The 71,693-nt window shown below is 35.7% G+C and overlaps 3 protein-coding genes and 1 non-coding gene across 6 annotated transcripts; 3 read left to right on the top strand and 1 right to left on the bottom strand.

The window, feature by feature from the left end:
- The first annotated feature begins 18,620 nt into the window (after window positions 1-18,620).
- On the top strand, window positions 18,621-18,692 carry Trnap-ugg (transfer RNA proline (anticodon UGG)). The gene has a single exon. It is a non-coding gene; the product is annotated as a tRNA-Pro (tRNA).
- A 3,261-nt stretch (window positions 18,693-21,953) lies between these two features.
- LOC128215209 (dermatopontin-like) lies at window positions 21,954-25,017 on the bottom strand. The gene is made up of 4 exons (XM_052921918.1): window positions 24,774-25,017; window positions 23,811-23,942; window positions 23,240-23,363; window positions 21,954-22,064 (listed from the first exon to the last, which is right to left on the bottom strand). The coding sequence occupies exons 1-4, from the start codon at window positions 25,015-25,017 to the stop codon at window positions 21,998-22,000; spliced, it is 567 nt and encodes a 188-aa protein (XP_052777878.1). The 3' UTR covers window positions 21,954-21,997.
- A 4,238-nt stretch (window positions 25,018-29,255) lies between these two features.
- Window positions 29,256-52,816, top strand: LOC128214004 (fibropellin-1-like). Of its 2 annotated transcripts, XM_052920161.1 has the most exons (22): window positions 29,260-29,336; window positions 30,192-30,266; window positions 32,693-32,803; window positions 34,476-34,592; window positions 35,995-36,111; window positions 36,333-36,449; window positions 37,052-37,168; window positions 37,545-37,661; window positions 37,818-37,934; window positions 38,078-38,194; window positions 38,408-38,524; window positions 40,202-40,318; window positions 40,695-40,811; window positions 40,968-41,084; window positions 41,228-41,344; window positions 41,558-41,674; window positions 43,055-43,171; window positions 43,879-43,995; window positions 44,154-44,270; window positions 44,424-44,540; window positions 48,915-49,490; window positions 51,655-52,816. In XM_052920161.1, the coding sequence occupies exons 1-22, from the start codon at window positions 29,306-29,308 to the stop codon at window positions 51,930-51,932; spliced, it is 3,060 nt and encodes a 1,019-aa protein (XP_052776121.1). In that variant the 5' UTR covers window positions 29,260-29,305; the 3' UTR covers window positions 51,933-52,816. The 2 variants fall into 2 exon arrangements, with proteins under 2 accessions (XP_052776122.1, XP_052776121.1); XM_052920162.1 differs by lacking the exons at window positions 40,202-40,318; window positions 40,695-40,811; window positions 40,968-41,084; window positions 41,228-41,344 and having other exon boundaries at window positions 29,256-29,336.
- Window positions 52,817-60,346: 7,530 nt separating this feature from the next.
- Window positions 60,347-67,994, top strand: LOC128214527 (collagen alpha-3(VI) chain-like). 2 transcript variants are annotated; one of them, XM_052921035.1, is made up of 6 exons: window positions 60,347-60,492; window positions 62,672-62,743; window positions 63,435-63,548; window positions 64,020-64,598; window positions 65,788-66,237; window positions 66,979-67,994. In XM_052921035.1, exons 1-6 carry the CDS (start codon window positions 60,456-60,458, stop codon window positions 66,990-66,992), a joined length of 1,266 nt encoding a protein of 421 aa, XP_052776995.1. In that variant the 5' UTR covers window positions 60,347-60,455; the 3' UTR covers window positions 66,993-67,994. The 2 variants fall into 2 exon arrangements, with proteins under 2 accessions (XP_052776995.1, XP_052776994.1); XM_052921034.1 differs by having other exon boundaries at window positions 65,788-67,994.
- Window positions 67,995-71,693: the final 3,699 nt, after the last annotated feature.

The following is a 71,693-nucleotide window of genomic DNA, read 5'->3' as shown; positions in this document are numbered from 1 at the left end:
GCGTGTATCATTGTGGATGACAGTCTCCCTGGTGTCCCGTCTATGGCACACGCCCCAACTTCTGGTTCATGCGAGGGGGGCCGCCCTTGTTCAACATACTCAACTGGGAGACCCTCTTCCTCACAATACCGCCCCCCCCCCCTCCACTCACTTCCGCATCACTAGGAGTCTCCTCCCCCACCAAAGGACCCTTAGCTCCCTGCCTCGCCATGTTCTTACTCCTAACGGGCTTATCAACAGACGCGCTTTGAAGGAAACTCTCTCCTCGGTCCTTTTGTGAAAAAGGGGTGGGATAAGGGACAATGAAGAACTCAGAGGCAAGGCAACCTTAGGGCTTTCAGATACTCCTCTTGGAGTGGGAAAAAACGTGCACTGTATCAACATCCGGGCGATCGAATAAGGAGCGATAATCGTCTTACTCGACTATATAGAGAATGAAGCAACTTCACTCAAATTCCCCAGACAGTCGATAATGAAATCACAATTCAACAATGATACAAGCAATTCCTCTCACCTTTAAATAATAAAGAAAAGGGACCTTTTGAATTAAATCCCAGGTGGCCAGGATTTAAAAATAAAATGACATGCGCTCCGTGAGATTCGCCCACGAGAACGAAGCACAAACATATAAATCACAAAAACAGAGTTTTCCCGAAGAAAGTGCGGAGAATACTCGTCGCCAATATTGTATTTTGTCGCCAATATTGTATATCGGCGTAATACAAATAATATGATACCAAAAGCACACCGTCCATGTGGACTTGAATCTGGTTAGTTTATTCTACGCTTCATTGTTGTTGTTCTGGAACTGCCAAGGGTCTGCCATCAGCCAATCAGTGCTCACCTCTCAGGGTCAAGTTAGGATCACATGATCACAACACTTATATTGAAATAAATTGCTATTGCATAAAATACATTTGATGCCTCATATCGAAATTAAGTTTAAAATATAATGCTTTAATTTATTAAATTACCTCAGTTCGATATTTAGTTTCAAAAATAGATGCTTTTTTATTCAAATATGTTCCATTTTGATAGAAATAAGACAAATAATAATAAAATGCAATGAACTTTAAGCAGGTTCGCATTATGAAACACTTTTAAATACAGTATCATGCAAGATAACACTTTTAAGTTTACAAATTACTAAATATAAATAGATGATCTGAAATGAGTGTTTGTTTTGTATCGAATTTATTAAACGAGTTCATTTAAAAACGATAAACAACAAGGCTAATTCTTTTTAAATCTTACTTTCGATGCAAAATTTGCATTGCGTGTTATAAGGATGCTTCTTCCGCAGAAAAGAAAATAGTCCGACATAAAAGCATTTTATTTACAATATAAAACATAAGCTTCTTCCGCAGAAAAGAAAAGAGTCGGACATAAAAGCCTTTTATTAACATATAAACCAAAAATCTCAACTACCACCCGATTTTCAAAGGTTTCACTAAAAAAGAAAACAAATATAAATAGTTCAATCCATTTTAATAACGTTAATGTTGAGAGCAATTTCATAACTGTGTGACGTCATTTATAATCACGCGAGTGAGTACAATTGCAAAAACTGTCAGTCAGTGTCACAGTCGCTTTCATTAGTGCGAATTCGCTTTGTAGCTGATTGATTATGGATTTTTGTCTGGTTAGTGGATGTTGACATTGATATTTACTCCGTGAATTCTAGCACCAAAACTGTTCTACAAACTACCTGAGAAAATGACATTTAATGTGGAATCATTGACTGTGTGAACTTGTGCATTTCTCGCGAACTGCCTAGTGGCTGAGAATTTTTCATGTAAGAAGACATGATAGTTTCATTAGAGTACAGCATGTGGACGGGAAGTCGTTTTGGATTTCTTTTGTAAAAATGTTTCTGATGTTTGTTAACGTTATTTACAGCGCGTTTGATTACAATTGTGTACTGTGGTTACCTAATTTGCCTAGTTATTACACTTGTTATATATACAAATATTGCATTGGGCTATATCACTCCTGCGCCATAAGTTATGTTTTAAATACAAATGTAAATAAAATACTGAATTTACCTCTACAAACAAAACTTACCCATCATAATGTGCAAGTGTTTTTTAAATAAAGAGTATAGACATAATACTCACAACTTAGGGTCATATGACATTATAGTGACCGGCTAAGCAGCGTCCGAAGGTGTATATGGACCGAGGTGAGGTATATTCTGGGAGTTGAATTGCCGGTCTTTTTGATGTCATATGTCCCGATGTAGTGTGTTATATTTTTTTTAATTTTGATATTATACCAAACATGTTTTACTACCATTCCACATTGTGATGTTTATTTGCGACATGTATTATCTTTTAAAAATAAAGATTGATGCCATTTAACTTAATTATGTCAACGCTTTCAGCAATCCAATTGCCATGTTTAGATATGAAGCATTTATCATTATTCGTAAAACCCTACCTGGTAGAAGGAGGACTATCCAAACAGCCATTTACGTACTAGATTGTATTAGACGTTTAATATATATCGCAAAGACCACGTGAAACAGAAATTTAAATAATAGCCGAAAAAAGGTAAATCCCCTTGCCACTTGTATCTTCCCTTAAAATACTTGTATTATCTTTCTGTTTATTTATACTCCTAGCTATTGATTGGTCGGCGATGTTATCTTCCTAATCTTATACCTGTATGTTTGCATAACAAAAGGTGTTTGTGCTCCGATTTGTTATCTGACAGGCTTTAGAAATAAGATGAATTCAGCTAAGTTGTAAACAGATTTTCAATATAGTTTTGGCAAAACTAGTGATGAGTTTCAAATAATGCGTCAACTTATGAGTGCATGTATAAGCATATACCTGTTATTCATATATCCCAAAAGTTTGGTCGTCTACATATACATGATATTGAAATTAAATTCCCCGTCAATAAGAAACATAAATTTCAAAGTTTGTAAATGAATATTGTTTACAATATATTTAGAATTGTTTAAGGCTAAACAAGAAAATTGTTATAACTTGAAATCTTGTATTCCAATGCCATCTTTTTGAAATAGAGAGGTTGCACCTGTGGGTGATTTTTACCCACGCACCGTTTGGCCGCCATCTTGGAGGGACAGATGAATGTAGCGTACAAGTAAACAAGTGATTATTATTAAGATTTGAAGTGATAGCAGAGTTATATGAACATTTATAGTGTGAAGTATGAAGCCTATGGACTCGCTTTCCGAAAAGAGACTCTATAGGGAGACTTTGAGTGCGCTAGAGAAAGCGAGGTACCTAGAAAAAATGAAATTGACAACAAAGACCCTTACGAGGCAACATTTGTAAAGGGATTTTCTGACGATAAATCCTTACTGCCGACCATCAGCTACCCTGACATTGTGAATTATTTAATATTCACACCCAGCCCCTACTCCAAGGATGATCTAAAGGCCTACAAGAGTCTCAACTGCTATGTGCAGGCCCAGTGTGGCTGGGTATCTGAGGTGAAGGCTGCAGTTGTTGGAGACAGGCATGTGATTGGAAAGGTAAATCAACTGTATTCAATAATTTTGTCATGTTTGATATACATAGAGAACAAATGCCAAGTAGCATTTTAATTAATATTTAGTTGTTTTATTTTTGAATGCATTTAGGCTGGCTTTGTTTTGCCTAACCCCACCCCCACCCACCGCTCCCTACCCTGGTGTGTTATGTCACTTCAGGCCCTTTACTGCTTTCACACTGAAGTTTAAAGGCTCCCGACCCCTCAAGGCCAGACACCTCTGCACCGTCGTTAAAGACTACTTTAGTCTTTGTACAATTTTCAATTTATGTTTATGTCCTTTTAAGGTTCTACATTCCATGCGTTTGAAGGAGAAGCCGCTCAACCCATGGCTCATCTCAGAGAAAAATGGTTCAATCTTGGCATCCCACTGTGACTGCATGGCTGGCTTAGGCGAAGTTTGTACACATGTTGCTTCCCTGATGTTCAGTATAGATGAAACTGTCCGTCTCCGTGATGCTCGCACTAACTGGTGGATCATACCTTCAGCTGTGAAGGGGGTCTCATACAGCATGATTAAAGACATTGATTTTACATCAATGCGTTCCCTGAAGAGAAAGTATGAGAATGTGAGAGGAGATATACCTTCCTATCCGCAGTCGTCCACAACCCAGAAACATCTGAAAGATGTGCCAACACCAACAGATGCAGAACTGAATGGATTCTTTTCAAAACTAAGTGCTACTGGGAGAAATCCAGCCATTTTGTCTGTAGTTAAAGAATTCTCTGATGACTATGTACCGAAACAGGACAAAATGGACCTACCAGCTCCTTTAGGGAATTTGAAGACAAAAGATGCAATGATGATGAATTATGGACAACTTGTAAATCATTGTACTGGCATACAGCTGACTGTGTCCAAGGAGCAAATAGCGAATGTCGAAGAAGTGACAAGAAACCAAAGTGAAAGTAAACTGTGGCAATCGTACCGGGCAGGGCGTATTACTGCGTCAAGAGCAAAGCAAGTCTGCTCGACTGATCCATCAAATCCATCACAATCACTGATAATGGACATCTGTTATCCTGGGAATAAAACATTTCAAACAGCAGGTACAACATGGGGGACAAAGAATGAGCCTGTTGCCAGAAATGACTTCCAAACATACATGGAAGATAAACACCAGGGCTTCTGTGTTAAGCAGTGTGGGCTATTCATCTCTGAACAATTTCCCTACATTGGTGCTTCACCTGATGGACTTGTACATTGTCATTGCTGTGGGACATCACTCTTAGAAATCAAATGCCCATACACTCTGAAAGAAAGCCTCCTTGACAGTGACTCTGAAAAATATTGTTTGACAAGGAACAGTCAAGGAATAATGGTACTTGACCATAAACACCCTTATTATTATCAGGTTCAAACACGGATGGGTGTTACTGGCATAAGGGCAACACATTTTGTGATTATGACTGAAAAGGCAGTACATATTGAGCTTGTTCTGTTTGACATAGATGTATGGACTGAAATCTGTGAAAAGGCGGAAACATTGATGAAGGTGGCAATTTTGCCTGAACTTGTTGGCAAGTTCTATTCAAAGCTTCCTGGATGTGGTTTGCCTGTGCAGCCCCTAAAAGAAGTCCAGCCCCCCCTTTCTTCTCAAAATGACTCTGAAAAGACATGGTGTTATTGTGACCAAGTGGAATCAGGAGAAATGATTTGTTGCGATGATGAAAACTGCCATATTGTTTGGTTTCACTTCACATGCTTGAAAATTGAGCGAAAGCCCATGGGGAAAAAATGGTTTTGTCCTGACTGCCGAAAGTCTGGATTGTTGAAGAAAAAGAATTCAACAAAGAAATGAAATAGTGATTTACGTTAATGTGTTATGATGTATTAACATGATTCCATACATATCTGTATTAACTGCAAGTCAAGAAAATTTCATGTACAAAGTTGGATTGTGTAACAGGACAACATAAGCTCTAAAGAGCTTTTAGCACCAACTTATACATATTAAGCAATTTTCATCATACAAAAGTAACATGGTTATAATAATTTAATATTAGCACATATAAGTTATTATAGAACAATAAATGCCATAGACTATGATGTCAACTTAGTGACATCTTCATGTATTTTTGTGTTATCTAAAGTTATTTGGTTCTATTGAAGTAATTTTCATTGGCATTTTGCATAATCAGATGATACCGGTATTTGTGCCTTATAAGAGCAAATGATCAAATATCATTGAATAATAAAACTGCAGAAAAATGGTTTCATGTTTGTTACAACAATGGGAGTACTCTGTACTCTGGTAATCAGGTTAAGCGAACCAAGTCTCAGGGTGTATACCAAAGAATGTCTAAGTGCATACAAGCCACTCATTGTACTCGGTATATATACCAAACCAGTGCTCTGTGTTAAAAAATAAACTTTCTATATAGTAACAGTACTCAGCAGGCGAAAAACCAGTGCTCTGTTAACTATAATGAACCAGCACTCCTATGATGAACCAGTACTCTCTTTATGTATAGAGTAGTTTGTATAGCAATTAAAATCAGTGCTCCATGTATTACCCAGCACTCAATGTTTAACAAACCATAACTCATTGTTTACCGATTCTGCACTCTGTGTATACTAAACCAGTGCACTTAGTATGTCAAGACCAGATGAATTGTGTTAGGTATGGAAATCTATAATCTGTCTACATGCTGACAAAAATGTAACATTGACTAAGGAGATAAGTTTAAAAACAAATTTATTCATTTAAAATTAATTTAACAAGCATTTAAACATGACAGCCTGCATATTTACACAATTTAATACAGTTCAAATCAAGACATTTAATCAAAAGCAACTACTGGATCACATAAATTCACCAATGCACAACAAACAGTTCCAATTTTGTCAATAACAGGAAGGTCTTGTCCATTTTCCTTTAAGAGAAATTCTACTGGTAATGGACCATTTAAGATAGTATATTTTTGCCTTGTTAATCCTATGACTCGTTCAACGTGAATTCTGACATTTGCAAGTTTCCTTGTGGACTCCAGGTCTAGTGGAGACATTTGGCTTTTTCCTTTGGTGAACGCAGGAATTTTTACTTGGGCACACAATGTTCCAACACTTGCAGCAATATCAAAGCCCCTGTCTGCCATCACTAGGTCCCCAGGTATAATGTTGTCTAAAAACCCACTGTGCTCAGTTATATGTTTATCTGTGGTTCTACCGCCCCAGGCATTTGAAATGTATGAAATAACTCCCTGTGGTGTAATCCCTTTTAAAAACTTAACAGTAGTGTGGTGTTTATAGGATGACCATGTCTCAGCCCAAGCTAGCATATTGGATGGTTTATCTATGAAGACTTCAAAGCAATCTATAATCACTGCACATTTTTTACCGAAATGTTCACGAAACTGCATTGGCATTGTCTTTGGAGAGATTCTCTATCTGGCCAATAAACTAATGGTTTCATACGATGGTACATGACATGTATATAGTCTTCAAATGTTCTGGAAATATTAGATGTCGATACACTAAATTGATAAGCTAAAAACACATTTGACAAATCAAGCCTCAATTTCATCAGTGTCATAATGAAGCATTGAAACTTTGATGGCAAGACTTTTGCAGGCAGGTGACCTTCAAGGTAACTGAAAATAGTAATCAAAAACTAAGAGAGAAACTAATCAATGAGGGCGAAACACTCACCTTAGAAAGGGCCATTCAACTATCTCAAAATTTTGAATATTGTAAACAACAGATGAATATTCTTAATGCAAGATCACCCCAAGATGTCAATTACGTCAACAGCCGAGGTCGTGGACGTGGACATGGACGCAGACCTGAGATGCCAAGAGCGCAAAATTCGCCGCAGAATAGGAGGAAAGAACCGACTTGTGGAAAATGTGGGACAATACACAACCAATCAGAAAGAAGGAAGTGTCCAGCATATGGAAAACAATGCATACGGTGTAAGAAATACAATCACTGGAACATTGTATGCCGGTCGAAGAAAGATGTGCACCAAGTGACAAATAACGGGTCGCAGATGAGTGTGCATGACAATTCAGAGGAGGAGGATTCGTGGATGGATAATTACTTTTTAGATACGGTAAGTCATACACAATCGTCCGCCCCAGATCGTGCATTTGTAAATTTACGCATTGGTCCACATTTTCAAAACGTTAGTTTCAAAATTGACACAGGAAGCAGCGTAAATACTTTGCCAAAAGGCCACTTTGAAAAGCTCAATGTCAAATCGCCATTAGAGGCCTCCGAATCAAACCTAACGTCTTACTCTGGTAACAAAATACAAGTCGACGGTAAAATTACACTCGCGTGCAAATATCGTTCGAAAACCGTGAACACAACGTTCTATATTGTAAGCAGTGATGCACCGCTGTTAATTGGCCTACAGACATCTGTAGATCTAGGATTAATACAACTGACTTACGCAATTGACCGAGAGCATGGCCAGCCAGTTAACAAAGAATACGTCATGTCAGAATACAGTAACCTATTCAAGGGCGTAGGTATACTACCCGGAAAAAGCAAACGGTATTTACGTGAAGACGCTATACCGGTAATAACGCCACCCAGACGCGTACCGGAAGCTTTAAAGTCGCGTTTAAAAGCCAAACTCGATCAAATGGTCAAAGACGAAGTCATATCGCCAGTACTCGAAATCTACCGACTGGGTTCATCCAATCGTAGTGGTTGAAAAACCGAACGGAAAGCTACGGATCTGATCTGTCTGGATCCAAAACCTCTCAATGACTCGATACGCAGACCGCACTACGCAATGTCAACGCTAGATGATGTGACCGTTAAACTCGCCGGCGCGACACAATTTAGCCTATTAGATTTGACACATGCATACTGGAGTGTACAATTAGACGAAGAATCTTCTTACCTAACTACATTCGCAACGCCGTTTCAAAGATAAAGATTCTTACGTTTGCCGTATGGATGTAAAACATCGTCTGACATTTTTTGTCAGAAGGTCAACGAAATATTTGAGGGATTATCAGGCATTCACCCGCTGGTAGACGACATTTTGATTTGGGGACGAACCCCTGAGGAACATGACAAAAACCTCAATCAAGTCTTGCTACGCGCACGCGGGATAAAATTCAACGCACAGAAATGTTCAATCGGTGTGAAATCAGTTCCATTCTTTGGTCACGTGATCACCGACACTGGACTCATGGCCGATCCTAAGAAAATCGAGGCAATTACGCAATTGCAAAGGCCGGATTGCCGCGAAAAGGTTGAAACACTATTAGGATTAGTTAATTACCTATCAAAATTCGCCCCGAACCTAGCAGAGGTTACCGCGCCTATCAGAAGCCTCCTGAAAAAGGACGTAGAGTTCCTGTGGGACGCCCCACAAGAGCAAGCATTCTCAAAGGTCAAGGAAATAATAACACAGGCCCCAGTGCAAGGTTATTATGACCCTAAAAAGCCGCTTGTCGTCGAAACGGATGCAAGCAAATATGGACTAGGTTGTAGTCTCATGCAAGACGGAAAACCCATCGCGTACGCAAGTAAGTCATTAACGCAGACTGAAATATGTTACGCTGTCATAGAAAAGGAACTCTTCGGGATCTTATTTGCATTAAAAAGATTCCATCAATTAACTTATGGCAGAGAAGTTATTGTGCACTGCGATCATAAACCAATCTCAGCGATAATGAAAAAACATTGTCGGCTGCCCCGCCGCGCCTTTCTAGAATGTTACTCGCACTGTCAAAATACGAGGTAAATGTTCGCCACGTACCCGGCAAAAACATACCTGTAAGTGACTGTCTCTCGAGACAATCATTACCCGATACATTTCCCGGAATGATCGACGGTTTGGACTATCATGTTCATACAGTGCAAAAACAATTACATGTCACAGACAAACGACTCGAGATCATACGCGCCGAAACTGCTAAAGACCCACAAATGATAAAATTGAAACGGGCTATAAGTCAAGGCTGGTCAGAGAGTAGGTCAAACTGTGATCCAAGTATCGTGGAATTTTTCAATCATCGCGATGAGATAAGCACAGAGGATGGTCTGATATTTCGAGGTCATACGCTTGTTATCCCGAAATCAATGCGAAATGAGCATGTAGAAAAGGTTCACGCATCCCACCTGGGAATTACAAAAACGCTTGAACGAGCGAAAGACTCATTATTCTGGCCAGGCATGTCAAAACAAGTTACTGATAATGTAACAAACTGCACAATCTGCCTTGCCCACAGGGATGCGAATGCTTCGCTACCATTGATCACAACTGAATTCCCGGACAGGCCATTTCAAAAAATCGCGACGGATCTTTTCCATTTTCATGGAAAAGAATACCTATAGACAATAGACTACTACAGTAGATTCTTTGAAGTAGATTACCTACCAAACACAAGGTCACAGACAGTAATTCTAAAATTACAAAAACACATGTCGCGAATGTCAATTCCCGATGTATTGGTATCAGATAATGCTAGCCAGTACACCAGCGCTGAATTTAAAAACTTCGCGAAAGAGTGGGGTTTCGAACACCGAACCTTATCTCCAGGTCACCCGCAAAGTAACGGCCTTGCCGAAAAAGGTGTAGGTATCGAAAAAGTTAATGCAAAAAGCCAAGGACACTAAATCTAATCCTTATTTAGCGTTACTAGAATATCGCAATACTCCGTTGAAATGCGGATACACACCAAGTCAATTATTGTTAGGGCGCCGAACAAAATCAATCGTGCCGATAACAAACAAAGCATTAAAACCAACTTTGGTGAATGATCATGAAGTACGAAAAAGAATGATCGAATCGAAACAAAGACAAAAGTCAAATTTTGATAAGTCAGCACGATCGTTACCACCATTATGTGAAGGTCAATCTGTCCGTGTAATATTCGGAAAAATCTGGAAATTAGGAAAGGTTGTGAAAGTTCACAGTGACCGATCATATCAGGTTCAAATGCCTGATGGCAGCAGTTATCGGAGAAATCGGTCAGTATTACACAAAACGCGCGAAAACACGAATGACATTGAACCGTTCCAAGAGCAAGTTTTGCAACATGAGCAAATACCTGTTACCCCTGTGTCTCCCCCAGAACACTCAAATGTTCCAGATAACAATAATGACCCGCCAGTAAACTCTGGATATTCAACAAGGGCTGGACGATTAGTGCGTGACAACCGAAAATATGTAGGAAGTGAATGGGTGAATTGAGAATGAACAATAACATCAGATAGTGAAGTCAAAATAAAAAGACAATGTTTTACTTAAAAATATATTTAGATATAACACTTTAATTAAAGACACATATATATGTATGCATCAAATTACAAAGAAGGAAGCTCTTTAAAACACTGTTGAATACTATTTATTGATAAAACATATAAATAATGATTTGATGAACATTATGTATATCATATATGTTTTCCTTTTAAAACAGGGAGATGTTCTATTATGAAACAGACTATAGATTTATTAATACTTGTACCCTTGCTTAACCACTGGACTTCACTTGTAGAATAAACTTATTAGCAGACTCACGTCTTGTGTTTGTCTTTCACTACTATAACTTGAATACTTGTCAACCAAAACATACAACAGGTGCCCAGTCTGGATTTTCTCTGTCGTACAATGCTGACTTCTGCCCTGTAAATAAATACTGTATAAAATAAAATATTGTTCTGCTAAAATGATGAGCATATGAAACAAATTATATCATTCCTTTAGCACATATTTTTTTATGTTCTAGCCAAACAGGTGAATCTTTCAATGTTAAAATTATCAGACATTTGACATCGACATTTTGGTCATAATTTAGGTGTGAAGAACTTTGAGTACTAACATCCTAAGTCATGTAAAAGCATCACTATATATCACAATCTGCGTACAAATACCTCTCGATTATTTAAGTTGGCATACATATTTAAATTAACATAATAATATCAGCGAAAGCTAGGAAGTACAATTTTGAAGTGCTGTATAGTAGGTCCATAACGAATGAAACTGGGTACGAATAATGTTGTGTTGCCGGAATATTGTTAATCTGAATAAAAAGGAAAACAACAAATTACGATTGATAACAAACATAATTAAGTGCAATTATTGTATATTACCTGAAATAAAATGATCGGAGCACACTCTGATGTTGCTAAGGTTTTTCCCTGTGAAATCGTGACCGAGTCTCGCAAGCCACGATCTTCGCCTTTCCGTTGATAATTCTCGGGTCCTGTCATCTTGGTGAAGAATAATTTCCGGTAACCGGAAAAACTTTCTGTTGTCTGATTTGTTTGCCTTATTATGACGTTTAAACACACTGTATGAATTTACCATTTTCAAATGAGTTCTGACTTCTCTCGTCTGGAGGTCAACAATGGCTGCGCTTATCAGTCTGTCCCTCCAAGATGGCGGCTATCGATTTGATTACGTAACGTGCAACCTCTCTATACACAATCGGCTATGCTAGAATAATCTCAGAAAATTAACTAACTATTATATAGACGAATAAAACAATGGTAATCGATAACTCTTTTCGAAGGTGCGTTCGCGTTTTACTACATTTAAAATTTTAATAATTATTTTGTTTGTACATATAAACAATTTGCGATCTCGTATTTAATACCTCGCTCCTTGATATCCCCTGTCAAATATTCTAACCGCCTTTGAACGGTCAATGAAAGCCGTATTCACTGGAACACGGGAGGTCGGGGAGCTTGAACTAGCCTACAAGGTCATATATGGAATAACTTAAGATTTATAAGCTAAACACACATTTATTATCGACAAACATCACTGTACAACTGAAAACATTAAGACAGTATAAATCATAAATAAAATCAACCTATAGTCTATTTCACATAACTACACCCCCCCCCCCCCCCAATTGGAGAGTTTATCTATGAATCTCTTGATAAGTTTTCCATAACCTTAACTGTTTTTGTTATCAAGTAAATGTGGTTGTTGACTGCTTAAAACGTCTAACACTCCGCAAATGTACATGAAAGCAATAACCCACTGTTCTAGATTAGTTTTTTTGTGAAAAATATCGTTCTAACATTCAAAAGTTATTTTTAGTAGATATAAAAAGAAATGATGATTCGTTCAAGCAATCATTTACACAAAATAATTAAGATATACACATGCATGCATGGTTATTAATTATAATAGCATAATTATTATAGTATGTAAATATTGATATATACTGATTTTCTATCAATTTATGAAAGCTTAGTATAATACTTGACACGTATATGTATGGTTAGGGATTATTATTCAGTTTTAACAAATGTAATCCTTGTAACGGATTGGCGGTTTGCTGTTGTTGTAGCTGTTGATTTGGTGGTTACTGTGGTTGTTTTGCTGCTATTGAAGTTTCGGTGATGGTTGACGGATCTTGCACTTGTGGCAAACTTTCGAATGTATCTTGCTGTTGCATGAGCGTAGTTTGGGAGTTGGGGGTATAACACCCTCCATTTCACACTCGTCAATGATAACAACACGACTTTGCCGAATAGTCCCATGACATTGCTTCCCACTTTTTTATTATCCCTACAGCATGCTCTCCCAGACAATTGCTCGCTGCTTGGTAACTCGCAACTCGAATGTGCTTAATGTCATTTTCATGAACTCGTCAAATTCTGAACTAGTGAATGCACTTCCATTGTCTGTGACCAGTTGCTGACATAGTCCATATGTAGCAAATGTTCAAAATAGTTCAATTGTAACTGCTCAAGTAGCTTTGTTCGTATCGAATGCTTCGATCCACTTCGAATGAGCATCGATTATGACCAAAAACATTTCCCCCATGAATGGACCTGCATAGTCGACATGCAGTCTCACCCAAGGTCGTTGCGGCCATTCCCTCTGATTCAATTTCGCTTCGGCGGGCATGATTCTGTTTGTCTAACATAATTGTCAGAGTTTCACATTGCTTTCAATTTAAGTGTTCATTAAAGGCCACCATACATATGTTATGGCCAATGTTTTTTTCCTGTTTGCGCCTGATTGTCCTTTGTGCAACGTGTCTTACAAAGTTTCACGTCCACGTTGAGGTATAATTACATGATTTCCCCGGAGAATGCATCCATCGTGCATGTTGACCAACTTTATTCACAGAAGATCCATTTATCGACTGATAATGTAAATTGGCATCACTTCTTGCTACAAGTTCCAAGCTTGTCGCAATATCCAAAGTCGAACTTTGGTTCTAAAAGTAATCTCCGCTGCATTCTGTCCTCATTAATGCGATGTACGAGTCGATCACGAAGCATTTTTCTAGTGTCTCTCCAAATTTCCAATACTCCGACCATATACGTAATTACGCCACAACGTTTGATACAGTTTCTCTACTTTTTTCAAGCACGACTGTGAAACCAATATCTCTGCACTACTTTTGATGGTTTAGGGTGATGATACTTTTGAACAAGGTCGTTTAATTCAGCAAAATATTTGTCACTTGGTCTGACTGATAAAATGAAATTGCACATCGATTTTTCTGTTTTTGCCGAAACACTGATAATAAAATCACTTTCTTTTTGTCCACATCAGTAATTTCATTTGCAATAAAATAATATTCCAATTTTTCAACGTACTCGTTCCAACCTTATTCCCATAGCAAAACTCTCTTATTTTTTCCGTACACAGACATTTTTCACTATCCTCGTCGCCAAATGTAATAACTAAAGATTTCATGAGCACATTTATTCTCGACAACCATCGCAGTACAACTGAATACAATTAGAAATGTAAACCATAAGTAAAATCAACCTATAGTCTATTTTTCATTACAACAATAACCTTATGTGTGTCACAGAATTCATACTAAATTGCAATTATTAGCGCCATCACTCAAATAATTGCACATGTTCATCAAATTATTTGTACAATTAATCATGGTAAAATCGATACCTAAGCCAAGTTGATCATGAACGCTAAATTTCACAAACTAGCTGGTCAGGCTAGCGGTATGTTGAAAAACGTTTGTAAAGCGAACTACTCCAACAATTAAGGGAGTTCAGAGGTATAACTTAAATACTTAGCACATAATACCAACATGATGTGGCTGGCGTACTTTACGTGCTAGGGAAAAGTCGTCCTACAGTGATGTGCCACTTTGGACTTTTTGCGAGTTAACGGAGCAAACGTCTTCCACGGTTCGAGTTGTATTACTCTGATACTTGGTATTCATAACCATCGTGGTGGGTGGTAGTGCCTGTCATATTTTCCTTTTAAAGATGTGTGCCCGTTGTAAACGATCTTTATACTTTTGGCTATTTTGGAGTTTGCGCAGCAAATTCATTCACAATTTAAAATGTATCACTGTGATACTAAGTTCACATGATCACCATTATTGGTAATTGTTCCTAGTGTACTTCCCGGAAAAACGGACATTTCGTCTTAGAGTTATGTGTTATTGAATGCGATTTTCATGAGTTTCAATGGCGTTTTGTAGAGATAACATGAAGTTTGGGTATGGATCTTCTCCTATAGTTTTAGAGATATTATTATCACCACGATTAGTTGTAGTGTCTGACATAGTTTCGTGACCAATGGCCATCTCATTTTAGTTGACCCTGGTCATCGGGTTATGTGTACTTGAACTTCGGTCTTATGCTTTGGCTATATTGAATAATTTAGATTGACAGTGTGGCAAATATGAATTACATTCCTTATTATTATTATTATTATTATATACCATATTTCTATAGCACTCTTTTCATACATAAAGTATGTTCAAAAGTGCTTTACAATGTAATATAAAACAATAGACAAACTAAAATGCTTATAACAATATTAACGCTAGTCAATTAAAACAAAGTGTTTATGCATAGTACATATGTACAAAATTAATATAATATAAAATGTTTGAAATAACTATAAAATAATAGAATAATAATTTCAGAGTTAGTGAAAACCAAAAAAAATTAAAGATAAAGTAACAACAAGCTGTTAAATCCCGGATAGATCCATGCACTCGGAAATAAAATAATAAAACACTTATCGTCCATAATACTGTTTAAAATAGTGGGTTTTCAGAGCCTTCTTAAAATTTTGCAAGGTGTTACAGTCTCTGATGTCAGATGGTAGGGCATTCCATAACTTAGCTGATGCTGACTGGAAACTTCTGTCACCATAACGCGCCGTCCGACATTTAGGCACAACTAACGTCAGTGACTTATTTTTCGACCTCAGATTTCTGGATGCTCTGTATATTTCTAACATGTCCACAATGTACGCAGGCGATTGGTCATGGAGCGCTTTAAATGTGTGTGTTAGAATTTTGTACTCTACTCTGCATTGCACAGGGAGCCAATGTAGTTCCTGTAGCACGGGGGTTATATGGTCGTACCTTGCTGTCCTCGTAACAATTCTAGCTGCCGTATTTTGAACAGTTTGTAGTTTGTTTAATATCTGCTTTGGAACACCGTACAGGAGAGCATTGCAGTAGTCTATGCGAGATGTAACAAGAGAGTTTACCAGAGATTTGGTTGCGTTCAGTGTTAGATAAGGTCTTATATGGCCAATGTGTCGCAATTGTGCGTAAGAATTTCTACAAACACTATTGACGTGTTGATCCAGCTTCATGTTTGAGTCAAGATAAGCGCCCAGATTCCTAACACTTGGTGATTGTTTGATTACAGAGCCATCGACGGTGACGGAGACATTTGAAACTGTTTTTGAGTTGTGCTCAGATGAGAATATGATTAATTCTGTTTTGTCCGCATTTAGCTTTAACATGTTGTTGTTCATCCATTTCACTATGTCATTCAGACAGTGTTCAATGCGATTGACAGATTCTTCAATTGAAATTGTGTTTAATGGTTTGAACGATAAGTATAATTGCGAATCATCCGCATAGAAATGGTTGTCCAAGTCATGGTTTCTACAAATAGCTCCAACAGGCTTTGTGTACATTGTATAGTTTTTGGGGCCAAGAACAGACCCTTGGGGTACGCTGTACTTCATCAGCACTGGGTCCGAGAGTTCACCATTAATGGCTACTGTTTGATAGCGATCACTGAGGTAGGACCTCATCCATGTAAGTGGTGTCCCTGTGATACCGAAGTGATGTTCTAAGCGAGTAAGAAGCGTCTCGTGGTCAATTGTATCGAAAGCAGCCGACAGATCTAACATTACTAGAATAGTTACATTATTTCTGTCCAGTGATTGAAGAATGTCATTTTGAACTTTCAACAGTGCGGTTTCGGTTGAGTGGAATTTCCGATAGGCTGACTGGTTGACTTCATGAAGTTCATTGTTTTTTAGATGATTTTCAATTCGGACATCTACCACTTTCTCCAAGATTTTTGATATAAAAGGCAAATTAGACACTGGCCTGTAATTTTTAAGATCATTTGCGTCTAGACTTGGCTTTTTTAGAAGTGGTCTTATTCGTGAGTGTTTGAATGATCGTGGCACATATCCAGATTGTAGGGATGCATTTATGACTTTGGTCATCACAGGTGTAAGCTCATCAAGACATTCTTTAAGTAACCATGTTGGGATAGGATCCAATTCACATGATTTACTGGCTGACTTACGGATTATCGATTTCACTTCATCCTCCGATGTTGGTGTAAACTTATCATATTCAACTCCTATATAATCAGCTTCTATATCACCAACACCAGATGAAGACTGCTTTTGTGAGGTAATATTGTCTCTGATATTTTCGATCTTCCCAATAAAGAAGTCGCTGAAATTCTGAGCGAGCTGTTTTGGAGACGAATGCAATGGTAAAATTACCTCATTTGTGTTTCCAAGAAGAGTTTTAGTTATTCTATGCAGACTTTTCTGGTCACTCCCATAAGATTCAATTTTGCTTGTGTAAAAGTCAACACGGGCTTGTTTCAGCATCCTATTTACCACAGCGCATTGTGATCTATAAATGTCATGATCAATTGAAAGTTTACTCTCACGCCATTTTCGTTCTAATTTGCGTTTCTGATGTTTTGCATCATGAAGCTGCTCAGAATACCATGAACATGAAGGTCTTAACGTGATAGTTTTGGTTGTCAATGGAGCGTGCTTGTCCAAAATTAACGTCAGTTCATTTGAGTATTCTTCAATGAAGTCATCAATATTTGAAGATATTCCTCGAGCGTTAAAAAAATCTGTTTTCCTAATATCGTCTCTAAATGAATTAATGTCAATCGAACGCAACTTTCGGTAAGACACAGCTTTACGAATTGGGGGTGGCTTGGAAGCTTCCACATGAAATGTAACTGCGAAGTGGTCACGTGAGATCCTTCCGTTGGAATCTGAAAGACCAGGATCTATGACTTCAACATTTGAAATGACATTGTTATTATCTCTGGTTATCACTACATCCAGTGTATGTCCAGCAACATGGGTTGGTTCTGCAACATGTTGATGCATGCCAAAAGCATCTAAATTGCTATTAAACTTTTTGGTGTCACTATTTGTAGGTTGGTCGAGATGAAAGTTGAGGTCTCCTACAATTACTGAAGAGTTGCCTTCTGTAGCATGTTTCGATAAGAAAAGGGGCCATTCTTGCTCTAAAAACGTGTTTGCGTTCAGGCCATTTTCTCTTGATGGGGGTGGTCTGTAAATAACAGCAAGCCGTATTGAATGTTTGCCTATAACCACATTGCAATCCATGAACTCAAACTGAGAAAAATCATGGTCTTTGCTTGATGCAATAATGTTGATGTGTATGGATGCTTTGTGAATGATGGCTACCCCTCCGCCTCGCCTACCTCTACGAGGGACATGCTTCATTTTGTAACCCTCTGGTACTAGTTCACTGGTGCATGACTTATCTACAGAGCTTATCATGAGTTTAATTTGTTAAAATGATATATTGCTGTTTAAACAAAAATAATTTGATAAACTATAGGGCATCCAAATTATGCTGTAAATGATGAATACTAATACAATTTTAAACAGCGATGTATTCTTAAATTGTTATTACGTCTTTATTTTATAAATACGTCATGTCACACTTAAGAATTGTGTAAATACTATTGCACAATTGAGTTTTCAGACGAAAAGTGATTGGATTGCTATCTTTGGTGTTCAGTTTGCTTATCAATGACTGGACATCATGAACCATTCATTTCAATGTCACATATCGCCTCAAGTGAGCGAACCTAAGGCCTTAATAAAATAAGAAGACTACACTTTGGTATGTGCGGCTCGTTGGTCTAGGGGTATGATTCTCGCTTTGGGTGCGAGAGGTCCCGGGTTCAAATCCCGGACGAGCCCGTAATTTTACCTCTTATCTGTTTTTAGTTTCGTATGTCCCTTCAACACAGCTACAAAAGTGTCAACGGATGAATTCCGACTACCGCACTATAAAAAACCCACAGTGTGTGCGAAACACACGTCTACGTGTACGAGTAGCTACGGGTACACGATAAAAACATAATATTTTTTTGTAAAGTACTTTCCGGTGGGAGCCGGGAAAGTACCAACTACTTGTTGTCGCGTTTTAACGACTTACGTATGCCACCGCAGTAAATATATACCATCTTCTCTTTCATGTCATCCCTTGGCGTGATATTTTTTGTAAATTGATTTATCGCTTTTTACGTATTTATCTTACAAATATATTTGTAACATGGAAAAAATGAGATATTGTAAGACCTTTAGTGTGGACACAGGCAGCGCCGTCGTGCAAAATCATAAATTGACCATCACTTAAACAGCTCAGAATGAAACTTAGTAATCCTGATACAAGTAATAATAAACACATTTGTAACAATGCCCATAGCTTGGCTATAATAATTGTACCGTCTTGTCCATATTCAAATTTGAAACAGACGAGTGAAGGCGTCCGTTTACGATTGGCTTAACTGTTTTGTCTATATTAACTGTGTTTCTGTACTTCATCCACACTCATGCAGGCACATAGCAGTAATGATACAATACGATGAGGTTAGCAGTAAGGAAAAGAACATCAAGTATCGTTGGTCAAATCCCAAGAAAGATGGCATAGCATTGCTTCGTTTGTTCTTCGTGAGAATTGTATTGATTAAGTCAAACTAACCCATGGATGCCCACAATTTGCAGCTACCTGGAAGTTATACAGGGCGGCCGGCCGACAATTGATATTTACCGAAACAATATCCGCCGGTTGCTATTATGATTTAACGATGGTGATATTCTTTCAATTTCAAGGACCACCGTTGCTTTAAAAGCGGGGATAATACCGACCACTACACTACAATAGATAACGGCCCGACAGGCTTACACGCTGCATGCTGTATCCGAACAAAACTGTCCGGACCTGCGTTATATACCACTTTCATTTTAATTGATCATTTTGCTCAAACACGTCTAAGCATATGCATCTGTATTATTTAAGCCATAATCTTTTCTGTTTTTGGAAATATGATCCTCTTAGTTGCCATGAATATTCATCTGGCTTATGGCCTCATTCACATTGCCTTATACGTCAGGCTAAATTTATTTCTGTATAAGTATTCAACTATTTATTATTAGTTTCTTCTTTGTAACGGAAGATAAACATATATCTAACAAATCATACATTGAACACAGACATCCGAAGACGTTTTTTGTAAGTGCCTCCGTTTTGAAGTTTTATCTCTTACAAACTTTAACTTATATCAATGTTTAGCTTATAAAAAGACATTCGATAACCAAATCATCATCATCATCACCGACATTATGTTATTTGTATAATATCTATATGTAAAGATATTCAGAATTGCAAATTATTTCGTTTGTCACTAGATTTGTTTCCAGTTCTTGTCTAACTCCTGTGTTCCATAAACATTGTTATTGGACACGTCTTTATTCTAGTTATTTTAGTACCGATATCACTCTTTTGTTTATTTTGTAAACCACTCGGAAATTTAAAAATAAATATTGTTAGGGTGTGTTGCTGGTTTAACTCGTGTGGTGGTCGTAGAAACGGTTTCTCAATATCAACGCTGTGTTAACATCCGAGACATAAATCGTAATATTGATGGAGTAATTAGCTTAAACATAATTTTTACAACGACTGTGAAGAGAGTAACATTAACTTATACTAAGTTACTATTCGTTGGCACGATAGTGTGCGACAGTGTGGTCTTGCGTTGTGGGACGAACCGGGAAACCCAGAGAAAACGCACTTGTTCCGCTTGGTGACCACTAACCAAACTCACAAGCGCCTATGCTTGAAATCGAACAGTGATCGACTTGAGGAGAAGCGAGTGCGCTTACCACTAATATAACCTGACTTATATTCCTTCTACATCTCAAATCTCTTAACAATATAACAATACTAGTGCAACTTTGCTAACATATATCTTCAAGATTGATGATATAGATAATTGGCCATTTTAGATTTGACAAAAAAAGATTTTAGAACTCGTTTCGACTCGATTGCTTGCCCCCTGCCAGGTAACGCCGATATAAGTTGAACTATTTACAACCTCTACTAGTTCAACACGATAAAGCTATCGTTCCGCTCTTGATAGTGTGGAATCATCAGAAAGAAAAAAACATTTTAGTTTCTTTTTTGATATTCACAAATAGTTTATATTCGTCACAAAAGTATTGTTTCCGGAAAAAAATGTTTTATGTTGTATATTGGTGGTTGAAGAAGGATTATAAAGTCATTCATGAACAGTATAAAGACAGGACCAGTATACAGGTTTTTAAAGAAAACCTTGTTTAGCAGCACATAAGGCTTATCATACACTCAAAGTCACAGAGACAGACAAAGAAAGGCATCATATTTATTTTTGATAATACACCTACGGGTACTGCCTTGAAACCATACCCAAATAAAACGTCCATTGATTGATCTGATTTAGACGGAAACAAGAGGATGACCAACTAGGATAAATGTAAAGAATGATCTTCATCTGTGTCCCGACCGCAGGCGCATGCACGTTGCGAAGACGACACGGGGCTCCTTTCGAAAACAACTTGATTATATAGTAGGCACCTAATGGAGCGGCGACTTGTGGCCCTAAAGAGGGCGTCCTTTTCTTATTCACTATATGGCTTCGAAATAATTAAATTATTATAATTAAATCACCAACTGATAACAGAATAATGCAGTTCTGACTTTATTTTGCAAGATTAATTTTCACGACCCTAATCGCAACATATGTGATAACAGTCCCGCTTATGTACAAAAAATTGTAAAAATGTTTATAATAACAAGTATATTAATTAGATCCTACATGTTCAGCAATGTATTTTTTAAATCACAAACCATTGAATCTCGAACCAACAAAGTTTGACAGTATCCAATTGCCTGATATGGCATAACCATGGTTTAATTCACTACAATGTAACACTGAGTTGTCATTCCAAAATTGGTGCGATTTGCCATACTGACTGTATGTTTAACAACAAATGTCCTTCTCTACCTAAATAGGGAAACCAAGTCATCTTATTAGTGCGTTTTTATTGTAATGATTTCGTCAAGAAAATTATGTAAAGTTACAATAATGTTAATTTGAATAGCATGTACATTCAAAAGGAAAAAAGTCCACATAGGTGTACACCGGAAGAATTCAGTGATCGTTATGCCTCCTGAAATGCCCGTATCATCCCACAATAGGTGATGTCTCGCCCATCAATGGTTGGCATATCTCGTACTCGTACAATCGGTCCCTATAAATAAGACGCTTTTATCGTATAGCACTTTGCAATGATAATCTTTATAATTCAGGTTCGCGGATAAACAAAATACAGCCAAACCTGTATGAAGTGGCCACCTTTTTGGAAAGGATCAAAATGGCTGCTTAAGACCAGTGGCCACTTAATCCAGGTAGGAAGTTGTTAAGAGCTGGCCTGGACTACGATTGCATGAGCTGACAGTGCCTCCGTTGAAATTTAAAGCATTGATTTAATATGTTTGTTTGCTGCCCTACCTGCAGGGAATTTAGTGTACACAGGTTAAAACTTACCGTTCCAAGGCGATAACCAGAGTATTCATTGATTTATTGATTGATAGCTGAATGTCTTCGTTATATATTGTTTGTCTTGTGACGTTGTGTGTCCCTTGTTTAGTTTTATTCCTTACGCCTAGTGCCTATAATAATTAAATACTAGTATGCCTTATACACTGTGCCTATAATCAAGGTCATAGCAAAATGATAATTAGGCCTTGTACCCTGTGTCTATAAGCAAGATCAAAGTTCAATGAGTATAAGGTCTTGCAAGGTCTTGCACCTTGTGCCTATAAACAATGCCAAAGTTAAATGAGTATAAGGCTTTCTACAGTGTGCATATGATCAATGTCATAGTTAAATGAGTATTATACCTTACACATTGTGCCTATTATGAAGGCCATAGTTAAAGACTTGATTGCTTGGCTTGTACGCGTGTTTACCATTATGCTCTGTTTAGATATACTATCGGTATCAGACTACATGTACAATATACCATGCTGATTAAGGAAAAGAAATGTAAACTGGAATCGCATTCTGAATAGGATTAATAGGCCCTCAATTTACGTAAGTATTGTAAAATCCGCACAGTCAGTTATCACCGACATAGGCTAGCCTTATAAAAATAACTTTAGTACGCCTCTACAATATATATATTACCATGCTTGAGCTCCAGCGGAGCGTAACCGTTCATTAACTATCGTGTGGATTCTTTAAAAACTAATCCACTTATATCGCACGAATTTGTTTTCTTGGTGCAGAACAGTAACGCCACAAGTATCCACTCAAGTATAACTTCAATAACTTGTGTAGTGGCTGCAATAACTATAACTTAATTGATGTGTGCTTAATACTAAGGAAAGATAAAAAAGACATTAAAAGAATTTGTAGGCCTACTCTGGTCCATTGTTGTGTACTGAAACGACACCTCGCGTGATATAACCATTCTCGGCGTTGAACATTTGGGGTTGGTCATAAGTGTTCGTCCAACCGGTGTATTTGCAATCATCCATGTGCATGCCTTAAAGAAAATACATTTACTACATGGGCATATTGTTTTTATTTAGTAATATCGTGTTGTCAGGAGTCGGTATTAATGCGCAGCAAATTAAGGTAAGTTGGATGTTCATAACATTTTACTTGATACTATGCCTTCTGTGTGTGGTTTTTGATTTGTATTTTTGCGGCATCTTTATCAAACTTCATGTCAACTAGCGTACGTTTGTAATAGAAGTTGTATTTGATTGATATCCTTTAATTCAAGCTGTGTTCTTCACATATATACACTATTCTTAATCGTACAAATACACCTGCAAAGTCATTTCATATTTTCAGTGTCTACGCTCAATCCTTCACATATTGTACCGCCACATGGCTTATGTCTACTTCAGGATTAAGTGGGACAAAATCAAACAAGAACTATAACATGCTTTTAGCTGATACCGTTTATATATTTTACTAAGCTTACCCAGTATGCCGCAGCATTTGAACTGCCATATTCGGTCCTCTGGATGATTGTCGTGTCTGCTTCCCATGCCGTTGATGTAGTAGTTGTCGTTACATTGGAAAGCAAGTGGCCCATCAAAATCGTTTACATACCCTAAAGTGACAACAAGATACAAGATGAAGAAAGACATGACTTCAAGGCGGTCTCATATGGGTCACCAAGGGTTATAACCGATATAGTAAGTGACGTTAATTTCCAAAAATCTTTTCAGACACAAAATATATGAAAATAGTTCTTACCCTATACAAGAATGTGATATATTATGTTTTTACATTGTTTTAATATTTGCTTTAGTTTACAGTTTTGCATCGTTCTACAAACTGTCGTTAAATTAAAATTTTGGCAAAAGACTGCTATATTAAAAAAGTTCGCCAAATGTCGTATGATGTTGGGGAAACCGGAGAACCATGGCGAAATCCACTTGTCCGGTCCTGTTCCCACAAACCATATTTCAAAATCACTTACAAGTTATTTAAAATCAACGACAAAGCATGGAGAACATATAAAGCATTAACCATTCTTCATCAACAGTGTTGTTAATGATTTCTTGGCTCTTTTATTTGAAAATCTATAGAAAATGGAGCCAGCAGCGACATCGCAGGGAAGTTCAACGGCCCAGTCGCTCGATTCATTAAAAAGGTCGGGCAGTGGTGAATAGTCACGTGATTGTGTGATAACGTTATTTCGTATGGTTTCAATTGGAATGGGTTACAGATAATCATCCTGTCTTCTGCCAAGTTGGTATAGATACGGTCCACGTTTTTTAGAATTGCATCTACATTTGATCTCTTGTATTGTTGCACTTATCACTACTGTCACTAAACAGTTTTAATCAAACAAAAAGTGCTATTTAACTGTTTGTTCGAAAAGATCTCTAAATTGATATAGTGAGTAAGTCTTGAGTGTTAAACTGTTATGGCTTACCTGTTATTGGTAGGCAGTGTATGTTTCCTTGCTCCTCCTGTCCGCTCGACGGTACTTTAGAACACGAGAATGCAAATCTTCTGTCTTCAGCCCCGTTACTATGGATACTTTCCACGTGATTTACAAACTCATCCGGATTGGGACAGGCGAAGAAAAACTGCTCATCGAAGTTGTTGACATAATTCACTGCTTCCGATTGACTTGTTAACAATATTGCGACGATTAAACAAGCATAGGAATGCATTTTGTCCTGAAAATGATAGTACAATGGTAGTCCTGAAAGGAGAGAAAATTAATAGCATGCAGCTCCACTCAAGAATGATGCAGTAATTGAGTCTAATGTACCAAGTATAGTTCATAAAGTTCTTAACTTTACAAAGAGGCAACCTTTAATCAGTAAAAAAGATAAAACTATGTAAGACAACGCTTAAATTGATCTTTAACAATTTGCATGATCATACAGACATTTACTTTTTTCAGCATTTAGCTTTAGCAAGCGATGCAATTTCTAGATTAAAAGATTTTGAGTATTGTTTAGAACGTATACAATTTACACGAAGGAATCTGATCGTTTTTTATATCTACTCAATATGTTGAAGATAGTACAGTTTTGGACCTTTATCGTTTTTCTGATCTTTTCAAAAGCATAATGTGACAGAGTCTTTATATTTAAGGAATCTGCTTCCCCATTTGCCTTTGGTTAACAATTAAATGATAAATTGTCTTACCCTGCCCTGACAGAGATATCGGACAGGTATATCAATTTATCTTGTTAAGTAAAGTCGCAGCCGTGCACAGTAAAAAGTGGTGGATATTTATTATTCAAAACAGGATGTCCATCCAAGTATCGCCCTGATCTTCAGACATCCCGACTGTAAGTTGATATATAATCGGTATGACCTTAATGACTGGGATAAAACAACGCATAACAATATTAAATATTTTACGTAAACGGTTTAGATTTTCGAACGACACTAAAATGCATATTCTGCTTTCGGAGCAATATGCAATGTGCATTACTTGTTTCAATTAAAAACAACTGGCGTTAGCTACAATTAAGAAAATAGATGAGTCGCCATTAACGAAAAGTGGGTTTGATAGACGAAGAGACAAACTGTTCAAAGGTGTTCGTATATGTATTGTTTAAATTTAGGAAATAACATACATGTGTCTTTTCATGCATACGTATGTGTTTTGAGAGGTTAGCTAGTTGTTCGAAAGAAGATTTGAGCCTAGTTAAGTAAAAAACAAGTTGAAAATAAACGTAAAAGTGCTAAAAGCTCCAACTTACAGCTTAAAGCTGCACTCTCACAGATTGACCATTTCAACAACTTTTTTATTTTTTGTCTTGGGCAGTGCAGATTTTTGCGCAAATATCTGCAAACCAATGATAGAAGATTGCTGATAAAAAAATCAGATCGTCGATTTTCATATTTCCTTTCGAAATAAATGTTAAATGGATTAAACTGTTACTAGCGGTTTAAGAAAATTGCTTAAAACATCATTTTTTGTACTTAAATATAAAAATCTGCGATCTGATTTTTCGTCAGCAGTCTTATATAACTTGTTTTTATGGATTTTTGTGAAAATACGCTCGTTCCAAGACAAACAATAAACAAGTTGTCAAAACCTTCAATCTGTGAGAGTGCAGCTTTAACATTTTAGTAGTTTCAGGTGCCAAACTGTCCAATCAAATATTGTTTAATGCTTTGCGTCCATTTTAAGAAAGTTATTTGCATCAGGCAGTGAAATTATGACATTTGTTCAATATTTTTTCTGATTTAAAATATATCATCCAAACGCATCAAGACATTGATAAACAAAAGGACACATAGATATTAATATTTTCGACACATATTTCCGTATAAATACAAGCGGGATTTTAAGAAGTATACGATGGCATATGTCTTTGCAAAATTGAACTCATTTCTACAACAAAATATTTTACAAAAGATATGTTTTACCTGCTTCCAATGGAATGTTTCTAAACACAAAGCGAAAAAAATGAAATGTAGAAACGTTTTATTTCTGTCCTTCACCATCCACTTGCTATTGATGACGTTTTAAGATTTTTGTAATTTTGAATTATATTATCACTTTTTTATGTTGAGTTAATTGCGACTTTAAATAATGTATTATTTCTTACCATCATGTCAAAATGTCGCTGACCTTTTAGAATAACCCTGCTAAAAGGGAAGACAGAAATATATATGTCAACGTTCGGTTGGGAATTTGACATACGTAGATAATGATAAGGCGCTTAAAAATGTAGATCATACATGAATTGCTAATATAGACTTGCCTACAGAAACACACTCTCTGAAAACTATGAGTCGATAGCTGAAATGCAGCTATATTTTGCACCTAGTATCATAGATAGTATCAGCTCGTCATGGTACAGTCAAAACTCGTTATGTCGAAGTCGTGGGGATCTCGGGGAATACTTCGAGATAACGGACATTCGATATAACCGAATACAAACAGTGTATAACTAAGCCAAAAAAAGTTCGACATTACCAGAACATCGAGATAAGAGAGTTCGACATAACGAGTTTCGACTGTTTATCAATGCGTAGGAGATCGGAAGGTAGGGACAAATTGGGTGGTATCAGTGCTAGAATGCACTAATGTTCAAACGTGGCCTGTTCCAGCATGCATGATAAAATCAGACGAAAAATAACAAACCGTTCTTAATATAGTTTTGGTAAAAAATAAAACATTACTTATATTCATATTGTCAACTTATGGTTACAACTACCATGAACTTTGACCAGCTGATCTCGAAACCATAAGGGGTTATCTGTTGATCATGACCAACCAGCCTGCAAAGTTTGAGGTGCCTGTGTCAACGCGTTCTTCCGATATTGATTTGAAACCGATTTCCAGCTTTTTAGTCTGATGTTTGTGTATATGGAGAAAACATGCATACTTCTTAGGTCTCAAAGCTGCAGTTTCACAGATTTAGTTTTGAGAATTTTTTACCTATTTGTCTTCGTACAAGCCAATGTTTGCGAAAATTCATGAAAGCCAATAATATAAGTATTCAGACAACAAAAAAAGAGATGAAAGATTTTCATATTTAATTTCATAAATTGATATTTCATGCGTTTGCCTTAAACCGTTAGTAACGGTTTATTCCACAAAACATTAATTTTCGAACGGAAGTATGAAAATCTACTATCTGATTTTTTGTCAGCAATCTTTTATCATTGGTTTGCAGATATTAACGCAAAAATTTGCTCTTCCAAGACAAAAAAATAAAAATAAAAAGTTGTAAAATCGGTAAATCTGTGAGAATGCAGCTTTAAGAATGATTGAACGTAAACTGGTTTAATGCATAATCCCTTGCTGAATTGGCAATAAACAAAGGTATAATTAATAAATGTATTTCAATTCCTATAATGCAATTATTTTATTTATGTCTATGTACTTAATGACTTTCCGATTATTCTACTACCGTCGATTGTGTATTTCAAAAATAAGCTTCGTTATACAAAAGGTTAAGTTAAAGTAGGAGTAGTCGGGTTAAACTTGAGAAATATTGGATTTATTGTAAACCATATTAGTTTTAGCTCCTTCAATATAATTCTTTGTTATTGGGGAATTCACCTTAAATATGTACTTTACATAGATAACCAATCTATTGGGATAGATTTATGGTGAATATAATTAGGCCACACCAAAGTAATGTTATTTTTATGTCCGGAAACATAATAAATATTCATCCGTTTTTAGTACACACATTATATGACCAAATTCTAATACAATTAAAACATAATTTTAGTTTGAGGTTTAATCATAACATAAAAATGACGCTGCATTTAGGAAAAAAAATGAAATGACTTATATTAAAATAACTTAATCACATTAACATCATTTGCAACTGTATTTAGACATTTATTAGGATTGATTTTGAATATTTAAAAAATGATGTTCTGCACTGGCATCTTTAAATATCAGACTCCATATATATTTAAATTTCTTGACTTAATTTCGTTTTGATTATCACAGTAAATTCAAGTACAAGAATATGTTCCGAGTATTTTTATGGTCAGTGAGATGTGTTTATAATCCCGGGATTAAAAATTAAAAATTAAATACTTTTTAACATTTTCAAAAATAAAAAAGCGTAGATCCGACGAACGAAATATTTATTTGGTGTGGCGTAATGCTTATAGTTATACGTGTATCAACGAGTTGTAGCATTACGTGAAACTCTCATTTAGTTGGATGAATGGAATGAATGGAGGGTTTGAATTACTTCGCTGAATTCAAAAATTCCCAAAGCTTTTTCATAGTTGACAAATCGAAGCGCAAACGCCTTTTGTTATGTTAATATGCCCGTATTAGAATGGGAAGAACTCGCTGTTAAATAAGTATTCATAGAAATACAAAAAAATAATATTATCCTATTAATATTTTTAGAAACACTTATAGAAAGGGGAAATACCATTTTAGTTGTTATTTAAGCTCGGATTCTACTTACTCCTTGTTATTACATAAGTCAAAGTCGTATACAACATAGTACTAAAATGCATGTTTGGCTAGTCCTCATTCTACCAGGTAGGACTTTTATAATGATGATAAATGCTTTATATTTAAACGTTGCTATTTGCATTGCTGAAAACGATCTACATATTTAATATAAATGACATCAATGTTTGTGTGTGTTTTTTAAAGAATGCGGTTTGTGCTGCACTTAGGTATGCTTTCAAACTTTGAGGAAGTAGAATGGACTGGTGCGATAGAATACCACTGGTTTAATTATGTTAACCATTTAATAACACATTCTGTTGTTCATATAATTGATAGCGCTTTTTCGCATCGCTCACTCCGCCCATTCTTAATCATTTAAATGTTACTTCAGATCATCCAACTAGTATTTATAAATATGTTAACCATTGCATAACATATTTTGCTGTTCATATTCTGATAGCGCTTTTTCGCTTCGCTCACTCCGCCCATTCTTAATCATTTAAATGTTACTTCAGATAATCTAACTAGTATTTATAAGTATGTTAACCATTGCATAACATATTTTGTTATTCATATAATTAATAGCGCGTGTTCTCTACTAAAAACACTTGGTCATTATAACGCATTATAAAGTATTGTTTGTGCGGGTAAATTTACTATTTGATAGTTGTATTTTGTATTTTGGATTCAACATGTTTTAACCGTAATTGTGTTATCTTCTATGCCACCGGGACTAAAAGTGTTGCATAGTTCGAACCAGCTTTATTTCCATTCCATATCATTATTACTTGAGAGAGTATTTCCCCTACTAAATTAAAAAATGAATTAACTTCAATATGTTAAAGCATTTATATTCCAAACTATATTTCGAGTTAATGCATCAATTGGATTCTATAAAATCATTTATCTTCAATATAAGCAAATGTTCCATATTTGTTCCAGTTCTTCTCCATTGTAATGCAGAAGAAGTTCATCAAGAACCGCATCATTTGGTGAAACGAGGAGCTCGGGCTTCAAGTAAGGCCACTAACCGGTCTCTCTCTCTCTCTCTCTCTCTCTCTCTCTCTCTCTCTCTCTCTCTCTCTCTCTCTCTCTCTTTTATTTTTAATTTTGTATTTATTTATCTATTTGTTATTATTGATTTGTGTGTGTGTGTGGGGGGGGGGGGGGTACGGGAGGGGGACACCCCAGGCAAAACAGAGGCAGTGCGAAACACTATAAGTATCTATCATGTGTTTCCGGTACAAATTAATAGAATCAGACCGGGGGCACGCGCGTAAGTCAGTAACGAGGCTTGCCGAGCTACCGGCCAGGCAGCGTGCCCGTGGGTCGGATTTTTCGATCCGGACCGGAAATACATAATTGATATCTTTTTTGCATATCTAAAATTATCAATTTTCGGAAAAAATGACATAGAAATTGCACTTTTGTACATTTCACAAAAACACGCGTGTGACGTTGTTTACTGACGTCATAAAGCGCAGTAATTTTAAATCACTATTGACGTCAAATAGTTCCTCTAAATATCGCGTTTTTCCGACTATTTAATATTTTCAATTTTGATTGCATACTTATATATTTTATTGCGCTTTATTGAAATGTCATGATATACTTTTCATAAACCATACAATAAAAGAATAAGAAGTGGTGCGTTCTATCGCGTGACTTATCTTACATGGGGAGTGTAAGACGGGTTTTCCAGCACTGGTCACATGACCGCAAACACACGCCCGGTATGCAAGAATACTTGTACCCGTTATATTGTCCATATACTGGAAGGCTTACCGACTCTCACCTCAATTTATTTAACCTTGATTTATAGTTAATTCACTTAGTTAACATTTTTATTACACATACCTGGATAAAATACTACACAAAACGTAGTTAGCACGAACGGGTAATTATACCTTAAAATAATGCTTTAGACTTGACTGTTTATATTTCCTCGGGACTATAAAAAAACACATCGCAAATGCTATTGACGTGTCTGTGCCTTGTCTATATTATTAATTCTGTTTTTTATCATTAATAGTTGATTCTCGTGGTATAGGTGGATTAAATGGTTACAACAAATACGGTAATTTTTAGCTTAGATTCAGAACATGCGTGTCGTTTTATTTTATAATTCAATAAAAAAATCAAGAAGAGTTCGAGTTATAATACTACTTTTCAATCCTAACGATGATACATGTATAATATGTGTTATTTCATAAAATGAATAATGCCTAAAGTAATGAATATTTCAGTAAGTTATTTAAGAACTACGATTTACGTTTGACTGCTAGACCAGTAAATAGCGCATAGTTTGGAGTACATGGGCCACTTTTAATACCTGGGTGATATTCAATATTGGTTTTAATTGAATAAGTAAATTAGGCATATGATGTATGACAATAAAATTGACTTAAGTTGTATATTGAATATCACTCCAAACAGTGAAATAACATTTTGATGTGTTTCACTATTTTGAAATTTTAGCCCGCTGTTAATTCCGAAATGAGGTTACGTTCGCATACAATTTGGCGCGCTTTTCTAAAAAAAAAACACAACAATTAGCTGTTTTATAAAATCCTTTTTTGGGCATGCAATACAAAGAAAAACTGTTCGTTTCAGTGTAAGATCGCATTTTATTACACCTTGTGAACACCAAAAGTAAATATTGCACACGTGGCTATGCCCCTTGTGAAATATACAAAGTCATTTAGTTTGTGGTCCTAATTCGGCGAAATATTACACTGAAACAAACAAGTAACCTCCATATCTGAGTGTCATTGTTATTTATTGATGCCGGCCCAAGTGATTTATCACGAACCAAAGGAGCGATAACTTTCTTAAGAGAGACTTTTCAACAGTAGTACTGAACTGATTTAAAATTCTCCTAATGATACTATTGCTCCTATTGTTCTTGACGAAACGACACCCTGGAAATTTAAGTCGATTAATCGATTAAATCGTAGCCGATTTAAGGCGTAAATTTGAGTTATTACACCGTCAAAGTAAACACAGAGTTCTAGAAATAAAGAAAAATCAACTTGTTTCCATTTGTGACCTTTATAAAGATAAAAGGTTTTGGTAGTGACGTTTTAAATCCTTGAATGAAACAGGCCCTTGGGGTCGATGTTTTGAAACTACTGAAGTCTGTTATCATACAATCAAGCTAAGTTCACTATTTTTCTCCTATAATTTTGATATAATTACGTTTTTGGGAAAGATTTTGACTGATTCAAGTTATCTGTCTGAGAATCACGAAACACTAAGTTTTATTTATCTTAAACATGTAAAAGTAAGCTTTTTTTGGCTGAACGATGGAAGCTTCTTAAGTACGTTAACCTTAAGAAGATTCGAGAACTCATGCCCAGATGCTTAAACTCCGAAAAAAGCGTTACTTATATGAACGGTCTGTCCTTAGATGGTCGCTCTTTCATTTACAACAAATGTTTCAGACTGTTACCACAGGTGTCCAGGAGGAGATGGAAGATGCGCTTACACCTCGGGGAAAGGATATCACTGTATCTGTAGTCAGGGATGGACAGCAACATACTGCAGTGTTATAGGTAAATATTCATTTTTGTATGTAATACTTATCGGTGAAATATCATGTTTGTTTCACTACTCTTTTTGGTTTTGCTAATTTCAAGTAACGCAGCGTTGAATTTTTATTTGAAAGAGTCACCAAAATGAAGCCACCAAAATGACGTCACGCGGCTCAAAGGAGTTCAATAAAAATGTATTTGATTTTTCCTAAGGAGAAAAATTGTTTATCTTCGGTTTAAATAGCGTTGTACAAGAAACGATTTTGCCGTATCATTCCGACGCCGCCGACATTGTCTTGGGCACAAACACACGACCACCGATACCAGTTCAGGTGAACTATTTGCGGCACGTTTCACCCATGCGTTACAATACCCCGCAAAATGTTTCCCGATGGTCTGTACGCGGTCACGAACAGTGTGCGGCACTGCAGTCGTTTCCTTGTTTTGTGTATACCTAATGTGTTGCAAGTTTACAGTTTGGCCATTCGAAAATACCTGAATGAATTTCCGTTGCGATTATTCGGAATACCTCGGCCATATTCTATCGAAAACAACATCGGATTGATATGGACGGTTTACATTCTCAGAAATCGTTCCATTTAACTACGATGCAAGTCGATCGCGTTGTATTTTAAATTTAGCAGTTAAACTTAGTGGCTTTGCATTTGAGAATCTTAATTATTTATGCAATAATACACTTCACTGGCATCTATTTAAACTTAGATATACAAAATACACGTAAAAACACCAATTGATTAATACTAGTATTTATTTTGACGAACTACTTCTACTGAAACTCCGGCATACACCCGAGTCTGTTTTCGATGGAAAATGGCCGAGGTGTTCCGAATGCCCAGAAGTAAGTTTCGATTGGGTGATATCTTGCTCTCTTATTTATACAATTTAAAGGGACTCCTTCACGCTTTATAGGGTCAGGCATCGAAAAAAAAAATGAGTTTGTATGAAATGAGAACAAAAAGCAAGGTGAAAACTTCACTAAAAGTTCAAATAAGAGCTTATTTTTTTTCGAAAACTGTGTCCGAAATTGCTCTATATTGCTGAAAAGCGCCAATAACGCTATTGAAAAATAAGTTGTTTGAGTTAAATTGTAAATACAAAATTATGCTCAAATTGGTATCTGTGAGTTGTTTGGTCTTTAAGAATATACGTTAGTATAACTCAATTTCAACAACATTGTACTAAAAATGTTAATACAGTAAAATCTTGCTTGTAACTGCTGAGTTGCTAAGAAAAGTGATTTAAATCCCCGTTGAATTTCTTACTAAGTTTTAATGACCATACTTGAGGGACTTCCATTAGGACATTTAGATGCGTGCAATGTGTTTGTTGTTTATTGGCGTTATTTGTTACTCCGTCAGTGTATTTGGTTTTGAATAATGCTTTAAAAGGATCTACGTCAATATAAGGCCTAGGCTATTGGGTTAGTCCCTGCAGTTTTCGCTTTTTATGGAATCATGAATAACGAAAAACCTTTAAATCTGCATTATTAAATCATAATTATATATTAATATTAATAACGAAAATAACGATAATATACAGTTGACGCAAAGATGTATATATGCAAACATGAATTGCAATCTATTCATAATGATCAGTAAAATAAACTAGACTAAATGTACATGTTTGTCTGTATGTTATTCAATAACAACGGATTTTTTTGTTCAAACCTCAGACTGTTCCTACTCTGGCTACTGCATAAATGGTGGCACGTGCATTCCGAGTGCCGGTCTAACAAGCTACACGTGCACATGCGCCAATGGATGGACAGGGGACAACTGTCAGACCGTTGGTAAGTCCACTTTCTGATTGGTTAAAGGACTTCTCTTCTTGATACGAGTGGTCAATCGTTCAACGTTTACCTGAAATGCTCTTCTTTCGTCGATAGCTACAGAGCCATTAAAGTCACATAAAAGACACGCGTATTTTCGGTTGAAATACTTAATGGTAGGCACATTTTGTTTCTAAATGTTTGTATGCGGCAAAGTCAACTTGCAAATAAAGCGATCAGACTGGTGATTAGATTTCAAGATATTCTAACTACAGAAAAGTGCAAACGGAGTGATGTTGATGACAGTTTTCAAAAATGAAACACATACTGAGAGAATTTGAATGTCAAATAGACATTAGATATCAGCTTCATATGACAGTTGACCAATTGTCCAGCAGTAAGTTTTCAATCGGACAATCAGTTGTGAAGACATTGGATATTTAACATATTTCGACCTTTGGGTCACTTTGAACATGGATTTATATAGTTTGTCGTGTTTTTTTTTTGTAATTTCAATGCATTACAATGTATGATTGTTTGTTTTTGTCGACATTTCTACAATATTCGGCCACATGGGTTTAGACCTTCTGGTTTACAAATGATCTGTTCTGTTCTGTTCTATGACAGGTCAGAGCTCATAGTTCAATAAGTTATACAAATGGATTGTTCCTAAATAATTATTAAACTCACGGATTTATCCACTGTAATTGAAAATCTGATCAAACACCTCAACAAGGTAGATTAGTTGCAATTATAGTATCACACAATCCTGTAAAATCAATTACATTTACAACACACAAACAAGAAAAGTACCTCTAAGATGACAACTTCTTCCTTTCCATCCACTGGTACTACGTGTCAGATTATGGCATTGTACATTCAGACAAACAATGACACTAAGGGGTGTGGGTTTTATTTTACAACACATGGTAAATATTTGTGGTGACATAATTAAAGTTAGAAAATCCACTAATCCACATAAAAATAGTTCTTTAATCGAAGGCATGTATTTGTAATTATAGCAAGTATGTTAACTTTAGTCATATGCAAGTGGGAAACAGTTGCATGTTTCATAACAGTGTTTGGAATTCTTATACTGCTTACTGACAAAACGAAATTTGTCATAAAACTGCCATGTATATGTAAAATGTATGTTGTTTAGCAACTAATTTGTCTTACCAACAATTTTAGTTGTTAGTTTATGTAGAAGTTCTACCAATTAAGAGTAGTTGCATAATAAATCGTATTAATAATATTTGTCCTTGTTCCTCCAAGCATTTCGCACTTATTTAATAAAAGTCAACACATACCGAATGTAGTCATTTGTTTTATTTAACTCTAATGAACAACAGTATTGCCGCCTTCAACGCTTTCAGCGCTTTGATTGCAATTGCATACTTACTCTTTACTCTTTATTAACCAGATTGCAGCACTGGCGACTACTGCGAGAATGGAGGATCGTGCCACCCCACATCGGACTCAACAGATTATGTGTGCACATGTACCGCTGGGTGGAAGGGCAAAAGTTGCCATCTTCGAGGTATGCCCTATTCAGTAACATAATGTATTTGTGACGTCCATGAGACAGATGTTGTCGGGAATTATTCACTGTTAGGCCGGTTTAATAGGTTTCTCTATGTTTCTTTTAAATTCGCCTAGCAGAGAGGTTTCCTTTGTTCCATAGCCCTTAAGGGCCAGAAAATGAATAACAGTTAATGATTTCTTGGAAGTTAAATAAAACAAACGGATATTCTGATGCAGACTGTGCTACGGGCGACTACTGCTCGAACGGGGGAACGTGTTCTGAAGTGTCGAATGGGACCGAATACCAATGTTCATGTACCAGTGGAAGGAAAGGAAGAAACTGTCATCTCAGAGGTATGTTCAATTATAGTTAATACCAGACGCATGCAAAATTGTTTCTTTTGTTACTGATTTTGTGGTTGTAACGATTTTTTTAACGAACTATGAAGGGTTTTAGCCAGGTTTAAAAAATGACAGGGTGGTGCAGAAGAGGGACAGGTTGGTTAGGGAGAAAAAGGGCACAATGATACAGGCGGTGAAGAACTGAAACATTTGGAATTTCACTAAAACTATTAGCAATTGTGTTAAATAAAGTAATATTCGGTGACAACTTCAACATATGTAAATTGGATATGTTTTTATAATCATATTATAAGTTTTAATTAGAACAACAACAAAATTTGGCAGTCTTCAGTATTGGATTCTATGCGGACAGAAGGATGCACATGCTGGTCTTCATGGGGGCAGAGGTGTGCACATGTTGGTCTCCATGAGGGCAGTAGGGTGCACATAATGGTCTCCATGAAGGCAGAAGGGTGCTACCAAGCAAGGACAGGGTGCAGCACCTTTCCATAACTCTTAACCAATAAGTCGTCTAGTAAACCAATAAGTGCTCTGTATTAAACTTGATTAATTCATTATATTTTATTTCCTATCTTTTTTCATCGTTCTGAAAGATTGTACAACGGGGAGTTATTGTGACAACGGGGGAACTTGTTCTGAAGTCTCCGACGGATACGATTACTTGTGTACATGTACCAGTGGATGGAAGGGAATGAACTGCCATCTCAGAGGTTAGTGATTTTGCCTGTTGGCTTGTCCAGGGTTATACAACTGTGCTGGTTTTTGCTGTTGTAAATTGGAAAGATGATTAAGAAAACGAATTGGCATGTTTATATTTTTTTACAAAATATCAGAGTATAATTTGGAGACTTATGTTACATGTATAATATATTAGTCTTATACATTGGTCCTGTCGCTGGGCATGATTCAGTAATTCAAATCGTATGTAGTGGTGCATAAAAAGAATTCAACTGTGCAAATCAAGTTTACATGTTGTATTCAAAGTATATTTCTGAGCCTGACCAATTTTTTAACTCGTTTTCATGGAATTAGGACTATTGAACAAGTAATTATTCTTACTGTATATCTCGTACTTGTTTCTTCTAGATTGTGATACCGGAGCGTATTGTTCCAACGGTGGCACATGTGATGAAATAGATGGAGGCTCTGACTATGCATGTTCGTGTACCAGCGGATGGAAAGGGAGAAATTGTCATCTTAGAGGTATGGCATTTGGAAATAAATAATTATTGACATTGTTGTTGAAACTGATTATTTGCTATGAAGAACATGACATGAAGTCCCTGTTTACTGAGTAACTTTGTATGTCTTCCTCTTAATGTTCTTTTAATGGAGCCATGTATTCATATTCTTTTCCAGACTGTGAAACGGGGAGTTTTTGCAATAACGGAGGTACGTGTTTCGAAGTATCCGATGGACACGATTACTCGTGTACATGTACCGCTGGATGGAAGGGGAGGAATTGTCATCTCAGAGGTTTGTGAACATTGGGGTATGACCATTAAACTATACCGAAGTATGCAACTATACAACTTCAGATTAGGTTGTTTGATGACGCGCTCCCTTACAAGGCTATTAAAACTATTTAGGATAAACAAATGTTCATATATCTTTTACAGACTGTGCAACTGGGAACTACTGTTACAACGGAGGTACATGTTTCGAAGTCTCCGATGGATATGATTACTCGTGTACGTGTACCAGTGGGTGGAAGGGGAGGAACTGTCACCTTAGAGGTTAGTTCCCTGACAAACAATACGCTTTTTGCGATATTATATGTTTTATCCCTGGCTTTGTGAAGCGGTTTAAAATGTATCGATCTTTTGAACCAACAATTGATATCAATTGAATTAACAATAATCGTTCTACAGCAAAATTGTTTAATTATTTATATTAACGAGAAGTTTGTCTTATTAATTTCTATATTCCCATTTTCATATATTCAAAAGATTGTGCTACCGGGAGTTATTGTGATAACGGAGGAACGTGTTCTGAAGTTTCCGATGGGTATGATTATCAGTGTGCATGTACTAGCGGATGGAAAGGAAGAAACTGTCACCTCAGAGGTAAGTTTTCAAGAATTTCATTTCAGTGATGTGATAAAAGACTATAACGAGGTTAAACTTACATTCAACAATTGAAGTAAAAATCTAAAGCATCAATTATTCAAATTGGCATTGTCGGCTTTGGGGAGTCCATTTGTCTATACTCAGGAATTGTCTTTTAAACAGCTCGTATTACCTCACTTGCTGATTACTAACGATGTCTGGTTCTTAGCTTTGTTGTTACACCTGAAACCAGAACCAAAGAAAATGGGAACAACATAAAAAAACTTATTCGCTGCTGGATTATTTTGTATATTTGCTATATCAAACCCAGTTGAATGTACATCCACATTGGCCAAATCGATTAGTCCCCTGACTAAATACCTAGAATAACCTTTTTTGTTGTAGATGTGTGTGACTTTTGACCAGTTTAAATACGAAGCAAATAAAAAGTGTTGATAGTAATTTTGTAAATCATTAACAGTTTTTCCAGAAACAACCATATCATCAGCAAATTACATCAGTATAATAGTAATATCATAAATCGTAAGTCCACAAAGCGGATAATCTTCTATGAATAGAACTATAAAGGCCACATATATATTATGTGGTTTAAGATATAAAAAAAATCATCATTGCCAAAAATTACCAGAATTTGAAGTAAACAATAAAGTCATTGGTATCTTCATTTCTTTTCTTGAAATTATCGTAAATACGAGAACCATCAATTATAAAGACCGATGTTGGTCTGTATCTTCCTTTACCACGAATCGAAACAATCATTCGTTTTAACTATTAAAATACAGTTTTTAACTAATTACATAGGCCACCCCCTTAAAAAGGCCACTTTTTCTGCGAAGGGGGTTAATATTGAATTTAAAGCAAATTGGATATATTCTAATTAGACTACGACATATATAAGCGACTGTGTTGTAACATACCTCAAACATCACTCCGTCTACGACGTTTGTCTTTTAAAAAGGTTGTTGTTGTTGTTAACGTATTCTTTCTTTAATATTAATATAATTATTCTCATTTCTTCCCATCTTTAAAACTAATTGACAGTACTTTGCTTTATTAAAGCCTTGAGCAAATCCCTTTTTCAATTATAGTTAATACCAGACGCATTCAAAATTGTTTCTTTTGTTACTGATTTTGTGGTTGTAACGATTTTTTTAACGAACTATAAAGGGTTTTAGCCAGGTTTAAAAAATGACAGGGTGGTGCAGAAGAGGGACAGGTTGGTTAGGGAGAAAAAGGGCACAATGATACAGGCGGTGAAGAACTGAAACATTTGGAATTTCACTAAAACTATTAGCAATTGTGTTAAATAAAGTAATATTCGGTGACAACTTCAACATATGTAAATTGGATATGTTTTTATAATCATATTATAAGTTTTAATTAGAACAACAACAAAATTTGGCAGTCTTCAGTATTGGATTCTATGCGGACAGAAGGATGCACATGCTGGTCTTCATGGGGGCAGAGGTGTGCACATGTTGGTCTCCATGAGGGCAGTAGGGTGCACATAATGGTCTCCATGAAGGCAGAAGGGTGCTACCAAGCAAGGACAGGGTGCAGCACCTTTCCATAACTCTTAACCAATAAGTCGTCTAGTAAACCAATAAGTGCTCTGTATTAAACTTGATTAATTCATTATATTTTATTTCCTATCTTTTTTCATCGTTCTGAAAGATTGTACAACGGGGAGTTATTGTGACAACGGGGGAACTTGTTCTGAAGTCTCCGACGGATACGATTACTTGTGTACATGTACCAGTGGATGGAAGGGAATGAACTGCCATCTCAGAGGTTAGTGATTTTGCCTGTTGGCTTGTCCAGGGTTATACAACTGTGCTGGTTTTTGCTGTTGTAAATTGGAAAGATGATTAAGAAAACGAATTGACATGTTTATATTTTTTTACAAAATATCAGAGTATAATTTGGAGACTTATGTTACATGTATAATATATAAGTCTTATACATTGGTCCTGTCGCTGGGCATGATTCAGTAATTCAAATCGTATGTAGTGGTGCATAAAAAGAATTCAACTGTGCAAATCAAGTTTACATGTTGTATTCAAACTATATTTCTGAGCCTGACCAATTTTTTAACTCGTTTTCATGGAATTAGGACTATTGAACAAGTAATTATTCTTACTGTATATCTCGTACTTGTTTCTTCTAGATTGTGATACCGGAGCGTATTGTTCCAACGGTGGCACATGTGATGAAATAGATGGAGGCTCTGACTATGCATGTTCGTGTACCAGCGGATGGAAAGGGAGAAATTGTCATCTTAGAGGTATGGCATTTGGAAATAAATAATTATTGACATTGTTGTTGAAACTGATTATTTGCTATGAAGAACATGACATGAAGTCCCTGTTTACAGAGTAACTTTGTATGTCTTCCTCTTAATGTTCTTTTAATGGAGCCATGTATTCATATTCTTTTCCAGACTGTGAAACGGGGAGTTTTTGCAATAACGGAGGTACGTGTTTCGAAGTATCCGATGGACACGATTACTCGTGTACATGTACCGCTGGATGGAAGGGGAGGAATTGTCATCTCAGAGGTTTGTGAACATTGGGGTATGACCATTAAACTATACCGAAGTATGCAACTATACAACTTCAGATTAGGTTGTTTGATGACGCGCTCCCTTACAAGGCTATTAAAACTATTTAGGATAAACAAATGTTCATATATCTTTTACAGACTGTGCAACTGGGAACTACTGTTACAACGGAGGTACATGTTTCGAAGTCTCCGATGGATATGATTACTCGTGTACGTGTACCAGTGGGTGGAAGGGGAGGAACTGTCACCTTAGAGGTTAGTTCCCTGACAAACAATACGCTTTTTGCGATATTATATGTTTTATCCCTGGCTTTGTGAAGCGGTTTAAAATGTATCGATCTTTTGAACCAACAATTGATATCAATTGAATTAACAATAATCGTTCTACAGCAAAATTGTTTAATTATTTATATTAACGAGAAGTTTGTCTTATTAATTTCTATATTCCCATTTTCATATATTCAAAAGATTGTGCTACCGGGAGTTATTGTGATAACGGAGGAACGTGTTCTGAAGTTTCCGATGGGTATGATTATCAGTGTGCATGTACTAGCGGATGGAAAGGAAGAAACTGTCACCTCAGAGGTAAGTTTTCAAGAATTTCATTTCAGTGATGTGATAAAAGACTATAACGAGGTTAAACTTACATTCAACAATTGAAGTAAAAATCTAAAGCATCAATTATTCAAATTGGCATTGTCGGCTTTGGGGAGTCCATTTGTCTATACTCAGGAATTGTCTTTTAAACAGCTCGTATTACCTCACTTGCTGATTACTAACGATGTCTGGTTCTTAGCTTTGTTGTTACACCTGAAACCAGAACCAAAGAAAATGGGAACAACATAAAAAAACTTATTCGCTGCTGGATTATTTTGTATATTTGCTATATCAAACCCAGTTGAATGTACATCCACATTGGCCAAATCGATTAGTCCCCTGACTAAATACCTAGAATAACCTTTTTTGTTGTAGATGTGTGTGACTTTTGACCAGTTTAAATACGAAGCAAATAAAAAGTGTTGATAGTAATTTTGTAAATCATTAACAGTTTTTCCAGAAACAACCATATCATCAGCAAATTACATCAGTATAATAGTAATATCATAAATCGTAAGTCCACAAAGCGGATAATCTTCTATGAATAGAACTATAAAGGCCACATATATATTATGTGGTTTAAGATATAAAAAAAATCATCATTGCCAAAAATTACCAGAATTTGAAGTAAACAATAAAGTCATTGGTATCTTCATTTCTTTTCTTGAAATTATCGTAAATACGAGAACCATCAATTATAAAGACCGATGTTGGTCTGTATCTTCCTTTACCACGAATCGAAACAATCATTCGTTTTAACTATTAAAATACAGTTTTTAACTAATTACATAGGCCACCCCCTTAAAAAGGCCACTTTTTCTGCGAAGGGGGTTAATATTGAATTTAAAGCAAATTGGATATATTCTAATTAGACTACGACATATATAAGCGACTGTGTTGTAACATACCTCAAACATCACTCCGTCTACGACGTTTGTCTTTTAAAAAGGTTGTTGTTGTTGTTAACGTATTCTTTCTTTAATATTAATATAATTATTCTCATTTCTTCCCATCTTTAAAACTAATTGACAGTACTTTGCTTTATTAAAGCCTTGAGCAAATCCCTTTTTTAAATCATGCATTGTAATGAATGGATAAGTTATGATTACTTAGTCAAAGTTATCAAGTTGTAGTGGGTAGCTGTATAAATCTGAATAAAATCCGGACACTTTTGCTTGAAATTGGTGGACACCTGACAATACTGATGATATCAAGTGTCCTGTACTGCCCTTGTCAGCGTGGCTATTTAGCTTTCGACTCTCTAATTTAATAGCTTTAGACTACCGCAATCCTTATTTCCTGTCAATCACAGACGAGTAGTCCATGGCTACCAATCTAGGTCTTTCAGCTGCTATTGTTTCTTAATAGACTGTGCAACAGGAAGTTATTGTAACAACGGGGGCACCTGTTCTGAAGTATCCGACGGATACGATTATCTTTGTGGATGTACCAGTGGATGGAAAGGAAGAAGTTGTCATCTTAGAGGTACTTTTCTTGTTTGTGTGTTGTAAATGTAATTGATTTTACAGGATTGTGTGATACTATAATTGCAACTAATCTACCTTGTTGAGGTGTTTGATCAGATTTTCAATTACAGTGGATAAATCCGTGAGTTTAATAATTATTTAGGAACAATCCATTTGTATAACTTATTGAACTATGAGCTCTGACCTGTCATAGAACAGAACAGAACAGATCATTTGTAAACCAGAAGGTCTAAACCCATGTGGCCGAATATTGTAGAAATGTCGACAAAAACAAACAATCATACATTGTAATGCATTGAAATTACAAAAAAAACACACGACAAACTATATAAATCCATGTTCAAAGTGACCCAAAGGTCGAAATATGTTAAATATCCAATGTCTTCACAACTGATTGTCCGATTGAAAACTTACTGCTGGACAATTGGTCAACTGTCATATGAAGCTGATATCTAATGTCTATTTGACATTCAAATTCTCTCAGTATGTGTTTCATTTTTGAAAACTGTCATCAACATCACTCCGTTTGCACTTTTCTGTAGTTAGAATATTTTGAAATCTAATCACCAGTCTGATCGCTTTATTTGCAAGTTGACTTTGCCGCATACAAACATTTAGAAACAAAATGTGCCTACCATTAAGTATGACTATTATTACACTAGTTTAATCTTAATGTTCAATCTTAATTTGTGTGCAATGTTTCAGACTGTTTGACGGGAAGTTATTGTTACAACGGAGGGACATGTGCTGAGGTCTCTAATGGTTATGATTACCAGTGTACGTGCACAAGTGGATGGAAGGGCCGCAACTGTCAACTTAGAGGTCGGTGTATTGAAAAGCATTTCAGTACTCATGTACTTTGTCTGTTAAACATGCTTGATTCCTGTTTTCCTAGTTATGTTCTGTACTTAGATATCGAACACTTCATTATTTCTATGTATTTTAAAATATGTGTTGTTGTTTTTTCCAATTTGAAATAGATTGCGCAACAGGAAATTACTGCCATAATGGGGGAACGTGTTCTGAAGTTTCCAATGGATACGATTATTCTTGTGCATGCACTGATGGATGGGAAGGAAGAAATTGTCACCTTATTGGTACGTTTGATTTGAGTTATATTTTAGTTCTAATATTATACTTTCATTCTGGAGGGTACATAACTATGAAGGGAAAATCTGTGATTTTTTTATAATTTAGAAACCTATTTAGATGTTCAAAAAAGTAATATTATTATATGCACATTTCCCTAGACTGCGAAAGTCCGAGTCGATGCCTCCACGATAGCAAATGCAATTTAATAGAAGATGGCAGAAATTACACGTGTGATTGTTCGTATGGATGGGTTGGAGATAACTGTCAAGATATAGGTAATCGTGTTTCATTTGGTAACAAATTCAATATATTTTAAATCCTTACAACAAAACATAGTATCCTTGTACATTAATTGTTTGCATTTCCAGGGCTCTCAATAAGAGCCGGGGGCCGGGGATATCCCCCGGCAATTATGGCTGTATGACCCGGCTATTCTCAGGTTAACAGTTGTCATGATTGTATTCTTAAAATGTCCCTTATCTTACATAAAAATAATACTTTGTCTAAACGTAAAAAAATGAATTGAAACGATGTATTACGATCAAATTTAATGGTAAATGCGCCCGATTGCCAATTTGCATCGTAGTCTTCAAAGCGCTTGTATTTGAACTAATATGCATCTACAAGACTTGGAGTGCTTTGAATCCGACAGACGATTATTTAAAATAACATGAGATGATATCGGCATATTAATTCGTTAAAATACAACCCAGAACATCGGCGATAACAAGCCAAATATTCGATAAAACAACAACAACATTAAAATGAGCTCAACAAAAAGTTCAAACAGGCAAAAAGAAAATTCCAGGTAAGGTCAGATCCGGCTAATGAACGTGCAGTTAGTATTTCAAGACAGGCATTCCAGGAAGCTATAGAAAAGGCAAAAACTGCATACCTTGACCTACTGACACATGAGCTGGATCCTAGGAAACCAGAGAAGTTTTGGAAAATAATAAACAAACATAGAAGTGATGAATCCAAGTGTGCAGTCCAGCCTATTGTTAAAGAAGACTTATCCTTAGCAGTATCTGATGTGGAGATTTTTCAAGAAATGAAACAAAAATATGGTAAAGAAACACTCGAAGTGAAAGAAAAGTGCCATACACATTACTACCAAATTGAAAATCAAGTTGAAACCATTGAAAATGATGAAAGAATGTCTCTGGTGAGAGATCCACACACAATGGAAAATTCAGACATAACACTTGATGAAGTAGAATCGGTATTAAAAGAATTTGACAAGAACAGTGCACCATGTCCAGAAGAGAGAATTTTTGGGGTAATGTTGAAAAATTGTGGCGAAATACTAAGCAAAAGTCTGCTTTTCTTGTTCCAAAGATGCTGGGAGAGAGGTAAACTGCCAGGCGGTTTTAAAACAGACCCAAAAATTATGCTACCAAAGCCTGGAAAAGAAAACTACAATACAGTTAAATCATACAGACCTATTACATTAGAAAGCATCATTGGAAAATTACTTGAAAAAATTATAAAAAAGAGACTAACATGGAAACTTGAAACAGAACAAGCAGTGTCAAAATATCAGAATGCATATAGGAAAAATAAGTCTTGTACGCAATCCCTACTACGTATTGTACAAAGCATACAGGAAAACAACAATAAGGGTGAAAAATCAGCATTAGTCATCATGGACTATGAATCATGCTTTGAAAGAGTTTGGAGGGCTGGTCTACTCCAAAAGGCATTCAACAGCAACATTCGTGGAAGACTTTGGATATACTTGAAGGAGTTCATAACCGACAGAAAATACTACCTAAAGGTAAATGACCACAAGTCTCCGTTAATCATTTCTAAAGTAGGCATTCCACAGGGGTCTGTTCTGAGCCCAACACTCTGCAACCTCTACACAAGGGACAGCATGGATGGAGTGACCGGACATCATACAGAATTTGCAGATGATGCCAGCATATGGAACAGTGACAAGTCAATTGAAAACGCCATTGAAAAAACAAATGAAGATCTTCATAAGATTAATATATGGTGTGATCAATGGAACATGAGCATAGCCTCTGAAAAAACTAAGGCAATCCTATTCAAAACTGACATTGAACCCTTTAAGAAGTTGGTTTACAATAATATTCCCATTGAGCTGGTTCAAAACAAAAAATTGCTAGGGGTAACCATAGACAACAACTTGTCATTCAACACCCACATTCATGAGAAGTCAATGGCTGGCTACAGGGCACTAAAAGGACTTGATTGTTTCACAAGTAAATACAGAGGTTGCACACAGACTACATATATGAAACTCTACAAAGCCTTGGTCTTGCCAATTTTGGACTTTGGCTTACCTGTACTGGTCACTCAAACTGACCAATGCATACGCGCATTTGAACCGGTCCAACGCAGCGCCATGTTAAAAGCTAGTGGATGTTTACCAAGTACAAGCACAGAATCATTGGAACTATTAACAAATACCCTACCAATGAACATTCACATTAAGTTGAGACAAGCAGAGGAACTGGTCAGAATTGTAGCCAAAAGAGATGAAGATCCACTGAAAGCAGACTTTAACAAGTGGATGTCAAATAGGTCAAGTTTTAGAGGGAAACCTACAACATTTGCACTTCTAATGTGCCGCTACACAGAACTCAAAGACAAAATCAAGCTAGAAAATATAGAGAAGGAATTTGAGTACAACGTGAAGTACATTGGTCTTTCTAGGACACGCGAAAAGGTTAACTTTGAACAATTCACTGTGGATAAGGAAACCCAGACAGCAAATATAGCACACATACTAGATGCTAGCTCTGGAGGAGATATCCTAGTGTTTACAGACGGCTCTTCACTGGGTAACCCAGGCCCTACCGGTGCGGGTGCTGCCATCTATCTTGAAGGATACAAGACAAATCCAGTTTTGTTAAATAAGGGCGTGTCAAAACTTGGCAACAACTTTTCTGGCGAAATGGCGGGTATTGAACTTTCACTGGACTTCCTAACAGCTACAACACCACAAAGAAAAAACATTCACATATTCACAGACTGCCAGGGAGCAATATCAACAGCATTTTCAAGAGAGATTCCCAAGAACAAAATTGAAACCGTTTTTAACATTAAAACATCTGTAACAAGTTTAGAGGACAATGGTAATACACTCCATGTGCACTGGATACCTGGCCATAAAAACATAGAGGGAAATGAGCTGGCTGACGAGCAGGCAAAAAAAGGGGCTAAGAAGGCAGCAGAATTTGATGAAGCAGAATTCGATGATGAAAAGAAAGATGCAGGTGAAGTCATGCAAATGATGAAAAGAAAAGCAATTAATGAAAAATGGTCAGCCCAATACCGTAACTCTGAGAGGTCTTCCGCCATACATGACATCTTTGCCACACCCGGGGTAAGAAACTGCGTTGGTGAAAAGAAAAGAAAATGTTTCAGCCAAATCAACCAACTCCTAAGTGGTCACACCCGGTTGAAAGATCACTGGGCAAAACAGACACCAGACCAAACAGACAACTGTTGCAGTGTCTGCCAAGTTCCTGAAACCATAGACCACTTCTTATTCCACTGTAAAAAGTATGATGAAGCTAGAAGAGGACTGGAAGAAAGAACTATGCAAATACTATACAGATATTGCATACCCAAAGTAGCAATTACGTTGGGGTTATTAGCGGGTGAAATAGAAGAAATAACGAATACCTGTGCGAAAGAAGAACTGATGGATTCATTAAGCTTATATCTGTCAGAAACAAACAGGCTATAAATATTTAATTTTATAAAAAATAACAAAAAATAATTCCTTTTTATAAAACACACAACTTTCCAAAATTCGATGAGTCCAAAAAAAAAAAAAAAAGTAACAAGAGTTCAAGTACATAGAATAAAGCACTAAGATGATATCGGCAAAAATATTCGATATAGTACATCGAGACCATAGGCGACGACGACGCCATAATTCGACAAACAACAACAACAAAATGCGAAAATGTCAAAAAGTAAAAAACACGAAGGACGATGTTAAACAAAGAAAAATGGAATCGTTCTTTGTTTCTAGGTAGGTATATAAATGATATGTTATATTTATGGCAACTCAATGACGGCGCAATTGTGGCTTTGAAATGTCATTACAAGAACTGTACACATTTCGGATACGATTATTTTCGACTGTGTTGATATTCTTTTGAAAGACCTAATTTTCTGTTACAATGACTGCTTTAATCTAGTTTATCTGACATCTGATGACTCAGAGTTGGAGGATGACTATTTTGATTAGAAGATGACTATTTTAGATGACTATTTTGATTCAATTTTCCTTTTTTGAATAAAAATATGTATGTTTTTGAACCAAGGACTATTTTTGTTTACTTGTATCAATGGTAATTACACATGTAAAATGATGTTCAAAACAGGAATTTTGCTCTAATGAGAGCTAACCTTGACCGAATTCATAATGCTTAAAATCGTTTTCGGCCAGGGGCCTGCGGCCCCCTGGACCCCCGGCTGAATAGGGGCTCTGCCAATTAAAACCCCGCTGGGGGAGGTCCCCCAGACCCCCCTCCTACTTTCCTATAACTCCCTACTACTTCAAAACTTATTGAGAGCCCTGATTTTTTCGAAGCGTTTAGAACCATATCCGTTGAATACTTTTAATATATATTTTTTAAATTATCATAATGCTCCTGTATTTTCAGATGTATGCACGCCATACAAGGATGCCGACATTGTTTTCCTTATTGATATATCTGAGAGCGCGATCACCTGTCGTGTGAACACATTTAAAGAGTATATACAGGATTTCGTGTCATACTTTCCAATAGGAGCGGACCATTTTCAATTTGCATTGGTAACATTTGCGCTTCAACCACAAGTATTGTTCTATTTTAATTCACACACGGACAACACGTCATTACAGACAGGGATAGACGACTCCATGGGAAATATTACATGTGAGGGACCAACAATGGTATATAAAGCTCTCGACCTTGTAGCTTCGGAAATATTTAAAGAAGAGAATGGGGCAAGGAATGAAGTTGGAAGATACGTGTTTGTCTTGACTGATGGGCTGTTTTCCAATCCGTCACAAAATAGAGAAAGTGCTTATCTCTTAAATTCTCAAACAAATGCTTACATCTACACAATAGCTGCTGGGAGATTTGTCAACCCAAAGGGCCTTCTCGATATCTCTTCCTCGTACAGAAACACATATCCCATTGAAATGCAAGATTCCGTCCAATCCATTTTGAAGCAAACCATGTTTGGCTGTGAAGGTAGGATAATTGTTTGATTTTAATACATATTTAAACGAAGTATGTCATGTACGAAATTGGCGTTGGCATTCAACGCAATTGAATATAATATACGACTAATGGATACAAATAGAATAGCTAGGTGCGTTGATAATTGACCAGTCGCCAAAGCCCTTACTGCAGCTAATCAGAATCTTTAGGGAAAATTATTAAGTTTATCTTTTGGATAATGCAGACATGTGATTTGATTTTCTTGCAAAATATAGTGATATTATTTGTCAATTTGATTATTTGGTTTACAAGTGGCACTTTGGAAATGTTGCATATCATAAGAGTCAATTAACATTGTCATTCAACCCCAGACCGATAGTGTTCTATATTTGTACTCTGCCCTATTGTATATCTTATTAATACAATGAAAATTGCAGGAGATGACCCTTTTTGATTTTAGGAGTCATTGAGTCAAAGGTAAAGTTCACAACGACTTTAAATGCGAAAATATTTAGAGCGATAACTCGACAATGCCTGCACCCATGGCCCTTAAACTTGACTTGGAGTTGTGTCTGACCTGAAGATGATCCCTTATGATTTTAGAGGTCATCGGGTCGAAGGTCAAGGTCACAGTGACCTTGAGCGAAAAAAGCTTGTCTGTGTGATAACTTGTCAATGCCTGCACCCATGGCCCTCAAACTTGATATTTAGATTTTTGGTGATCAGATGATGTATGGATTTTGAGGTCATAGAGTCAAAGGTCATGGTCATAACACACTCTATTCTCACACTTTGAATGGCTATAATCTTAAAACTGCCTCAACAATATCCAATGTCAGTGACAATTCAGCTGTCATTTGAGTCCATGCATATTTCATTCAATTGTCCATATAATCCTGACAACATGGCGCTCAGGGGGCATAATGTTTAACAAACATCTCTTGTTTTTTATGTTTTTTTCGTGTGTGTCAAGTCAAGAGGGGTCATCTACTGGTCAGACCCAATCTTCATGTCAAGTTTGATGACCATACGTTCAGAAATTGTCAAGTTTGCTTTCAAAGTCACTTTGACCTTGACTTTTGACCCCCTAAAATCAATAGGGGTCATCTACTGGTCAGGTCCAACCTCCAAGTCCAGTATGAGGGCCATGGGTGCAGGCATTGTCAAGTTATGACTCGGACAACCTTTTACCATTCAATATCACTGTGACCTTGACCTTTGGCCCGATGACCCCCCAAAACAATAGGGGTCATCTACTGGTCAGGCCCAACTTCCATATCAAGTTTGATGACCATTGATGTAGGCATTGTTGAGTTATCAATCGGACAAGGTTTAAAATTATTTTACCATTAAAGGTCACTGTGACCTTGACCTTTGACCCGATGAGCCCAAAAATCAATAGGATCATATACTTGTCATGCCCAACCTTCATTTTAAGTTTGATGACCATACGTCCAGGAGTTGTTGAGTTATCAGTCGGACAAGCTTTGGTCTACCGACGGACCGACCGACCGACATGCCTGCGCAAAGCAATATACCCCTCTTCTTCGAAATAAAAACACATACACAAAAACAAAAAACACAAACTGACCATACCCCCATCAGCCTTGCGTAACCGTTTAATGATGGGACTACCGCCTTGAAACTGTCACTGAAACTTGAGTTTTACAGGAACCCGAATTTACTGGGGGCTTAAACTAGTTAACATCGCCATAACCTCACACTTGCCCCAACATTTATCAATACTTACCAAATTAAAACAATAAAGAATAAAGCAAAACATAATAATTATATATAAACTGATAAACTAATGTTAAGTACTCAACGACCGCATACCAACATCACCTGTAAACGAAAAGATCAAGCTGTAGCAACAATGCCAGCTCTTAAGAGGAGTGATAGAGTCATTCAAAGACAGCTATCAGACATAACTCACCTTAACAAGGTTCAAAATACTAGTCTAAAAATGAAAGTAAGAATGTTCAAACTAGGAGGAATTCGTATGGCAAGTTCGCGAAATACATTTGACATTCCAACTCGCATTTCCCAACGGATGTTACTCATGATACACTACTTTTGCGACCTATCAAATCGCTCCATATACAACTGCAGTAAATTATATCGATGGTATAAAATGTTGACTTCTTGTAGTGAGGTATCAAACTCAAATTGTATATAATTATTTCATTTATAGGTTGTAAAAGGAGGGGTTCGGACATTACCATGTTATTCGACGTTTCATCGGACACCAGTTTTGAAGAACTTCATGCATTTCTTAAGGCGGGTACATTCCTCATACAGAACACGAAGTTGTCAGAAAACAACAGCGATATTTCGATTGCAACATTCGGTGAGGAATACGTCACGCATGCCCAAGTTCGAGAAAATAAGTCAGCGGAGGAACTTGTACAGATTCTCAATAGAGCAGTACATCGAACTGATGGGAAAAGACAGTTTAATGCCTGTATTTAGTAAATACGGCAATGGAGGGTTTCCTACATCACAACGATAGTAGGAAGGTCATCATTTTCTTCACGACGGCTCTTAACTTTCATGTAGATAGTGACGAAATTGCAGGCATTGTTAATGGTAACAATGTTCTTATAGTATCAGTCGGTGCAGGCCTAAATACTGACTTCGAAGCATTGCTGAAACTGTCCTCCCATTCAGCGTTGACTTATCTTCTTGGAGATGACTTGTTCACCGACGAAACTGTGCTGTACTCTCTCCATCCAGTTCTAGAGTATGATGAGTGTATTGTATGATACTAACTGTACGAGATTATTGAATACTACGTATACTTTTGCCTCATGCTGGTATCTAAGACTGGATACATAACGTTTTAATTATTGCGATAATATGTTTATGGTCTCAGATGTTGTTAGAAAATTTATATTATACTGGAATCAGTTGTGTGTAGCATTGCTTGGCCACTCTCACAGTTTAACGAGTATGTCAGTGTCAACTATATCCGGAACTAACTAACTCACAGTTTCAAAGGCTACTTGTGATTGTTTAGACTGTTTAAGCATTTCTTATGTTGAGTCGTATTAGAAATCAATTATAATGAAGAATTAGCTGTAGTGTAGCATCTGTAAATCCAAGCTGGATGTTTTGAATTTTAATTGTATGATGATAGTAAGTAATTAGATTTTATGAGGGCTTTCGATATCTTTGGGTTATATCTAATTACAAAAGATTAACATAGATCTTGAAAATAGGGCAAGGAAAGCGATGTGTTTGCAGCAGTTAGTAAAGTCCGTAAATTTCACGTTATGTTCATGATTTATATCTGACATTTGTCACATAAGTTTAGCATTGTTATTTACCATGTAAATAAACCATTTATGTGTGTTGTTATTTTTGTTTTTGTTGTGGGCGTAAATTTTACCCATTAACTTTAACCCACAGAAATACATGTATATATTGTTAGAGAAGTACTGCCTTGCAGTACCCCCCCCCTCCCCCCCCCCCCCCCCCCCCCCCCCCCCCACACACACACACACTGACCAAATTCGTTCTGGGGATTAACGCTCTGATAAAACGCTTATAAAATTAAAGTGGCTTTGAGCATTTACTGAAAAAAGGTTAATCGTGGTATAACACTTTGGTTCAGTTCAGCTGGTAACTTCTCCTTAAACATACTGAAAAATGTTCAACGAGTGATGGAGAGATTATAATTGATAATAAAATGTCAATTACACGTAACTACTAGACGCACCTAGTACTGCAGAAGATGAAAATGTCGTAACTTTCTTGCAAAATCCCCATCTTTAATTGAATAGCGTCGAGCACTCGGAAAAACGTATCGGCAGATTGTTGCTTGTGCCACGCCGTGTGTTGCTACTTGCCTCTAGAAATAGACAGTGTAACCTCCAAGTTTATCAGGCAATGCGTTGTTAAGGGCATAGTAAGACGGCTTTTGAACATGATTGGTTCTTGTTTAAGAAAAAGGAACACAGAATAGTTTAACACTTTATAAATGCAAAACAAATATAGTGTTTTTAGTGTATTATAATGTTTTAATAATTTGACTTTAATAATAAAAAGCATATGATTTGTGATTATTTAAAAACCTAATAGCATTTAAAAATGGGGGTTTCATCTAATTGCTACGTGTCCACAAATTCACAAGTAAATAACGCGCCAAAATTACGCTATTTTTTATAAAAAAAAAACTTACACAGTGTACGAGTGCCATTACTTACATCTACTGTTTCCGATTTGTTTTTCAGTGCAACATTTTGTAAAGGATGTCAAATAAAGTCCTTTAAAATCGTTTTCGACATAGATGTTGATCAACGACGAAGATATATCCAGTGCAATATGTTGGACATTGTTTTTACTACATCGAATCTATTTGCAAGGAAACATTTATCTTAACACCTAGTTTGCAGTCAAATTGATCATTTCCATAGAAGAAATATTGTCCATGTGATTAGACAATATACTATCTAGGGATGTGTAGCTTTAGTCCGATTTTACACATTGAGTCGTGAATGTAATTTATTAGATGTTTGATTTAATCCATAATGAGATAAAATAATTATTTAATATCATAAATATGATAGTTTACTGTTTAAACCAAATCCGTATTTTACAAAAGGCAGCTAGGATGTCCGTGGCAATTTTAATCAATGTTTTGTATGGTTATGAGTTCTAATCATGAATATTCATATATTCCTTTTAAATCTACTTTTGCTTTTTGATGTTTTTTATAAAACTGAAGCATTTTTATACTTTTCTTACAATTTTGACATCAACGCGTAACACATTCTATTAGATAATTGTCCTGAGATTCGTTACAGAAAAAACCCTTTTTTTGGTGCCAATCTGTGACACAGCCCCTTTAAAGGAATAATTCTAAATAGGTTATTTCTAAACACTTACGTTTTTAGATTTATTGACCGTTCCAAGGCGGTACCTAACAATTCTTGATAAACATACGTAGTTTTTGGACTAGGGCACTTGTGGCCTAGTTCATAGCCGTAAACGCGCGATCTGCATTCTCAAGCCGCATCTGGGGGTTCACTGACGTACTGTATTCATACGCTGTATTTTGATTAGATTGCCGTTAGCGAATTTGAATAACCAAAGTAGTACCAGAACTGATTACAATGAAAACATCCAATAAAAATAGTTCTCCTAACAAGACAAGCTAATTGTATGTTCTTTTAATGAAGCACAAGAAATGGATATGTAGCGAGTGAGTTAATCGGGTTAACTACATGAATAACTACAGATTAAATGCAATAAGAATATGAACATATTGGAAAAGAACGCATCGACATTTTTCCGTTCAATGCTCTTTATTGATAGACTGGTAGCCGCTTTCTCTTTTATTCGAAAAGTGATCAGTTTCAGCTAAACATGGTGCCCGTCGCGCATTCGAAATGTCTTGTGGGTACGTAAACCGAATCAAGCGTGCGGTCTAAGTAGTAAACAACAAGGATATTTGGTTTTAAAAAAAGTATTGTTATCCTATGTATAGAATGTTGGTATTAATTTATTAACAGGGCTGTTCTTTTTTTCGACATAATTTGCATGATTCCGTGACATTTTCTTTTCAAATACAAAGTTTATTTTTTAACTAATCATTGCATGGCACTCATCATTTTTTTAAATACAGCATGATTTTTGGTATTGATTGTTTAAATACAATTAATGTAAAATAAAAACCATATGCCGCGTACCTGTATAACGTTATAACTTCAGGCTTATGAATATGATGAGCGTTTACCTATGTGCACAGAAATGTCTTGGAGCCATTCTCAGTGTTAGTACATTTTGTTCAATGACATTGTGATAAACCATCGTCATTTGTAAAACAATCTTGCCTGCTCACTTTTGATTTCCACTCTTATAATGCACCAGTCAATTGTTACCACCCCCCTCGGGGTATACTAGGGAAAAGGCAGTGTTTTCACCTTTCAGGTGTCCTCGCAGTGCCTGATGATTGCGGTGGTTTTGTCTTCCCGCAAAATATTGCGGGGAATTACCCTTACCTAAGATCCTTGGGGTGCGAGGTTATTTGGCAGGGATTTTACCACCAGTTCGTTCCCGCAGGGCAGGGATTTTATTGGGGATTGGTTGGACTGAAAGTCAAAGTATTCCCCAGACCTGGAGGGGGGGGGGCGTGATTACATTTGACTGGTGCATAAATTGTAACCAGGGCCCCGACATCCGGGGGTATACCGGGGAAATGGGCCGTGTTTTTACCTTTCAGGTGGCCCTGCAGTGCCGGGTCTTCGTGGAAAATACAGTGTGGATGTGGCTTAACCTAATGTCCCTTGGGTGCTGGGGGGATTTGGTGGGGACTTTGCCATCAGATCATCCCGGCAGGGCGGGGATTTTAGCTTGGGTTGGTTGGACCGAAAGTAAAAGTCCCCGCTGTTCCCTGGACCAGGGGGGAGGGGGTGCATGGTTACAATTGACTGATGCATAAGCTTGCGTATACATTCAGATTCAGGGTTTTGGTGCGCAGTTGACAAATTAACTAATTACTTATTAGAAGTTAAGAATATATATTTATTTATATAATTTATTTATATAAGTTATACTTTGCAATCTAAATCATAGATTTGAAAAAGGTAACCTATATCATTATATGCAATTATACATAAATAACTGTGCAAATCTTTATGAATCATCCAAATATGAGTACCTTGCAGGGTCAATGTTAGTTTTAAAAATTATACTAAGCTGCTTTCAAGATTAGCTTTCCAATCGCATACACAATGCAGCTTGAAACCTTGATAATTAAAACAAATCTTGGTTGCAGACCATTACTTTTAAATATTTGATAAGTCACAGACATTATAAGGTACATTTTAAATGGGCTGTACTCAGTTAATAATGAAAAAGAAAAAACTTTTTTTATAGAAACCTGACATTAACTTGGTATCGATGTGTACAATTAATGCATTGAAACTTACTAACTGATGATCCACACAGTTTACAAATGATTTATTAATAGCAGTTATTTCGTGTTTTTTTCCATTAAAAAAAGATTACTAGGTACATTGTATGTCTACCGAGTAGAATTCATTCCTTATGCGTAATCTGCCGTTGATGTTATTACGTGATTTAATCGAGTTAGGTACATATCTGGAAATTCCACCCAGGAAGAGTAATTCTTCATAGCTTAGTGGATTCGACACTGCACTGCATTTTTTTTACATTTTGGTATTTTATTTACAATAACGATATCAAAGAGTAAAATAGTTTATTAAAAAATTGTCCTTAGATTCGTTAAAGAAAAAAACAACTTTTTGTGCCAATCTGGTATACAGTCCCTTTAATAAACAACAAGTGAAGCCAAATCTTATTAAATTTGAGACAAACAAAAAGAAGACAGTACAAAGTTCAAAAAGCGTGACCAATTTGTGAATACCTTACGTAATTGATAAATTTTCATGCGATTCAGACAAATTTAATGCTAGAAATCACAAAAAAACATTCCCTTGAATTATTCCTGTCATAGTTTAAAATCAAATTTCAATGCACAGCATTTGAAATAATTTTAAACAGATGAAAAACTGTTAATTCTAAAAAGCACAATACATTGTATATCTTTTATGTGACCTAACTTTAATATAAGAATTTATTCAGATCATAATTTAGTGACTTTTCTTGCACTTAAATGTGAACAAGTATGCTCGGGATTGAACACTAAGGAAAACAAATTTCAAAGAATGAAATTAAATGAAGCACAAAATATATACAAAAAATGAAACTTTTTAGACTTTCAAAAAAATTTTTAACATTTACTAAATACGGTTACATAAAATGATGAATACATTTGTAGGATTTAATATCCCACTAAATGTAACCGTCGGCTTCGTTCATTCTAAACTTTCTCTCAATGCATTTACTACTGTTGATCAGTGCAGATTGTGGGAGGTAATGGTTGATTTCACTGAACCACCAATAAGCCCTACCGAAATTGGATACTGATTGGTCAGTCAGGTGTTTTGGTAGGCCTGAATCTTAATTTTAACCATCATTTATGAATGTTTGCAAAATCATTGAATATTAAAATAACAAGCGAAATGTTAGTTTGAATGATAAAAGCCATGAAATATGTGAAGTATTCAAAAAGAGACCATTTTTCAGCTTGTGTAAGTATTGAGAAAATTATTAAGTAAAATTATTTATTGTTTATCTTGAAAATGTTGAAATCTCATGTTTAGGCTTATAGTGATCATACTTGATTGCTATGTTATTGCAATATGTTTTATTCATTGCAATATTAATGTAAAACATTTTTATGTTGACTTAAGTTTGTAGATAAAAACTAATGGTATAGGTGATGTGAGAATGATCTCTTAAGTCTTTGAAACCCCTTTTGGTATTGTGAGTTTTTTGCTCCAGCCTTGATCAGTTTAGCTTTTGAAGACTTTCAAAGTAACTGCAAAACAAGTCCAGCTGTCTAGAAAGACTATATCAAACCCTTACCAGATAAAATTTCTAGTGTTTTCAAATTACCAACTTGGCAATGGTTTTATCATAACATAGGATATTAATGCTATTGGTTTTAAAGAAAATGCTAGTGTTTTTGTATGTGGAATGATATATCATAAGTGGCACTAAATTGAACATAATTATAGTTCTCATTGATAAAACACATAGCCCCAAGTACATGTTGATCTAAGATCTTGGATGGAGTCAGGGCAAGAAAATTGCATGTAACATTGTTAATACATTGTACTTTCCAACGCAAGAACTGTACTTTCCAAAGCAAAAACTGTTTGTTTATTCAAGTAAATAAAGCAATCCCCACACCAAGGAAATGCAGTATTGCTTAACCAGCTCAATTGACATCATGAGTTGGACTTTAAATTGCTGCAATTAAAGGCACATCTAGATATCAGAATTATTCAAACTCTGATTAAGCAACATCATTATAGTTTAATATATGAACTACTTTTGCGAAATGAAAGCTTTTTTAGATTTACAAGGACGGGTAAAAGTATTTGTAGTAAAGTAAATGTACTGCAACACCTGATACATGTTGCCTAGGAATCCAACAAATTCTAGGCACTCCAAATGTTACAGTTCTATTCAATTCTGAGTGCCTGAAATGAAAGCTTCTTGATTCTACAATCAACATCTTCTTTCTGTATGACCAATGACCAGAAGAATCATGAACTTACAACCATTTGCAACTATTGAGATAGGGAGCTATCAGGACAGAGACAGAGGACAACACAAGAATGGCCAACTGTTGCATTTATTGATGTCTTTTACAAATATTGTCCAAAGTATGGCCCTGTGGTTTATAGCTCCCCTGAAAAAGAGGTGACAGGTTTTCTATATAGGATATAATTACATCATTGAAAATCTTCTCTGAAACTGCAAATAACAGACCTTTGATATAAAATGATTTGATCAAATTAAAGAAGTATGTGTACTTTGGTTAACATACGCCAACCACGTAAATTAATTTGTATAGGTCTGATTTAACGACATTGAGATTTTCAAAAGAACTATGACTTTATCTGATTAAACGCTTTAGCCCCCATCCCTCTACTTACACTTAACAAGACTTTTCAAATTTCCTTTGCACCTTGCAAGCAGTTTTAGTCTAAAGTTTAAGCTAGCCCATTAAACAGTGACCCCTTGTCATGTGAGCCGATTTGTTTAATGCTTAGAACATGGTTATCAACATCCCCCAAAATGAAGCCCTAGTCCATCAGTGCTTTCAGCACTTTGATTATATAGTATGTATGCACAATGCTATTTGTGGAGTTTTGTGCTGTTCTTACATGATTTTTGTTTGTGATTTTATGTTCTATGTCTTTGGCCTTTGGCGTTTACCCAGTGCCATTAAACCGGGTTTATGTTTTAAAAAATTGCTACTGAGCCTTTTTCTGTAGCTTTATGCATAAAAATTGCTAACAAAAAAAACGCTCACGAAGAACGCAGCTCCGAAGCTATAAGTATATATTGGTAATGTAAATTATGTTGTTGACCATCAGGGTTTTAACAGCGCTGTGATTGATACGCCTGTGCGTGCATTAATTCGTCAAATGTTGAAAATGATATGTCGATCTTCCGATGGTAGATTCCAGTTTACTGTTGTAACATTATGCAGGCTTAGCACCATACAGCCTAAAACCCAGAACGAATATAAAACTATAAATTGTATGATTTTCCAGATTACAGCTTTTAAAGAAGCATGTTCATATTATTTTCTTTTTCTTAAAGCTATGATTGTTCCATTAAAGTGTTCAAGTATTCAAAATGTTAAAATGTTGTTTTTTCACATCGTTTGAGACAAATTTAAGATACAAACTTTATACTCATATTTTGCTTGTCTGTTGGTGTTTTAAAGAAAATTTAAGTATGTCATAGCTTTGGTGTCTCTTTCGTCGTGCAATACTCTTACCTTAAAAAACCCCACAAAGGCCCGTAACTCATACAATAATAATTGTCGATGTACCCCCATGTTCATTTGGCTCTTATTCATAGATACGTATACTTATCAATACAACCCACCACAAATTATGTATATCTATATTTCCTTTTTACTTATAATTTACTGTTTCATGAAAACACGCCGATCTACAAATAAACCGTTGTTATTAAGTATATCACCCCTTCATCTGTATTCTTACTGCTTCAGATAAACGTGTCAATACTTCATAACGCATAGTCTGAATTAAGTTTATTATCATAACCTCTAAACTACCCGCCTGGCTGCATCATCTGTAGTCTGAGTTTAGCTATGTCGTTACACTATCAAACTTATCTTATATTCTGACAATAACCTTAACAAGTGCGTAATTACAAGTCGACAAGGAAGTTTCAGACATATCAATCAAGTTGTTTTTTGTTAATCATGCATAGCGTTCTATTTGAAGAGCTGTACAAGGTCTTAAATGAAGTCCTTGAACGTTTTGAAGAACGTTTAAATGGTCGGGGAACCACCGTTTTTGAATATTCTTAATATTCTAGCTATTTGTGGTGATTTGTAAAGAATTCCGGACCACAATGGACATTTTGACATTGGATTGTTTTATTTTAGTGGGTAGGTGTACATCTTTTCATGTTATTATTTTAACAAATCAGTGTTAAATACGTGCCTTACTGCATAATGTTCTAAAATATACCTGATTACCTCAGCACACTAATGTCACGTCACGCAAATCCTTTATTTACATTACATGAAAATATACTGAGAATCAGTGTTAAAGTTCTTGGGGTTTACATAATTATAAGTTTATTATTATTTGCTTTATTGTTAAGTTTCCACAAGGCGGTACCTAACAATCCTTGATAAACACCCCTAGTGTTTTTTTATAGTATATATGTATTTAGTTGTTTGTGAAGCTTTGTGCTGTTGTTCCATGTTTCTGGTTTGTGATATTTTGTTTGTGTTTTATATCTTTGGCTTTTACCCTGTGTAATTTGAATGGAGTTTGTGTTTCCTCAAGTAAATGTATATTTTGATAAGATATGCAACATTTTACTTTATTCGGGATTGTTTAGATAAGAGTGAGGTTGTGCACACAAACTTATTTAAACCCCCCGTAAATTTGAATTTTAATGACCCTTCCAAGGCGGAACCTAACAATCCTTGATAAACATACCTAGTTTTTTTTTATTTAGTATGTATGCACTGTGATTTTTGTGGAATTTTGTGCTGTTCATCCATGTTTCTTGTTTGTTACTTTTTTTTGTTTTGTGCTCTATGTCTTTGGCGTTTACCCAGTGCCACCGGGTTCATGTTCTTATATTCTTACGAGTTCAAACTTAAGCCACACCACATTGGTTCTATTTGTTACGGCAGAGGCAACAGCCGATTCTTGTGGGTTGAGATGTTAATGCATATCGAGATTGACGTGTGTAACCATTAAGAGATCCGACTATTCTATCAGCAAGATAAATTTATATAATTTGATTCTGCATTAAAAATTTAGTGCAGTGTTATACAGCAAATACGTTTAAGTGGCAGATACATTTAGCTTTGCTAGTAAAGTGGCAGATAGTAACGGAAAAAAGAAATAGGCTGTGACAATGGCATGTCGGGATAAATAACGAGAGTAAATTCTATAAAAAGACAATAAGAAATTCTATCAAATCATTTCAAAATTCGACCATATCCAAACTAAAATTGTTGAAACCTCAAATCCAAGGAAAATTGGGAAATAATTAAACAGCAAGAAGATAATAAACATCGATGCCAACCTAAGTTATTTTACTTATTTGAGAAATGCTTATGTTGATGATACTAACAGTGATACAGGTATACCAAATACTATCAAAAGAAAATAACTCCGTCGCAAATAATAATGAATTGAATTGTGATATTTCTGAAAGAGAAATTAGAAATGCTTTGGAAGTTATGTAAGTAAAGCTTTTACTTCTATTTGAAATGATAGGCTTCAAAAATTTAGTGACAAGTATGATCAAATTAACCAACACCAGGCTGGCTTAAGAAAAGATTATTCTACTGTTGAAAACATGTTTGTGGTGAATTGTATAATTGGTGCAAAAGCATATTAAAAGAACATTTTGCTCGTTTATAGGACTTTAAAGTGTATTTGATACTATAAACATACCCTTACTATGGTCTTAGGTGATGTCATGTAATGTAATGATCGGGTTATAAAGTATTATATAAGTAATGTATTATCAGGCAAAAGCGCGTGTTTCTGCCAACGGCAACAGTTCAAACTACTTTTCGAGTTCCATTGGTGTTTGTCAATGCGTAAATTTATCGTCATTGTTTTAAGCATCTACTTCTAGCAAACGTAGTCAATTTGGATTTGAGAGTTAATTAATAGCTACTTCTTTCAAATTGTTAAAGTTTATGGTTAAGTTTCGAACTAGAAATCATCCTATTCCAATCGAGACCGGCAGATATATGGGACTTGATGTATTTAAAAGAAGGGTCCGTTGTGCCAAGCCAACAGCAGAATTGAAGACGAGTACCACTATCTACATGAATGTGGTGCTCTTAATTTAGCAGAAAGTAATTTATCGACGTGAGTTACTATATAAATCCAAATGTCATATGTCAGTGCGTGTATACATACATAAAGAACTGTTTTCCTAGTTTCAATTTATGATGTTACATGTATGAAAACACGTGTAAATACTTCGACAAAATTGACACAAACTATTAAAAAATATGATCCAATGTCAAAAGCGTTGTTAAACCGAATAACTTAAGATTCGTGATTTATCTATTTATATATTTTCAGTTGTATCGCTGTATGTGTCCATTTGGTCTGAACAGAGGATTGTCCGCGAAAAACGGGGAGCCGCATTAAATAGTATTTAAAATCAATCATTAAGCCATATTCTAAGCCAAATTTGAGCTTATAAAGCTTGATGTAAAAACAGCTTTAGATATTGATACACAAATTAACTTGGACTAAAGTTTACTATCTTAATAAAAGAACACAAAACATGAAATATTGTTAGTATATTAAATGCCATTTTCAGTCAAAAATGTTTGTTTTTCGAACAAAAATAATATATTACATACTTATGTATGTATAAGGAAATCAAGACCGTGTTCACCACTTGCCCAACAAACGATCTCAAAAAGTAAAACAAATGAAAGGCGCGTTATCACTTTTCGTTGAGGAAATTTGACTGACAAAACACATTTGTATAACCGTGTTCAAAATATGTAACGGTTTTCTATAGATATTAAACATTGTATCCCATTGTATCTTTAATTTGTTTAGTAGTTCAGCAGACCAATCTATTATGATAAGTAAACTTTATTAATAGGTATTGGCAAGGAGTGATACAGTCGTTGAGACCTTCTAATGCATATCTAAAACAATATTTTACACCATTTCTGACTGATACTGCAACCTTTGTGCAAAGCATGACAATATAAGCTATACTCTTCTGTGTCGCAGACAAACACGGCTTTGATATTAAAACTGTCAATTGTAGATTATTAGGACAAAACTAACACAAACAGTCCTTTCTTATGTTTTACCGTTTCAGATTGTTACCACAAATGTGCAAACAAAAATGATAAGTTATGCCATTATGATGAAGACATTGGCTACTTTTGTCTCCACTGTGACCACGGGTGGAAGGGAAATCACTGTGATGAAGGTAGTGGCGAAATGGTATTATTAGAAAATAAGAAAACGTTTACAATTACAGGCAAAGCTTTTTTATTACCAAAATATCTATCCCCTTGAACGATGCTACAGTTCTTCGCTCATTGACACATGTTTTCGAATGTTTCTATAGAATTGGTTGCTTTTCTACATGATTTCGTGTATAACGTAATTGAAATAATAACTAACTGGTGTAAGTTTACACGTGCCAAAAAGATGGTTCTAAAAGTTGTTAATATTTGTAATTGTTCGATTTCTTCAATACGACAAGATACAAACCAAGGTAGTATTATATATTTTACGTCCATCGTCGTGACTCTACAATACAACTATTAATTCGTTTAAATTACGATGGATGCCGTATGGCAATCTGCACAATAAATGATATTTTACTATGTTTTCCTATTATATAATTATATACATGGTATATTCTTACCTTATGATAAGTATTCTTGAATTTCAGATGTATGCACACCGCACAAGGATGCCGACATTGTATTCCTTGTTGATACATCTTGGAGTGCGAACACCGTCGGTAATGTTAAATCGACGAAGCTTTATATACAGGATTTCATATCACATTTTCCAATAGGTCCGGATCATTTCCAATTCTCCTTGGTAACGTTTGCGTTTGAGCAGCAAGTTGTGTTCTATTTGAATTCACACATGGACAATGCGTCCATGCTCCAAGCGGTTGAAGACGCCATGGAATCTATAACCTGTGAAGGTTCAACCATGGTAGACAAAGCTCTCGACTTTGTAGCTTCAGAAATATTCGTCGAAGGCAATGGGGCAAGGAATGAAGTTGAAAGATATGTGTTTGTTTTGACAGATGGGTTGTTTTCGAAACCGTTACAGAGTAGGAAAAGCGCGTATCTCCTGCATACCCAAACCAAGGCTCAAATTTACGCAATAGCTACTGGAAATGTCATCCAACCCAAAGGTCTTCTTGACATATCTTCCTCAAACAGACACGTGTATCCAATTGGAATGCAAGATTCTATTCAAACTGTTCTCAAGCAGACTATGTTTGGATGCGAAGGTAAGACATAATCGACAACGATCCTTAAACGCAACCATTAAATATAATTTAGGAACTATTGATGATTATTGAAATAAGTATTCATGATTACGCGGTGATATTTACGGTGTCAGTGTTGCAATAGCGTTGAGAAAGTTCATAACGTTTGTAAACTAAAGGTAGCGTAGTGTACTTACTCCAGAAGGTATACTACTCAACATTTGCTAAGGATCACATGCTTTTATTTTTATTTAAAATATATAGCTTATTAAAGGAATACGATCTTTTAATATAGCCGTAACCGACACTGTCTAGGCAAACGTTATTAGATAAAAAATATCCTTTTTTCAAAAGCGTTAGTATCAAGTGATTACTTGAGACAACCTATAATACTATTTTTATAGCAGTTAATTAATAATAAGCGTGACGGGAACGGCTAAACATTGAAGAGTTATAATTTTTATCTTAGTCATACATGAGTTATGGTCCTTTGCATTATCAAGATGTAAACACATGTAGGCGAATGCCCTAAGAACTATTTTATAAACAAGTATATGGTCGCTTCGACTACTCTCTAATAATACTTTCACGTACTGAACATGCATAAAGCCCTTAAACAAACTTAAAACATCTATTTAATTAAGTGAAAACATGGACATAAGTCTTAATTAAATTCATTTTACAACAAATATGTATAAGAAAGGTGCATTTCCTTAACTAGGTCACTCTCGTTGGCACGATATTACGCAAATATGCGGTCTTGTGTTGTGGTAGAAACAGGAGTATAAAGAGAAAACGCGTTTGGCTAGGTGACAAGATAAACTCAAATACGCCCGGTCCGGGACGTGAACCTGTCTGCGATCGAGTGCGCTTACCACTGCGCAAACCGAACAACAAAGTGAGCAAATAAACAGGAGATTCCCAGCATGATTAACAAGTTGTAAACAGAAGCTTTTAAAAAATACATTACTGCATGATTATGGACTGAAACATGCGTAAATGAATCTGATAGATATACGTTACTGGGATTCTTTTTTATTATGTAAAACGTTTCTGATATGACAAAATACAGTGTCGAAAAATCTGTAAGATGCTTTTCTGCGCGTCGCAGTTCCTTAATTTACGCATCACCGTATTTTCGTATATATTTCTTCCATTTCTACATTGCAGAATAAAAAATGAAAATATACAAATATCGTTTGAAATACAGGTTGTAAAAGAAAAGGTTCTGATATAACCCTGCTGTTCGACACATCATCTGAAATCAGTATTGAAGATTTTGATACACTCCTTAAGGCCGGGGAATTCGTCATATCGAACACAGATTTGTCAGACGGTAACAGCGATATAAGGATTGCAACTTTCGGTGAAGACTATATTCCGATTACACGTTTTCGGGAGAATAGACAGCAGGGAAACCTGATGCAAATTCTCAACACCGCAGTTCACCGTACTTCTGAAACCAAACATCTTAACGCTTCGTATTTAGTCCATGAGACTATGAAATATTTCGATGATAGCAGTGGTAGAAGGAATGTCATCATTTTCTTCACAGAAGCTCTTAACTTGCATGTAGACATTGACGCGATTAAAAAAGTTGTAAATGGCAGGAACGTGGTACTTGTCGCAGTTGGTCCGGGTTTGAATTCCAATTATGACGGTTTGCTTAAACTTTCTTCGTATCCGTCTTTAGTATTTGTTCTTGGAAAGGAAGTATCAACTGATGAAACTGTCTTGATCTCTCTACAGTCAGTTCTAGAATATGATGAGTGTATTGTATAACTGTGTGTTAAATACATTTGCTAGTAGTGGCTGTCACATTAAAGTAAGATTAAAATTATGTATTCACTTAATTCGAGTGTTAGACAACAATTACGTATTTATTTTTTAACATAGCACTGGGTCATCTTATTTGACATGAACGTTATTTTGCTCTACTAATTTAGCGTCAAACAGTTAACCGAAATATGGATAATATTTTATTTCGGACGAATATGCCATGTGATAAAAAGAATGCATTATTTCCTCAAAACAAGCCTAGAATTGTCAATGCGAGCTTGGAGAAGGCTGATAACACATCATTTTACATGATTAAAATAATAAACGCAACAATCATGTTGCTGTCTTATCTGTGCGCCCCCGTTTTAAAATAGCGCATAATGGTTTTCCATAAATCATATCTGTTTATGAGTACAAGTGAATATACCGATACTACTTTCTGGGATCTCTGGTGCTCTGAATTGTTTCCCTCCGTCTGCAGATAGAGTTGGGATCTCTAATCATAGAAGTACTTTGGGTTTACCTATACGTTTATTATTATTATTTGTTTTTTATTGATAAGTTTCCTCATGTTAATCCATACTTTGAAAAGATTTACCTTTTGCGTTTTATCTTTATTAAGGATTGTTTGGATAAGAGTGAGGTTTGTGCACATAAACTGGTTCAAGCCCCCAGAAAATTTACATTTTACTGATCGCTGACAGTATATGTACTGAGTTGTTTGTGGAGTTGTGTGCTGTTGGTCCATGTTTCAGGTTTGTGGTTGCTTGTTTTAGTGTTCTTTGTCTTTGGTGTTTACCATGTGCATTTATACGAATTTTATGTTTCCTCAAGTTTATGAAATTTTGATCAGATTTACCTTTTACGTTTTTACTTTATTCAGGATTGTTGGGAAAAGAGTGAGGTTGTGCACACAAACTGGTTTAAACCCCCCATAAACTTACATTTTACTGACCGTTCCAAAGCGGTACCTAACAATTCTTGATAAACATACCTATCTTTTATATAAAGTATATGTATGTACTGTGCTGTTTGTGGAGTTTGGTGCTGTTCTTCTATGTTTCTTGTTTGTGATTTTGTGTTCTATGTCTTTGGTGTTTGCCCAGTGCCACTTAACCGGGTTTATGTTTAAACTTTTTGCTACTGAGCTTGTTTCTGTAGCTTTTTGTATAAATATTGAATTACGTGGTAGACATCCCCAGTAAATTTCGAATTGGAAAGATGTACAAACTGCAAACGATGCATGTGTCTTAAGCGACAACGACAAAGTGTGTTTATATTTGTAAAGTTACCGTCGTCAAAAAATAAAGCTGACAAATGTATTTTTAGTGAATACGAATAATGAACTAATGTAATGACCAAAATGTTCATTGTCTTACTATAAACCATGTTTTGAAATAAAAACTCTTTTCACCTATACTATTTGCAAAGTGAACATGCTTTATATACTTAACCTTGTGAAAATGGTTTAAAATTATATATTCTTTATAAGAATAACTGTGTGCTATTACGTTGTGTATAACAGAATGATTTGTTTAAATGATATAAGCTGTCATAAAAAAAACTATGTAGTTTACGTGAATAAAAAGCTGTATTACATGTACTGTTCGGTTCATTAATAAGCGACAATGTTCATAAAACAAACCTAGTTTTTTTTATATAGTGTATATATATATATATACTGTGTTGTTTGTGGAGTGTTGTACTGTAATTCCTTGATTCTGGTTTGTGACTGTTTGTTTTTTGTGTTTATGCCTTTCGCGTTAACTCAATTTCACTAAACGGGGTTAATGTTTAAAGTTTTGGCTACTGAGCTTGTTTCTGTAGTTTGTCATATAAATATAAGGTTAAAGCCATACAAAGTACGAGTTAAACATTAAAAACAAGAGGGCCATAATCATAATGGCCCTAAATCGCTCACCTGAGTAAAATAATTTAACCTTTGTAATCAATATAGCTTGATATTTGTTCTCAAAGTATAATATAAAAAACATACTGGTCAAACATGTTGCCTGGATCTTCGTAGTTAAAGCACCCAGTAGATTCATGTTTTACTAACCGTTCAAAGATAGCAATCCAATCATTTGTCGGTAAAGCTATTTTGATGTGTGTGTTGTTTGTTTGTGGTGTTTGTATATGTGTATGTTGTGTTTATACGTTTGTCTCTACAGTTCATTGTCATTAATCCCTTGTCTCGTGTCTCTTAATCAGGGTGTTTCTTTTAACTTTCGACTGCTGGGCTTGGTCACACATAGGACATTAGGAAATAGGCTTCATATTTAGTCTATCTGTAATGTTAAAACCATACTAGAGGTCAGTTTAAGATTGTCATGTTTTCACTCCTTTTAAAAGTGTCCAAACGACCTTTTGTTTATTTGTTCTTGTTGTTTTTCTACTTTTTATATATTGATCGTACATGATCTGTTACGAGTCACGAGTCACGAGTCGTAATAGATTACACGATTCTGTTCAACAAAGTCAGTCTTTAGCGAACTGATTAACATAATTTTGTTTATATAAGGAAGATGGGTGTCAGATATTTTTATTACATGCATTTTTCAGGAAATAAATAACAACAAGACCTACCTGTTTCACCTGTGCTAAGATGAGCCGAATACCGCGTTCCGACAAAGCAATGCAATTTCCCGCGGTACTTGCATTGCACAAATGTAGTACTCGAAACATTAAAAACAAGAGGGCCATATGCATAATGGCCCTAAATCGCTCACCTGGATAAAAGAATTTAACCTTTGTAATCAATACAGCTTGATATTTGTTCTCAAAGTATAATAAAAAAAATACTGGTCAAACATGTTGCCTGGATCTTCACTGACAGGACTTGTCACAGATACCTACACACTGACAGGATTTGTCACAATATCCTGCACACTGACAGGACTTGATAATTGACTGCACACTGACAGCACTTGATACAGATACCTGCACACTGACAACACTTTGTTCCGTTGCCTACACACTGACAGGACTTCGTTCAATTGCCTGCACACTGACAAAACTATGTTAAATTGCTTGCACATGAAAGAACTTTTAGTATAGACACAAAAACAACAAACAGTGCACCATCCAATAAAGTCAATAAACTGTCTTAAGTTCTAAAAATCAAATATCAGTACACATTCTGCACTTTCAACTAATATTATCTCTTCTTCCATCTAGGACAACATCACCTTCATTTAAATTTATAGAATTAAATTCTTCTTTACATAAGGCTTATTCACTATTCACACAGAAGATCAGATTGTAGCTTAGAATAATCTACATGAAGTTTACTATAATCTACATGAAGTTCGATGGAAAAGACTAATTATTAAATTTATCATTAAGTAAAGATGAAACTTACTAGAATAAAATGTATAATAATTAGTTAAGACTTAATAAAATTTAAAATATATTCCCTTGTAACTAAATATAGAAAGTAGTACAATCTCCAACAGAAAGGGAGACCATATAGCAAGACTTGCTGCCCTTGCTTCAAGAGTAAACTTTACATAACTATCAGATTTTAACAAAATGTATTTATATTGAACTTAGAACGTACGGGGTTAGGCCAGGGGAATAATTGGAAAAAAACTTGGTAGATAACCAATAGACAATGTTACACAGCAAATATTTAAGCACTAGGCCTCATAGTATTTGCCAAAAAAAGTTTTTCTAAAGGTTGCCATGGCAACCAGAGTTCTGCATGGAATTCATTTCTTTGAACAATTTTCAAAAAACACCAACCACGGATTATTCCTATGAAGTTTCATTAAAATTGCCCAAGCGGTTTAGGACAAAATGATGATTGTAACCAATTGTTGACCCTGTTCCTTTAGGTTGCCCTGGCAACCAGTGTTCTGCATGGAATTAATTTCTTAAAACAATTCTTAAAAAGCACCAATTAAGAACCATTCCTATGAAGTTTCATTAAAATTGTCCAAGCGGTTTAGGAGAAGATGATGATTATAACCAATTGTTGACGCCGAACGACGGACGATAGACGCCGGATACAGACCGAGCGCAATAGCTCACCTTGAGCACTTTGTGCCCAGGTGAGCTAAAAAATAATTGATCCGATCAATTAAATACCATTTCTGAGTGGAACGAATACTTAGTCCGACATAATGTCCAGTGACATAGTAAACACCTATGCAGCATGTTTGGGGGAGAGGAGTGCGCGTCCAAGTTTGCGGCCCCCCTTTGATTCACAACTGCCCCCCCTCTCTCGTAACTTTCATTTCTATATGATATCCCTAAAATTTGCTGATAGTGTTCAGCCTTACCAGAAGAACTGAGAAACCAAAGCTAAACATGTCAACTTTATTCATTATTCTTTAAAACAACAACTGTGACAAACATAGTATAAATACAAATGTGTAATACCACCATCATTATAACATATTGTAAAACAAAAGTGATATACCAAATACAAATTATCGATAGTACATTAGTGATATATTAATATTATACACTTATGATGGAAACAAAAGTATTAACAACTTCATATAACACCGAAAATATATGTTGAACACATTAAGGCTTTAATTAAGAAGCATTATGTCCATAGTCTTTTTACTTCAACGAATTAGATAAAGCATGAAAAACTAGCTGCGTATGTTTTTGAAACGGATTACCCATAGTCGTCTTTCATAATGCGTTATATCGACCACTTCAATTACAATTAACCATAAACATTAATGTGTTTTTAACATTGTAACTATGTGTTACCATTTATGTTTATATATACCATGTTAGATTGTTTTAATGTTAGAAATTGATCAACGGAATATCATTTGTTCCAACATATACTAGTATATAAAAAGCAAATTATTGGTGATTTCATCGATACTATTATAGTTTGAGAGATTTGTGAAAAACAATTATACGATCACATGATCAACAATCACTATAATTCTATTTTAATACTGAAGAAATTCTTTTATTTCTATGAAAATACACCAATCATGGAAAGGCAAACATATTTTAAGGCATTTCTCCAACTTACTCCTTTGGCAATTAAGAAATTACCATTACAATATCCTGTTAAAACGTCAGTTAGACAGGTAAAAATCTTTATATGAAATGAATCACAAAGAATAAAATACCACGGTGAAATAGAAAAGGAAAGATGTGTAATGTGTCAGAACGAAACAGAAATGTTTCTTTGCTCCAAATGTAAAAATCATTTTAAAATAACTATGTGATGCTGGCAGTTATGCATGAAATTGTTTTAAAAAAATATGTGTTTGTTGGTGAAAGGCTGTTTTGCGAGTCGTACACATTTCAAAGTCGAATTTTACGACCAGGACAACGGTAACGTAGTGTTAAACAACCCCG

The sequence above is a fragment of the Mya arenaria genome, chromosome 13, assembly GCF_026914265.1.
Source record: "Mya arenaria isolate MELC-2E11 chromosome 13, ASM2691426v1".
In the NCBI taxonomy this organism is placed as follows: Eukaryota; Metazoa; Mollusca; class Bivalvia; order Myida; family Myidae; genus Mya; species Mya arenaria.
Note: the sequence above shows the minus strand (reverse complement) of the source record. Positions and strands in the feature narration are given on the sequence as shown.

Coding starts and splice junctions, on each gene's coding strand:
- LOC128215209 (XM_052921918.1), bottom strand. CDS start 25,017: ATGCATTCCTATGCTTGTTTAATCGTCGCAATATTGTTAACAAGTCAA. Junction 23,943..24,773: donor ACACTGCCTACCAATAACAG/GTAAGCCATAAC, acceptor TTGTCACTTTAG/GGTATGTAAACGATTTTGAT. Junction 23,364..23,810: donor CAAATGCTGCGGCATACTGG/GTAAGCTTAGTA, acceptor ATTTTCTTTAAG/GCATGCACATGGATGATTGC.
- LOC128214004 (XM_052920161.1), top strand. CDS start 29,306: ATGCATGTTTGGCTAGTCCTCATTCTACCAG. Junction 37,935..38,077: donor GAGGAATTGTCATCTCAGAG/GTTTGTGAACAT, acceptor TATCTTTTACAG/ACTGTGCAACTGGGAACTAC. Junction 43,172..43,878: donor AAGAAGTTGTCATCTTAGAG/GTACTTTTCTTG, acceptor GCAATGTTTCAG/ACTGTTTGACGGGAAGTTAT.
- LOC128214527 (XM_052921034.1), top strand. CDS start 60,456: ATGGACATTTTGACATTGGATTGTTTTATTTTAGTGG. Junction 60,493..62,671: donor GGATTGTTTTATTTTAGTGG/GTAGGTGTACAT, acceptor ATATATTTTCAG/TTGTATCGCTGTATGTGTCC. Junction 64,599..65,787: donor GACTATGTTTGGATGCGAAG/GTAAGACATAAT, acceptor TTTGAAATACAG/GTTGTAAAAGAAAAGGTTCT.